General features: G+C 37.9%; 2 protein-coding genes across 8 annotated transcripts; both read right to left on the bottom strand.

Annotated features, from left to right (window-relative positions):
- Positions 1-7,669: 7,669 nt before the first annotated feature.
- Positions 7,670-11,800, bottom strand: LOC127098189 (probable methyltransferase PMT8). 7 transcript variants are annotated; one of them, XM_051036703.1, is made up of 8 exons: positions 11,632-11,749; positions 11,283-11,331; positions 10,326-10,795; positions 9,888-10,052; positions 8,938-9,715; positions 8,740-8,852; positions 8,427-8,647; positions 7,670-8,281 (listed from the first exon to the last, which is right to left on the bottom strand). In XM_051036703.1, exons 3-8 carry the CDS (start codon positions 10,599-10,601, stop codon positions 7,981-7,983), a joined length of 1,854 nt encoding a protein of 617 aa, XP_050892660.1. In that variant the 5' UTR covers positions 10,602-10,795; positions 11,283-11,331; positions 11,632-11,749; the 3' UTR covers positions 7,670-7,980. The 7 variants fall into 7 exon arrangements, with proteins under 7 accessions (XP_050892660.1, XP_050892664.1, XP_050892663.1 ...); XM_051036707.1 differs by having other exon boundaries at positions 10,326-10,788; positions 11,632-11,650; XM_051036706.1 differs by lacking the exon at positions 11,283-11,331 and having other exon boundaries at positions 10,326-10,788; positions 11,632-11,800.
- A 34,284-nt stretch (positions 11,801-46,084) lies between these two features.
- On the bottom strand, positions 46,085-47,366 carry LOC127095305 (uncharacterized). Its single transcript, XM_051034014.1, has 3 exons — positions 47,286-47,366; positions 46,637-47,236; positions 46,085-46,552 (listed from the first exon to the last, which is right to left on the bottom strand). The coding sequence occupies exons 1-3, from the start codon at positions 47,364-47,366 to the stop codon at positions 46,085-46,087; spliced, it is 1,149 nt and encodes a 382-aa protein (XP_050889971.1).
- Between the last annotated feature and the right edge of the window lie 24,723 nt (positions 47,367-72,089).

The following is a 72,089-nucleotide window of genomic DNA, read 5'->3' as shown; positions in this document are numbered from 1 at the left end:
ACATTGGCCACTTATTTAGTATTCTAAATCATCAAAAATAAATAATAATGTAAATAATGAAATAAACGAGGAGAGTTCGAGGTGTGTACTAATGTGCCCATTACCCGACTCATCCCCATATTTTATAATTGGGGAAAACTCAAACCCAGTCAAAGCGGGTTTTCTCCGTCAACTTCGGGGCGGGTTCGGGGTGGGTACCCGCGGGTACGAGTTATGTTGCCATGCCTAATAAACATAGAGATAGATTGTAAATTATAAGAAGAACATACCATGAAGTATGGTTAGTAGTCAAATTATCAAACAGGTTTATTCCGTCGGTGGCAAGTCCAAGCATAAGGTTCCTTGGATCAATGGCAAAATCTAGAATTAAGAAATCATTTTTCTTCCATTGCAATGAATCAACTACATGACGAATTTTTCCATCACATAATCTTTCATCTGCATGCCATCTAGCATTCTTTGTGTCATTTACATAATCAAGTCGTCTCTTGAACCTTTGAATTTTCGGTAGGTACCATATCACCCTGGAAGGAACACTCTTTCTAGTTACATCATCATCATCTTGAGCACCATTGTCCTTCTGCTTGTAGCGTGATTCCCCACAGTCTCATTATGACATAGTCCAAACCCATTGGACACAATATTTTCTTGGCCTCATAACTACAGTTCAAAAACGTGTTACCTTCTGGAAGCATTTCTTGCAACAATTCAAGCAATTCAATAAAACTTATATTCGTCCACTCACCTTTTGCCTTAATATTAAATAGTCTTAACACAACTAACAATCTTGTAAAACATTTGCATCCCAGATATAACGACTCTTCTATGTGTCTTTGCAAAGTATCTTCTACATGATCTTTCTTAAAAGCATATACTTCAATATCATGAATCATATCTTCTAGAGTATCATTCATAAATTCATCAACTTCAACTCTATGTGACGCAAGTATTTTTTTTCCACTTCACCATGCCATACCCATTTCATGTAATTTTGAATAATTTCATCACAACCTAAATGACTGAATATAACATCTATTGAATGTTTTTACGTATTTCGACATTTTTTACAACAAAAAAGTCACATTATCTTAGGAAGATTTTTTCCCGCGAATTCAAGAAATTGAATCACTCCATTCTCATACTCTTTACTTAACCTATTGACTTTCATTCAACTACGATCCATAATCACATACAGCTTCTGAGAATAAAATAAAAATTGTACACAACCAACAAAAATGAACATTTCATCTCAATAAAACAACAATAACAACAATAACAACAAACAACAATAACTAAAAATACCTAGAAAACAACACTACATTATACCTTAAGTCTCAAAATCCATAACAATAACAACAATAACATCAACGGCGACAACAATAACATCATCGTCAACAACAACAACAACAACAACCATATCAACAACAACAATCATGGAGAAATTTTTACATACCAGAATGTAATGAGAGACACAAAGAAAAGTGTTGGTTTGAGGTTTGAGATTCCTTCCCCTTTGGAGAAGATGAAGAATGGTGCTTCAGTTTATTACGTGGAGAAGAATGGTGTTCCTTTCGTTCACTGGAGAAGTATGATATTCCTTTTATTCGCTAGGGTGAAAAAAGTGAATGAGACTTAACATTTCGATGAAGGAATAAAATATTGTTTAGAGTTTTCATCTCGGTTTTTGGAAAACCTGACGGAACATAACCGAGGTAAAAACTGAGTTAAATTTAATTAAATAAAATATTATTTAGAGTTTTCATCTCTGTTTTCCAGAAAACCGAGGGATAAGATTATTATAATATAAAGGCGCCTTTTGGCTCTAAATAAAACATAAAATCGAAGCTCAAACCCTAAGCAATATTTTATGTTGATTTTGTGCAAAACTAAGGTTTAAGATTTAATTTTCTTTTTAAAAAAACTAATAAATGGCGCTTTCCTGGTCAGTTGACCTCAATTTTTTAATGGTTGGGGTGAAAGCTTTGTCATAAAATGTATTATTTATAATAGTGATTTCGGGAGTTGAACTCTTATTTATTTCCCCTTGTAAACATAATATATAACTAATTATATAATGCGTATAAATATCATGGTTGCTGAGTGCTTTACTCACTCAAGTACACTCATAAAATTTCTTATTCCTATTTTTCACATGACATCATAGCCCATAATCTAAGGGACTTAAATTTTGCATATATTTCTTGAGAAAATATGAATGGACATTTTTTGCTGTCAATAACCTCCAATATTGATCGGGCACTAAATGTTGTCAAGTTCTTCAAGTTAATTACTATTTATACTTTTATAGTAGTCGTTCGTACAGTTCTGTACATTTTTTGAAAGTTGTTCGTACAGTTTCTTGCCACTGTGGGTACAACTCATCGCTTTTTTTAGCAACCGTCTGCACAATATTAGTTGTTGTCCCTATTTTCTGGATTGATTTCTTCATCGAATATTGTTTTCTTTGGTATCTTAAAAATAAATATTAGGTGGTTGCTCATGTTTCCTTTATGACAAACAGTATGGAAAAATCATAAGATAATTGTAATGTGGTGTATTTGGGTAAGCTTTTATTCTCATTTGGACTTCGTGTCTCAAAAACCTTTGTTTGCTTATTTTTTTATATTAGATTTAGGAGCCACATACCACATTACACCCTATTCGCAATAGTTCTCTACATACTCTCATTATCTTAGTTATAAAAAAAATTCTATTGCAGATGGTACTCTTGTAATTGTAACGAGAATTGGAGATATCCAAATAAATCATTCTATAACCTTAAAAAGGGTCCTCCATATTACAAAACTATCCATGAACCTTGTCTCCATACAAAAACTTATAAATGATTTATCCTTTAGTGTGACATTTCATAATGATTATTGTATATTTCTGGATAAGGAGTCGGGGAAGACAATTGTACGTACTAAAGAAAGGATTGTCCTTTACTATCTTGAAGAACCAGGTAAATGTACAAAAATCCACTTGTTCCACTCATTTATGTCAGAGTAAATACTCTCTAAAAATGAAAAATATTTATTTTTCATTGTCGATTAGGTCACCCTTCTTTTGGAGTCATTAAAGTTAGTTTTTCATCTTTATTTAATAAGGTAGATATTGAAAGTCTTCAATGTGATGTGTGCGAGTTTGCTAAACATAAGTGTATACCTTTTCCATTAAACAACAAAAGAAGCCTTGCCCTCTTCTACATTATTCACCCAGATGTTTGGGGCCCCTCTACCAATCCAAATATAATAGGTGTTAGGTGGTTTATGACTTTTATAGATGGTTGTACCCGGGTTACTTGGGTGTTTTTACTCCAAAACAAGTCTGGCGTCAATATTGTTTTTCCAAAGATTTTCTACATAATTAAAAATCAATTTGGAGTAAACATTAAAAGGCTTAGGTCTGATAATGGAAAAGAGTACTTCAATCATGTTTTTATTTCTTTCTGTCAAAAAGAGGGAATTGTCTATGAGTCTTCTTGTGTTAAAACACCATAACAAAATGGAATCGCAGAAAGAGAAAATGGGCATCTATTAGACCAAACTTGAGCACCATTATTTCATCAAAATATTCCAAAATATATATAGTGGAGACTATTATCACTAGCATATATACTATTAATCGATTACCAAGAAACAAGATTTCTATTCTATCTTTCCAATAATCAAATTTCTCACCATCAAAGACGAGTGGTTTTGCACTATAGTGATATCTTTCATTATTTTTAACAACGTTAGCAGCAACCATTGCTTCTCACACAAGCTGGATCGATACTGAACACAGTGAAGTGTTGATAAAATATTTATCACAATAAGAACTGGAGCTCTGATGCCAATTGAAGGTGTGAAAAACATAAGAAAGAGGGGTTTGAATTGGGTTTTACAAGCAAAAACTTTTTCCAAAACAAGAACACCACTAACAAGTTAATAACAAAGAGATAAAAACACAAGTATTTTTGTCCTGGTTCGTTTGAAACTCAAATCTACTCCAGTTCACCCGCCAAAGTGATTTTGCCTTATACACAGGGACTTAATCCACTATAATCAACAGATTGCAAAAATAACAAAGAATACCCTTCTTTGTCTTCTCAAGGATCCAACTATACCCTAGTCTCCTTAAGGGACTCACAAAGAATAACCTTCTTTGTCTTCTCAAGGATAACCTTCTTAAGGAATCAAACAACTAGTTTGAATAATATTTTGTATGTTACAAGTTGCTTCTATACAAGCAAATTTTACACAAATGATAAACAAACACTTAAAGAAAAATTGTGCACAAAAGAATGATAATTTTTCACAAAGAAACAAACTTGTTAAAATATTGTATCACCAACAACTTTTCTTCAAGTCTCAAAGTCTCACTTATATAGCATAAGAAGAAGACCGTTGGAGGGAAAAATGGGAAAAGCTCATAGAGCGGTTGTTCAATGCTGGATAGTGAAAGGAGTGATATTGCGCACTGTCCTTCGCCCACAAAATCAGTGACAAATGTGATGTATAGTACTGTCCTTTTCCATGAAATCAGGTGGTGGAAAGGATATTCGATTTGTACCATGTATTATTTGATCACGTTCCCATTTGATCTTATCTTCAAGTTTATTGGCTTCTGATGAAAGTTGATGAAACATGAAATGAAGAAATATAGAGTTGGATTCAGAAACTTCAAAATCTTTGGTCATAACCTTGACAGTGTCAGTAGTCTGACTTGAGATCTTCAGTATCTTCAGAATCTTCAAAATCTACAGTCAGAACCTTGATAACCTCAATCGTCTGGCTTGAGATCTTCAGAATCTTCATCTACGTAACACAACTTCAGAAGCTTGTCATTCTTCAGAAGCTTTAGTGATCATAGTCACGTCCAGAAGCACGAACTGAGAGAATATTGCAGCAACAACATAACGTTTTCTCAAAAGCTTCTCAAGAGTGAATCAACACAGAAGCAGAAAGATCATTACAGCAACAACATTGAATATCTTTCAAAACTTATAATAACTAGCGCAGAAGTGGATTTGGAAATCATTGTTCAGAAATTAATGACGTCGCACGTCATATACTCAGAATCATAATTGTTATTAAAGTTACACAATAACAAACCATTAGGGTACCAAAATTATTCTCACACAAATATAACATTGTTATCATCAAAATTCAAGGTATAAATGCATAACCAAGTCTTGTTCTAACATTCAAAACATGTCGAGTTTGAGCCTAAAAAAAGTTCGTGTCGAACTCTAGTCAAATTTCGAACTGAACCAATTTTTATCGAGTCGAGCCGAGCTGAGGCGAGGCGAGTTCGACTCGACTCGACTCATTTTCAGCTCTATATCTCAACAAAAATATATTACATTTTTATATCAAATGGGAAGGACCCATGAAGTTCAAATGTGATAATAAATCAACTATCATTATAACACATAATTCAGTTCAACAAGATCAAACTAAGCATATTGAGATTGATATACACTTCATTAAGGAGAAGCTTGATAGTGGACTGATTTGCACCTCATGTGTGTCATTACAATGACAACTTGTAGATATTCTCATTAAAGGATTGAGTAGCTCAAAATTTGAACGATTGTATCCAAGCTGGGAATGAAGAATACTTATTCACCAGCTCAAGGGGGAGTGTTGGAAATAGAAAAATTCATTGTATATTTTCCATTAAAAAAGCATTTAAGTCTTTAGGATCATGTATTTTTAGATTCATGCATTTAGGGAGTTGAACTATTATTTTTTTCTTCTTGTAAACATAATATGTAATTAATTTATAATGTGTATAAATATCATGGTTGCTTAATGCTTTACTCACTCAAGCACATTCATAAAATTTCATATTCTTATTTTTCACAATTTTTAAACGTCTGTGAGAAACTTCCTCTAGAGTATCGCTCTTACAATCGGTCAATTACTAAGTCAGCAAAGTGTTCTAAAGGTGCGAAGACTCTAATTCCCTTTTGAGCAGATGTATGTCCCAAATAGAGGTCAGAAACTGGTTCTTCTTCGCCACGGTCTTCACCAAATGAGTCACCTGGTCGACAAGGGATCCGACAATATTAAGGGGGAGCAAAATATCCTTCTCCTCGGTAAAAGAGGTATAAGCTTTCTCTACTTCCTATATGTATTTATCTCGCTGAAGCTTCAAATCGCGAACGCTCTCCTCCAACTGTTGCTTCTCAGCACGATGCCGGTCGGACCAAAGAACCTTCCAAACAAATCCGCATAAACATGCCAAGTATACTGAGGCAAAGAAGTCAGTTCTTCCTCCAAAGTAGGCCTGAAAAGATTAGCCAAATAAGAGTAATCCTCAACCGAGAGAGAAGTTCAGTGACCCCCGACTTAAAAGAGAGCTAGACCCCACCAACAGCGGCGTCTGAGGGTCATTGTAGTTTAGGTTCATTTATGTTTATATTTATGTGAAAACTAATCTAGTAGAATTATTATGCTCATTTGTTAATGTTGATAAGCGAGGGCGATCCTTACTCTATCAACCGGTTTTATAGGGTTAAGTTAGGTAAACCTTGTCAGGAACACATGGATGTTGTTATCCGGATTATGAGATACATCAAATGTGCTCCAGGAAAAGGTTTAGTGTATGAAGATAAAGGACATGCTCAGATAATTGGATACTCTGATGCTGATTGGGCAAAGTCACCCATTGATAAACGATCCACCTCTGGGTATTGTGTACTTGTTGGAGGAAATCTTATATAAAGTAAGAAACAAAACGTAGTTGCAAGATCAAGCAAAGTCCCAGAATTAATTATATATGTAACAAGCTTGATGCATTTGACTTATATGCTCAAGCTTGAGGGGGGTGTTTATATTTGTATATATATAGTATTGAGAATATCTGTATATAAAATAGTCTCACATCGACTATATCATGTAATTAGTTGTAATCTCTCTCTATATATAATAAAGTCTCCGTAGTGCTTTTAAAGACACACGATTTAACCTAAAAGACCACCTCCAGTGGTGGTTCCTTCAATGGGTTTGCCAGCATGACACCCATCTTTTCACTTTTTCTAGTTTCAAGCATATGCCAACGTGGGGAACAGTGTAATGTGAAGCAACGGTTCCTTGAATGAGTTTTAATTAATATAAAATTTAATTAATATAAATACTAAAATTAAAGTTGTGAGATTATTATTTTAATTAATATAAAATTTAATATGAATAAAATATTAATATATAAAATAAAGTTGTGAGATCCAATCTGAGTTCTTCAGAGTTGCACCATTGGAGTGAAAAAGTAGTTGGGTTGCTTCAAGCTGACGTGGCTTAATAGGTCCCATAAAGAACCCAAAAATGGGTTCACGGTTGGAGATGCTCTTAGTCTATCCTAATTCAATAGTTAATAATTGTTTTTAATATAAACTTAAAACTGAAAGTGGTAGTTTAGAAATGGAGAGTATTGGGTGGAAAAAGAGGGTAAGCAAGTCCATAAAATGAATAAATAAGTAAGTAAATAGTTAAGAAGAAAAAATAGAACAATTAATAATTTTTTAAAGTAGGAAGCAGAGTCCTAAAGATTCATTTGTATTTTGCTCTTTGGCTATTCAGAAATTGAGCAATTCATACCGAAGAAAATAGCACAAAATAGAAAATAGTAAAAATTCTAAACAGAAAAAAAAAAGCACAAATATGTAAACATTACATTGCACAAATTATAAGTGATAAGTCCTTAACTATACTTTAATCATTTAGTCAATTACCATGTCTTGATTATTGTACAGCTTACAATAATACCCACCCAAATGCAGGCAGCAAAATTTGAATAGCCTATAAAAGCTTAAACAATAACTTATATCATTAATCTCAAAAATGAGAATTAAATAAAGGAAATAGAGTGAAAAGAAAACATTATATAATGCTACAAAATGAAGAAGTTGTTCACTGCTTCACCACTTGGGAAGTGCTTTGATCCCTTTGCAACAGAAGATAGCATAATGCAACAGTTGTTTCATGTTTGTTTTATTCATTCAGTTTCCCTGAAGCTTCCACTAGTCAGCCACAATTTCTTCTGGATGATAAAAACTACTTCATCTTCATCATCCGCAGTTGCAACTGCTTCCCAGTGCAAAGCAGTTAAGTACTTCTTCACAAAATCAATCATCGGCTGTTTATCACGAAAGATTATAAAACCGGTTGGCCTGAGTATGCGGTCCATCTCAATTAATAGATCCTCCGGACTGCAATCTTTCTTTGCTACGTCAGACAAGACGCTCCATGCATGGAGCAAGTCGTAAGTTCGAGGGTATGTTGAGAATGCTTCACACCTGTTCAAGATACACCAAGCAGTTAGGACTCAAACTTTGAACAAACTTTCATTAGAGCTACCAACAAAAATTGATAAAGAAAATGCTTGTTAAATAGCAGCTATAGCGCTGCTATGGCACTAGCGTAGCAAAATTTCTTCAATACCAGTCATGAGTGGCACCAATGAGGCCTCTGTCATATATAAGTTTAAGTGAGTTTGGTCCATCTTGAGGTACAACATTCATCACCCAGACATCTTTGTCTTTAAGAGCAGACGCAAATGAGCCCATGTTTGCCTTCATATCCATAATATTCCTTATCGTGTTCGATTTGATTTTTTGACTCATGAGACTCCAGTATTTATCGACTCTCTCTCGCCATAGTTCCTGAAAAATGTAAGCCAACAGTTAGTTTATATAAAGAAAAAGAAAATTACATGAAATCGTTAACAAGACGATCAATTGTAATTTCAAATTACCATATCCTTCTCGAACATTTCATTTGAATAGCCAAAGTCAGCTAATCTAGGAGGAGGACTGGTCAATCTTGCTGGCCAAGGAGCTAAGCCACTGCCTTTAGCTTTGTTGTCATCTGATAAAAATGCCAAAAAAAAAAGTATCTATGAATTGATGTCATAAAAATGGCAACAAATAACACTGAGAAAAAGAGTACTCACGTTCACTGTAAGGTGTAATACAAACTTCCATATTTACTCCCCAAACTGCATCGGGATCTGCGTCAGACTGGCACAGAGGAGGGCGAGTACCAGGTTCTCTTTCTTTATAGCACTGATTTGTCAAAGGTTTTTGCCAGATGACAGTTTGATCCTTTTTAGAAGCTATTCTCCAACACATACGTCCCACGAGATCGCTCATTTCTTTCCATATCCTTAGATTCTCTTCATCCTGAGCATACGCTTCGGGAGATGAGTACGCGAAATAACCTCCTGGCCTTAGCACCCGGTCTAGTTCAAGAAGCAGTATTCCGTCTCTTTGAAGCCAATCAATACGACAACGAGAACAATGAGCAAGTTCAAAGGATCTGCTGGGGTAAGGGAGTCTCTTAGTTCCCAAGACACCAAGGTATGCAGGAATTCCCCTTTCTAGGGCAAATTGGATTTGATTTTGATGCACATCATTTGGTGCCAATGACATTGTAATGATATCAGATGAAAGAAGGTATCCTCCGAAACTTGCAACACCACAACCAACATCAAGCACTGTCCGCAACCTTCCTTCATTGTTTAGATTATTGTTCGAAAAGTTAAGCATATTTGCCATTGATGCAATGTACTTATCAGCTCCATAATGAAAATGAGTCCCGCCTCCAGGAAACACTATCTTTTCACCCTTTTCAACCATCCAGTTCTGGTCAGATTTCTCATGTGCAAGGTGAGTATGCGGGATATTTGCTTTCCACACCTCATCTCTGCTTTTTGGCCACTTAACCGGGACCTGCAACATTAGAGACATGACAAATGCTTAGATTAAAACGAATACATATGTATCAGAGGATCAGATTGAAGATCCGTCTTCGATCTAAGATTGGATATTCCGACATAATATTAAGATATTATGAAATATTATTTTATATTTCTAACAACACCAACTCTTAGTAAAGATTCACCTTGTATCCTGATGGCGGTGGAATCAAGCAATTGTAGCGCCTTTCTGCAGGAGGGCAATGTCTCTCATAATGTTCCATCAGAGACAAGTCCAATTTCATCCGTAGTTGATAGATAAGGTGTCTATCTAAGCAAGGAATCAACTCTGAATGACGATCATCACAAACCTTCAAAAGTAGAAAAATAGATTGATGATAAGCTAAAACTATTGCTGCATTTACATGATCTGCATGAATTTAACTGTGGCCACATTCACATATAAGAAACAATTAATTTTATTTTCGTCATGCAATTTGAAAATATGACTCTTTTTTATTGATTCAAAGACTGATAAAGCTAAACATCAAAAGTGAAAATTGAAATACTAGAGCAATGATAAGGATGTTATGCAAACAAATAGAGTGGATGTCTCGCGCATCTAATCTTATGAAGCAACTTACAGGGAAACTCTTTGGAACAAAATTGTCCTCCTCATCGCTCTGCCCGAAACTTGATGAAGATTCATCTTGCTTTCCATCGTTATCATCATCCGCACCCAAATACGAGGAGCCAAGTTTCCTCAATGTTTTTCCATATTCTAGAGCAGATGAACCACTATTTTGAGAACCAAAGATGGATCCACCGTACACATACAGAAAACCAATGAAGATCGTCACGGTGCAGATGGAAGCAACTAAGCGCTTCTTCTGTGATCCATCAGTTCTTCCCCTCGACATTTATTAGTTGAAATTTGAAATCGATACAGATCCAAATTTCAGTGTTCAGTTATGAACTATTAAAAGGATCTTGCTTCTGCTTCACCAGACATTCAAAGTCAAATCCACAATCCAAACCCAAACCAAACGTCGCAGCACCAATAATTCAAAATACAGCTTCTCACAGTACACTGACTTAACGATTTACCTGCAATCTAGTTCAGCTTAAAGTTAAAACTCAATCCACAAGATTCCTCATTCATTTCTAGTTCTTAGTCAAATTCTTTGACTAGAGTCATCACATAGTGATCAAGTAAAACAAACAAGTTAAAACGATGGATCCAATCCAAATCACCTCACAAGAAACACGATAACAAAAATATAACTCAAAAAACCCAAATTGGGACTAAAATCAAACACCATGAACCATGTTAACAATAAATATAAATAACAAGCATGGAATTAAACAGAACTACCAGATCTGACCTAATGGAAAACAACACTAGCATTGAAAAGGGTAACTAACTCTCATTAATAGCAACTAATCATAGAAACAATAGAGTCTAAGCTCTTAGGTGCAGCTGAGCATTCAATTCAATACATCAGTCACAACAACCATAACAAAAAAACATATAGTAAAATGTTTCAGATCCATCCCAATCCCCAAAAAAAGCAGAATGACAGAGAGAAAAAAAAGCTTACTGGGTTGAGATGAGAATCCAATTGGGTAGAAGAAAAGGAAATACTTTATCTAAAAGAAGAAGAGAAACGGATGAGATCTCAACAAGTGTTTGGATTTAGTTACATGTGAGAGACAGACAGTGGAACCGACGGTGTGAATTTTAAGGTGGTGTCTTTGTGTGAGTGTGTGTGTTACAACCTAAAAGTGTGTGGAAACAGTTGCAAAGTGTCGACAAGAGGAAATTGAGGTGTGATTAAGGTGGCAAGATTTATATAGATTAATGAATTAATTAACGTTGAAAAAAGTGATTTTTGTGTAACGTGATTGTGATGAGAGTGAGTGTTGTTGCGTTGGTTAGTGAGCACTTACCGCTTCTTACCAACGTGATTCCATTTGGAGAAAGTGGGTTTGCACTTAATTAACAGTTGACAGTGGGAATTGAATTGAATGAAATGAAATATCTCACCGCGTTTTCCAGCTCTTTCCGTCGGTGCTTTGTTTTATGCCACAGAAATATTGAAAATCAGGTCACACTCGTTTCTACAGTGTTTTCGTTATTATAAGGATACTTTTTTGTTTTTGAGAATCTTATGTGATTGATAATTGATTAATTTTAAGTATTATTTTTATTTTTAAAAAAATGAATTACTCAAATCAGCGATTAACTGTTTTGGTATAGGAAATTGGAAGTGAATTGAGGTGAAATAAGGTTGAAATTTTATAGTTTTTTAAAATTATTTTGGTTGATAATTGCATAGAAAAATCTAATCGTTTATGCGAATTCGGTATTGTAATATTTTATTTAATTATTAGGTTATTATTATATCCAAAAATGTTAAAATTTTATAATCTCTTGAAAAAAATGAAAAAAAAATTATATTAAAGTTGAAAAAAAATTGTTGAACAGGTTTGATACTCATGCTTGTTTTGACAAATATATATATTTTTTTAATTTTATGTTTGATTTGTGAAAGAAAAGTATTGATTCAAAACTTACAAGAAAAGAAAATAATATGATTATTAATTGGTTTGATAAAGGTGGCTTAAAAGACAAGGCCAAATTTAAAGTCATTTACAGTAAAAGTATTAATAATTAATTAATTAATTAGTCTTTTACTTTTTTTTTTTTTTTACATTTGTTTTTTTTTAAAATTTATAAAAGAGGGTCTAAAAGTTCAAAGAAAAGACAAAAGATTAATAGACTATTTAATACATTTAGAGATCGAGGCTCCATACTTATCATCAAATAAAATAACATTCAATTCATAAGATATGAGATTTAAAAAAATGAGGAGATAATTATGATTCAAAGTAAAAATATAATTGACTATCCAATTAACACCACAATTTCCTTCCTATCAAGTACGGTTGAATTTGATGTGCTAATTTATTTGGATCATCTTTCTAATTCTACGAATTAAAGTTGGAAAGTTTTACTCGTCCCTAGTCATCTTGTTAACCATATATATTAAGACTTTTGAGTAACTTTCGACCACTAGATTTTCATTTCTCTAATGTCAATCTATCTCAATCCCATGCAACATCGCCTACATCTCTACGGTAAAAGCATCACACTAGTAATTTTTCATGCATATCCTCTTACCCAAATTTCGAATGAGTCTCTGAACAAGCCTTTGTATCCTACCGTGGAAGTAGACTTCTTGTAGGCCCGGTCACAATTGAGCTTGATCCAATTATTCTTTAGCTTATCCCGTTGGATATGCTTGACCTATGGTTATGATAACCTAACATTTCCCTTCATATGGCCACTTGTCTCGATTTCCTTTACAAGATGAATGATTTGTCCAATCGGGTTTTCTGGTCATTGAAATCCTTCTTCAAAAAGAGCTTTGTTTCTCTAGTTACATAAATACCAATAGGAGATCATGAATATTGACTTCCAAAGGTCTTTGTGTGTGTCCATAATATTTCCTTTCAAACGGTAAGCTATCCAATCCTTGCAAGACAAAGAGTAAAAATTAGTCATTTTATTAGAGAGGGCAATTCTAACCCACACTTTTGTTGCATAGAAGTAATCTCGAAGAACATGAATTAAGTTCTCTTCTTTGCTCGTACACCACTTGTAATCCCTTGATATAGTTGGGTTCCACCTATGGCGTCGAGAGTTTGTCAAAAGTATCTCATGAATCATGAGTCAAGTGAAGGTTTGGATCTGATAGGGACCTTTCTAGAAGAAAGATATTTATCGGTGTCTCTATAATCTCCTTATCCTATCACATCCACACCATCTTCACAAATACACTTGACCAGCTCGACATTAAACCAATTCTGAAGCAACTCTAAATTCCATTTCACTTTAGCATTAATCATGTCATTAACCATGAATGTGGTATAAATAATTGTATAAGGATTAACTAACTTGGAGAAAAGAGGTCGCTCTGTCGGAGTCCAATGATCTAGCAAAAAATTAACTATTCTGCCATCTCCAAGTTTCCATAAAGTGTTTTTGTGAAAATTTTGCCCACCTTTGCCCGAGATTTCCATAACGGGGAATCATTTGACTTGCTAATCATATTTCCACCAATTTTTGCATCTTGCCTTGCTTATTAATGAGAACCTAACACCATAAATCATTAGAATTATTCAATAAGTTCCAAAGAATTTCAAACAGAAAAACATCATTCATTAAATGAGTTTGTTTGATGCCTAAACCACCATAATCCTTTTGCATGCAACGAAGCTCCCAACTGACTAAATGGGCTTTACCAGTCGTCTTTGTGTCACCCCAAATAAACCATTTTTATAACTTTTCCAACTCATGACAAATAATGGTAGGGATTTTAGCATACTACATATGAAAGTAAGGGATAAAACTCAAAACAGATTGACAAAGCGTAATTCATCCTGCTAAGCTTATGCTTCCATCCACTCAGCCGACGTTGCACCTACTTAGTAACATGCCAAAATCTAATATGAGAGCTTCTATCACGGGAAATGTTAGCCCGAAGATACTTTCCTAGACTATGGACTTCGATGAAACATGTGTGTTGCATAATCTCTTACCAAAGTTGAGAATCGGTATTAGTTGAGAAATAAATTTGAGTATTCTCAATATTAATCTTTTGGCCTGAAGATTGACAGAATTGGTCCAGACAATGCTTGATACAATAAGCCTACTCAATACTTGTCTCTGCAAAAAAAAAGGAGGCCATCTACAAAAGGAGGTAGGAAACCCGGTGCCTCTCCCGCCCTGCACGCATAGGCTTCCAATATCCTGCATCAACCTGGTCAGCAATGATATGTGACAAATGATTCATACGAATAACAAAAAGATAAAGAGATAGATGATCACCTTGACGAATACCTCTGAAGGTGGTGGGGATATCTAGTTTATCCCCATTCCATAAAATTTTGAAAGAAGAAGAGAAAATACAATGATAAATTAAATTAATTAAATCTTATGGAAACTTACAGTCCTGAATATATAGGGTGATAAAGTTCCAATTAAATTTGTCATAGGCTTTCTTTAGATCAATCTTGATAGCCATAAACACCTTTTTGCCTTTTCATTCTCTTTATCACATGGACCATCTCTTGCACAATAATAATATTATGATGAATATTCCTCTTTGGGATAAAGCTAGATTGATGCATGAAAATGATATTATTTAGAAGCGGGTTCACACGATTCACCATAATTTTAGACACAAGCTTATAAATCACATTACAAAGGGAAATAAGATGGAACTGTGTGAGAAAATCCGGTTGGTCATGTTGGAGTAATCCCTAATAGCCAATAAGTATTCGATGTATATGCTTTTGTATTATGACATTGATAAACATTGATATATGCCCTAATAGCCATCTTGGGGCAATCTAGGCAAAAAGTAGGGATTATGGCAAGTAACTGCATCCGGCTAGACCTAATCGTTGAAGCAACATTGTCAGTCATTTGGTTCTGATTCATCATTCTCAACCAAGGGCAAAGCACAATTGGATTTCAAAGTCGGTAGGGAGAGTAGTGGTCATTGTATTCAATGTAGCCTTTTTCCATGTATATTACAATTTGCAAACTTTGTAAAAATTCATGGAGTCCTGCCATTTGCGGACTACCATTCTATTAAATAAAATTGAGCCTTTATCCAATTGGTTGCTATTCTTATTTATTTCTGTTTAATAAAATTGCATTTTTATGATGATAATTTTGAGATAAATAAATCAATGAATAACCATTTTTTGAAATAATAAGGCATTTACTTTAAAAACATTGAATTTGAAAAAGGAATGTCAACAACAATTTGAGAACGGTAAGTCTTGACAGTGAAGCATTGTTGCCTTCCCCAAGCAGTGTTTGAAGGTGTTTGCTCCCCAAATAGTTTGTTGTTTATCCCCAATAGAGTTGATGTATTATTCTCCTTGTAGTTCATCATCTTTCTCCAGTTGAGAGCCTTTGTGGATTTTCATCCTCGGTTTGCATAGTTTGTGATTGAACCCTGGATCTCTAGTAAAACCTTTATTTGGTTTTCAAATCTCTAACACACCTTTATTTGATTGTTGCATAGTCGTGGCATTATTTCTCCCTTTGTGAGTTCCTGCAGGTCTGGTTGATATTTGGTACCTTAGAATTGGTTTATTTCTCAATCCCCAAGAATAATCTTATGACTGATTGTTTTCCTTTTGAGGAATCTATTTGCATTTTTTGCATCCTAGTGCGGCGTTCATTTCTTTGTTAGAGATAATCCCCACGCATGATTTGTCCTGACGGATTTTAATCCCCAGTGAAGTCGCCACATAGTTGGTCTTGATTGATGAAATATTCAGTTGGAGTTTGTCTTCTCACCGGTTCCCCACTCAGAGTTTTGCCTCTTGTTGTGATGTGGATTCCCTATGGAGTTTCCTCTCCTGGTGAAAGATCTCCCCATTCAGACATTATTTGATTCTGAGCAGTATTGTTGTAGCCGTCCCTTGTAGGATTGTCTACCATTTGACATGGTATTGGCCTAAAATACCCCGTAGTGTTGACTTGTTGCTATGAAGTATATATATATCCCTCGGCTTGAGATGTGGATCCTCAACATATCTCTCTTATCCTTAGCATGTTGGTTGATATCCTCAACAGTTCTTTCGTCTCATGTGAACTCCTAAGCTGTATTTTCTCCTCTCCCAGAGAGTTTGAGCTTTAAGCAAGATCTCTATCAATCATTGCTTAACCCTTAGCAGTTATTCCTCCTCTCCTGAAAGTCGAGTATTGAAGTTATATTTGTTTTAATCCCCCCTAATGCTACTGATATATGTATTCTTTATTTCCTCTGAGCGCCGAGTCTTCAGCAGTTTTTGGTCGGATGCATGTTCTCCATGTCTTTCCCCAACCACAGTTGAGTATTGATTTGGATTGTAATATCCCCAACTTTCTTCGAGTACATGGTTGTGCACCATCCTCAAGGAATTGAATATTTGAAGATAGGATTTATATCATTAATGATTTATTTTCATCCCTAGCAGGTTCTCCAGTTGGTGTTCCCATCTTCTTGAGATTAGCTGAGTATCTAGTTGTGATGATTGGATCTTCATGTTTGTATCCTTTGTGCTAGTTTGTCAGCATAATCATATACATAATCATGCATATACATGGATAAGCATATCATTAGATATTTCACTGTGCATTTTTACGCATTAACCTGATTTTTATGACCCCCCTACTTTGGTGATATCATTTCCCTATGCAGATGTGACGTGTCTGTCCTCCATCAATGTAGAGTGTCAGCCCCTTAAGCAGAAAGAGTTTATCCTTTCTTCTTCTCCACTGAGTTATTTCCTCGTGGATGATTATTATTTCTATTTCCTCCCCGATTCATTATCTGGATGGAACCATACCCCTTGAGTTATATCCTCATTGGGTTGAGTCTTGTTTGACTGTTTCTTTCTAGTTCATACCTAGATAGATCTTTTGGTCCTCCAAGAGTTTATTACCCAGTAACTGGTAATATCCTTCTTGATTTTAAGTACTTTACATGCATTAATTTATCCAGTAATCGGTAAAAGGTCATTTACTTCTTTGATTTCCCCGACAAATTTACTTTCGTTTCCCCAACGGGTTATCTTTTCTTTTCGCCAACAGATTATCATTGCTCGATTACCTAGTAACTGGTAATTGTTTATCCTTTTTTCCAGCTGGTCGTTTTTCTGTTATATACCCAGTAACTGGTAATTAACAAAAAAAATCATTGAATGTTTTCCCCTGAAAGTTTATCCTTGATATGTTACCCAATAACTGGTAACAAATATTCTCACTTTGGTCTTCTATCCAGTAACTGGTAGTTGTAAATCCTACTCCTTTGGTCTTCTACCCAGTATCTCGTAGTTGTAAATCCTACTATATGGTATTCTACCCAGTAACTTGTAGTTGTAAATCCTACTCTTTGATATTCTACCCAGTAACTGGTAGTTGTAAATCCTACTCTTTGATCTTCTACCCAGTAACTGGTAGTTGTAAATCCTACTTTTGGTCTTCTACCCAGGAATTGATAGTTGTAAATCCTACTTTTTCATTTCCTCAATAGGCCATCCTTACCCAGTAACTGGTAATGGATATTCCTCTCTTTTGAGTATATTACCTAGTAACTAGTAATATAACTCTTTCCTATGGTTGATCACCTTTATTAAGTTGCCCAATAACTGGTAGTTGGTGATTCTTCCTCCTTTTCCGCAGCGAGTCATCCTCGATATATTGCCCAGTAACTAGTAACAGATGTCCCTCTGCCCGAGTATATTATCTTCTATTTTAAGCTACCCAGTAACAAGTAGTAGATGATATATCTCTTTTGCTCTTGTGTTGAAGTTTGACTTTCCCAGTTGAGTCTGGATTCGTATTTCCTTGTGAAATTGAACTTTCTTTCCCTAGCGGATAGTTTCATGCTGTATTGGTGGTATCACGATACATGCAAATTTTTCTCCAGTTTGACTCTTCCCATTTATTTATTTTCATGGAAATCCCCATGTGTCTCCAACAGTTTTTAAGTCATAGCCTGACCTACACATAACTTATTATCCCCATAGTCTCTGTCCCCTTTGTGAGTTTTCCTTATGGAGTACATTGTGCTCCTATGGACTTTCAGTTTCTTCTGGATTCTTTTCCTTTGTGGCAATATATTCCCCACGAAGATTATATTTTGCATACATATCATATGCATCACGAGGTCTCTTAGGGACCATGATGTCTTATTCAACTTTTCTTATTTTTTGAGAAAAATCATATTCTACTTAAAAAGCCATGTACCATGAGGAACATTATAGGTCCATTTTAGTCTTCATCATTGAACAAGCAAATTTTCTCAACTTCTAAAATCCACAACTACATCATCCAAACTCCAAATGGTGCCAAATTTGTATTAAAATTTAATATAGTTGAAAGATATACAACTTTGTAGAAGGATCCAAGTTAATTTGGAGCTCACGTCAAAAGTTATTCAAGGTGGAAAGAGAGGTCATTTGACTTTTAACTTAGAAAAATTTCTAAGTATGTTTGATACCTCCAACTTCAAGGCCAACTTTCTCCATTTTCCAAGCTTCAAATTAAAAAAGTTCCAACATTAAAGTTGTTCTTCGTGATGATATATTTCTAAAAAGTCCAAGATTACACCATTTGGATAAGAAATAAGGGACTTGCGTATGAGTTTTGTCCATGGCTTATTTTAGCAAGTTTCAAACTCCAAACATGTACAACTTTGCATGGCTTTGTGTGATGACTTCAGCAACCTTTTGGCATGAATTAGAATGGATTGCCATCATGAATTGGGCCTGCCCATGCACCCATGCACCCATTCACCAAGGTTTACTCATTTTCATTCAAATTTGAAAAGGTGCATTTATCATTTCCTTGGCCTATAAATCAAAGCACATTTGCTCAAAATTGAAGGAGAAGACCGCCCAAGCTTTTCTAGCCATTTCTATAGCCTTAGTCCATAGAACTCTTTGAAGATTTATTTGAAATCGAGTTTTTGTTCAACTCAAGTTTGTGAACAGAAACTCCAAAGGTTCAGTCCCTTTTCCATTCCATTGAACTTCTGCAAGTAAGAGGAAGAGAAATCACTAAGAATTGCATCAAGAACCAAGCTCAGAAGCTTCTCACAGAAGGTGAATTTTATCAAACTTCATCTCTTCGATTCTCCCTCAATACTCTAGATCTAAACTCAATTTTGTGATGGATGAAGTCCTACCAATGTAGGCAATGTGACTGAGTTGTTTTGAGCTTGATTCAGAGCAACTCAGGTTGAACACCTCGATTTTCATCTTCACTTTTCTAACTATAGAGTGAGAGATGGAACAAATGGAGGTGATATTCGTGATCCTTGCAATTTTTCCTTTAAAATGATGTATGATCCATCAACTTATGGACATGTTTGATCCTGCCAGTCTGGTGACCCTCACCAGAGAAGATGACCGGAGCTAGGGCTCCGGTGGTGGCGTGGCTTGTTCCTCACCCTTGGATCTTGATTCCATCTTTTAATCTTAACCTTTGTTTCTGATTACCACGTGTGTGGCGCATTGACTAAGGTGCATTGTGGAATGCGTGCTTTGGACCATCAGATCTGCCACCTCAATTAATGAGGGAGATATGATGGCTCCATTTTTTCCCTTTTATTTTGTTTTTCTAAAATAATTTTTAAATAGCCTTTTCTTCCAAAATTCACTATAAATTCATTTTTGATCCAAATATTATAGGACCAACACAAAAAATTCACAAATATTTTCTTCTTCCCATTTATGATTTAAAATTAATTTTTGGATTAAGTTTGATATTTTTGGTGAATTTTGTGATTTTTAATTTTTTTTAATTAGTTTTTAATTACTTCTAACTTTTGAAAAATGCCAAAAAATTTAGTCAATGGTTCTTTGACCTTATTTGACCTATGATAAATCCCTTGGCCATTTCTTTGTTATTTTGAAGGGGTTTTAGGTTTTTGATCTTTGAAAACTTATTTTTCTTCATTTAAAAAATGTCTTAAAATTGTTTAATTGATTTAATGCTTTGTTGAGCTTTTGTATTGACTTTATGTTGACCTTGCTTCTGTTTGGCCTTGGTCTTGGTTGAATTGGACCTTGACTTGGTCAATACCATTGGATTTAGGAGGTTGATGAAGTTTAAAACTTCATCCCTCAAGATGAATGAATGGTATTGATCAAGTGAGGTTCATCCCTTGACCAATTTGGGATCCTCTTCATTTCATTTCTCCATTTTCATCTTATTTCTTCCCCAATCATTTCTTGGTCAATGACTTCTCATAGATCAATAGCTAGTTGATTCATCAATGACCTTGTGTCAGATGAATCAACATGAGCTTGATTGAGATAGGTGTAGCGGTAAATTCATAACCATCAAGCTATGGATAAGCTATACGTCAATTAAACCAGAGTCGCCACCGCGCTTTTATTGTTTCCAAGGGAAAAGGGAAAAGTACGAACAAAACCAAAAAATAAGAAGTTTTCAAATCAAAACTAATAAAATTCCATAGATTACAGGTAAGGGGGTTGGTTACATAGAGGGAAGGTGTTAGCACCCAAAGTGTCATAGGTACTCCTAGGGAGCCCTTTTTTGTGTGCATATGTGTTTTTGTACAAAATGATATTTGCAATAAATAGAGTGGGGGGATGGGAAAAGAATTCATTAATTATTTTTGTGTTTGACAAGACCTTCGAACTTGTGCCTACATACCAATATAAAAATGAGGGATCAAAACCTCGTAGTTCATGGTATAAATTTCAAAGTGAATGAGTTGCTTTTAACAAAATTTTGAATTTAACAAAGGCACAAGAGGCCTAAAAAGGTTTGAATGAGTGTTAGTTCTTTTTGGATTTTGAAATTTTAAGTCAAGTATAGTTAAGTTCATTTACAAGTTTGATTAAGAAAAGAGTTTAAAAATATAATGGCATAAGGCCAAAGTTTCTAATTGGCAAAATGGTCTAAGCTTAGAAAATAAAACACAAAGAAGATTTTAAAAGGAGGGAGAGATTTTGAAATTAAAGAAGTGGAGAAGAGATGAAGATACTAATCCTAAGTAAAAATTTAAAAGTTAAGAGTTGAAAAGATCTGACCAAAGGGCTGCAATCCCATAGACAAGAATGTCCTATAGAAACCCAAATACCCCTTGGACTTTAAAATCAAACAATGACAATACACACATAGCAAGGTGAAGAGCAAGGAATCAAATAAAGATATCCACATCCAATCTTATCAACTCCATGATCTTTTTCATAATTCCCTATGTATCAAATGACTTTAAAGATAGGCATTAGACACAGGTTCAAAATAACAACTTCAATATGATCATGTTGCAGATGAACTACAATGGATCTTCAATATTGTATCAGATGAAAGTTCACTTCACAAGCACTTGATTTTTGAAATACTAACATTGGCCAAGTCCTTTTGCATAGGGAATGTTGCCTAATTCTAAGTCCAAAGCTCAGGTCAAATCCAACAGTCCACACAAATGTTTTTTTAGGGTTTTTATTGTTATTATGTACATTAAGGTCAAAAGACCACAACACAAACAAGTATAAACAAACATAATATATTCATAAGATATGGCTCAAATGAGCAAAGTGAAAATGACATTAAAAGTAAACAAATTGAATGGTATGAATAATGGCAAATGAAATAAGACTTGAAATTAAAGTGCATAAAAGTAAATGGCTTGAAATTAAATGTTAGTTGTTAGTTGATTAGAAGTTAGTATTGCTTTTGCTTTTGTTTTGTTTAAGTCATTCTTTGGAGAACACTCAACCCACTTATCACAAGCATGTATCCTTGAACCAAGACATCTTCCAAAGGAAGGAAAAAGGTCAAGTTTCCACACAATACCATGAAAGAGGGGAGACTTACAATCTCACTTACTATAATGCTATGCCTTTTGTGTCAATAATTTAGCGCTATGTTAAGCAATCGTAATTGGACTTATGTAGAAGTCACAACTATTTGAGGCCGGGAAATAAGAGTTTTAGTGTTAATGCATATTAGAGACATGGTATTATGAACCATGCTCCTATAACATACCACACTTGAAAAGAATATGCCAAAGGGGTGGACCTAATCTCATTCATACTTATGTTGATTTTATAATCAACTAGTCTTAGGATATGGAGATATCATAGGTCCATGAAATGAATGAGAAGAGAATGGGATTGAGATGAAGATGGAAGAGAAATGGAATCAACACAAATTGGTCAAAGGAGGACTTTTATCAAATTAAAATCATTCATTCATTTTGGGAGATGAAATGTACATTTCATCAATCCCCTAAATCCAATGATTTTAACTCAACAAATTCAAATCAACCTTGACCAAGGCCCTACAACACAAGTCAATATCAAATGCTCAACACAATTTATTTTGCAATTAAACAATTAAAATCAATTAAATAATGCATTAAATTAAATTATGGTTTGTCAAATTCCTAAAACCTTATCAAAACACAAAAGAAATGACCATGAGATTTATCATAGGTCAAACAAGGTCAAAGGACCTTGGAGAAAAAATTTCATAATTTTTGGAAACTTAAAACTATTTTTAAACAATTAAAAATATTCATAAAATCAATTAAATCATGAAAAATATTAATAATGATCCAAAAAATAATTTTAATTCATAAAATGAAAGAGGAATTTTTTTTTTGGTGAAACTCTCATATTTTTTAGATCAATATTAAAATTAATATAAATTAATGAAAATAAACCAAATAAAATAAAAATCAGAAATTAAGAAAAAAACGTGGACCACTTGATTTCCCTCATTAATTGAGGTGGCAGATTAAGTGGCTCTCAGCGCGCTTTCCACCATGGTCTTGAGTCAGCGTACCACACAAACGGTAATCCAAACCAACGCGTGAGATTAGATTAAATCAAATGGATCCTGTGGTTCTGATGATTGCCAACTCACCGCCGGAGTCAAAGGTTCAGTCTCCTTCTCCAGTGAGCCTCACCGAACTGGTTCAGTCACAATCATCACCAAAATTAAAAAGAAGGACATGATTTTAAAGTAAAAATGACACTGAGCTCGAATCTGGCTTCAATTTATCCTAACTCCAAGTATATTGAGAGATACAAGGAATTGAAATTTGAGGTGCACGACCTGAGTTACTTCGATTTGACCTCAAAGCAACTTAATTTTGTTGCCTATATTGGTAGGACTTCAGACAACCAAAGATCCAATAGAATTATGGAGAGTTAAGTGAGAATTAAAGAGATGAAAATTTCTAGAAAAATACCTTCAATGTAGGTCTGAATTCGACTGTTCTTGCTCTTGCTTGTGCTTGATCTTGCTTATGATGCTTGAAGGAGTGGAATAGAATGATCAAAAGGATTTGGATCCTTGGAGATTTGAATCTCAAAACAGTGAGATTCAAACTCAATTTCCAAATGGAAATTATCAAGATTATCCTTTAGAATGGGAGGGTTTGAATTCTTGGGATCAAAGCTAGCGCGTCGGGTCCTCAATTTTGAACCTAAAGGTCTCTATTTATAGCCAATTGATTTGATATTTGAACACTTGAACATGGAGTCCAAAAATAGAAATGAGTGATGCATGGGTGCATGGGCATGTACAAACCCATCAAATTATGTCATTTGGTCCATAATTGAATATAAATAAGTCTGAGATCATGTTGGAATGTCATGCATTGGTGTGTGGAAGTTTGAAGTTCAATCTTGCCAAATGATGATGCAATATTCAAGCCATGTGCAGCCCATTCAAATCTTGTCCAGAATGGATGAAATTGGACTTTTTGGAAAGGTTAGATCAAGAGGAACAACTTTCATGTTGGACACTTTTTCATTTGAAGCTTGGATCATGATTAATTTTGAGGTGGAAGTTGGGAAAATCAAACATGTCAAAAAAAATTCGAAGTGTCAAGCCCTATGTTCACTTATTCCACCTTGGCTAACTTTTTATTTGAGCTTCAAATGAGAAACGTTCCTTCATAAAAGTTGTATCTATCTAAAATTCCTTCAAAATGGTCATAAATTTGACCTCATTTGGATTTAATATGAAGGAGTTATGCATTTTTGAAGTTGAGGAAAATCACTTATTCAATGGCATTGGTCCAAAATGACTTTTAATGTATCCTCATATCACATGCTCATAAAAGTTGAATTAGATCTTACTCCGAACATCAAAGGTGAATTATACATCTTGAATTTGATTGTGAATCTTGGAAATCTTTCATATCATAAAAATTGAGCAAGTTATGGCCTTGGGAAGTTGACCTCCAAATTAGGGTTTAGACAAAATGACCTATAATCTTTCATTATAAAAATGACTTTCCAAGAAAAACTAGCTCTAGACCTCAACATGAAAGTTGTTTGGAATGTAATTTAGAGTGACTTTTATCTTGGAATCACTTTCATATGATAACAATTGTAGGAGATATGGTCTAGGGAACCCCAGTTTTGATCAGATGAATTCCTCTGGTTAACCACCATTAACCAACTTGCTAACTTGCAATTCTATTGACTTTTGGGACTCATGGGAGATCATATATTCATAAGATCATGAAATTTGAAGTATCCCTTGAAATATTTGATCAATTATTGAAGAAGCTTGTTGAAGAAGTTACACAAGATACCCAGATGAACTAGGGTTTCCAAGGCAAACCAATTCCAAACTCTTGATGATTTCTTGATCAAAATAACATGTGGAGATCATGGGGATCCATATATGATTCTTAGATCCATAGTAAACCAATCTTGATTGAGCTCCTTGCACTGAGGGTCTTAAACCCTAAATGTGAACTTGATAGATCAAAGGTGAGCATGTACCCTACCTACAAAAGAGTTAGATTATACAAAGACATATTTTTGGTATTTTGGTTAGTAAAAATGATAAAATACAAATTATGATACAATCAAATGGTGCTTGGTGGTCCCTCCCAATGCAAACCCAATGAATGAGGGGTAAGGAAGATGCTAAGATATGATCCCAATGCTAATGCATATGATGAGATAGCATGAGGGATCTTAGGGTCAAAATTGGGGTCTTAAAGCTGCCCCTATTTAAGGACGTTCTAACTGAGAAGATGAAGGTTAAAATCTTCGTATCGACTCAGTAGAATGGGCTTAAATAATAACATATAGAAACAAATTTTGGTCCCTAAGAGACCTTATGATACATATGATATGAATGTTAAAATAAATCTTTGTGGGGAAATGTTGCCACAAAGGAAAAGAATCTGGAGAGACCGAGGATCCGCAGGAGCACAACACATTCCATGAGAAAAACTCAATGGGGAGACAAAGACTCTGAGGGGATAAAAGGGTTGTGCGTAGGCCAGGCTACGACTCAAAACTGCTGGCGGACTAGAGGGACTCCATGAAAAATAAATCAATGGAAAAAATCAGCCGGAAATATAAGGACATTTGCAGGGGGAAATGGATAGATCAGAGCAAAAGCTGAAATACTCGAGCCAAGCAGGAAAATGGCGATTTCACTAAGGAAATACACACTCACACTCAAATAGGGAAGAAATGATCTTCGACACAGGAGTAACAGAAGTATATTATCCATTACCGGTTACTGGGTAAGGAGATAACAAAATCTGGCAGGGAGAACATCCGTTACCGGTTAGGGTAAACATATCAAGGATGACTCGCCGAGGGCATCCAAGAGGCGTATTCATTACCGGTTACTGGGTAAGAATAAGCTGCTGGGAAAGCCAAAATAGGATTTACAACTACCAGTTACTGGACAGAAGACCAAAGGGAGAGAATATCTGTCACTGGTTAAAGTGAACATATCAAGGATAAACTCAAAGGAAAGAAAATCCGTCATCGATTAAGATGAACATATCAAGGATAGACTTGCTTGGGGATGTTAAGGAGGATATCCGTCATCGGTTAGGATGAACATATCAAGGATAAACCACTTGAACAAAGTAGGAATTATATCTATCGAATGCTGGATAGAATACCAGAAAGACAATATCCGTCACCGGTTAGGATGAACATATCAAGGACAAATTCTACAAAAGGGAGAAAAACAAGATTTACAACTATTGGTTACTGGACAGAAGACTGCAAAGAGAAGGAAACTCGTCATCGGTTAGGATAAACATATCAAGGATTAAATCTCTAGGGAATAAAACAGGGATTACAACTACCTTTTTACTGGGTAGAATACCAAAAAGGAGAGAATATCCGTCATCGGTTAAGATGAACATATCAAGGATAAACTTGAAGCAGGGGAAGAAAATATCCGTCATCAGTTAAGATGAACATATCAAGGATATACTTCCTGGGAAACGTAAAAAACGAATCCGCTGGGGAGAAAAGGGGTTACTCTTGCCGGGTATTGGACAGAGGTAACAAACTGCAAACTAAGGAGAATATTACCGGTTACTGGGTAATAGACTCTTAGAGGACCAAAGGCATCTATCTAGGGAAGATCTAGAAAGAAACGGTCAATCAAGACTCAACCCAATGAGGATATAACTCAAGGGGAGTGGTTCCATCCAGGTAATCGACTAGGGAGGAAACTGAAATAATAATCATCCACGAGGAAATAACTCAGTGGGGAATAGGAGAAAGGTTAAAGTCTTTCTGCTTAAGGGGCTGACACTCTACAATTAAAGAAGGACAAACACACCGAATCTACATGGGGATAAAGTACCACCATGACAGAGAGTCAAAATGACAATGAATCACAAGGTGTAATAATGCAATAATGACGTTGTATGTATATGTATATGTATATGTATATGTATATATGATGATCATGCTGACAAAACGATCGCAAAGGATACAACTATCGTTGATTTGAATCATCAATACAATTCTTGGCCAATCCACACAAGAGGGAAACAACTGCTGGAGAAGAGATCGAACACCTCGAAGGCTTGACCCTGACTGGGGAGGAAAGGAGAGATCTGCTGAGGAAACTACTGTCAACTCTGCGGGGAATTTTAGGTCAACATCATATCACATGGGAGACAACCCTGCAGGGGATGAACACAAATAGCTGCTCAGAAACTCTGATTGGGGACGAATCTGATGGCGACTTGTGGGGGGGAACAAAACTCTGCCGAAACCATGAAAACGGCTGCAATAAAATGCCTACAACCCGAGGGAGGACAAAAAACACAACTGGGGATGACGACAAACTCAGTTGGGGAAACCAACAAACATCGGATGCTAAAAAGATGTTGGGGATGAAACAGGGATCACGCCAACTGCTTGGGGAGAACCAATAATGCTCCCCATTTAGGGCTTACTACTTCCAAACCGATGTTGATATCCCTCTTGAATGAAATCGATTGCTTAAAATAATTGCTTTTATATATTTAGGAAAACATGATTTTTGTTTTTAAAAAATTTAATTTCCAAAATGATCATAATAAAATTTAAATCTATTTGGCTGAATTAAATAAGAGTAGAAACAATTGGATAAAAGCTCAACTTAGTTTAATAGAATGGTAGTATGTGAATGACAAGACTCCATAGATCTTTACAAAAGTTGAAAAATGGTAATTTATATGGAAAAAGGGCTACATTGAATACAATGATCACCAATCCTTCTAACAACTCTTGATATCCACTGTGCTTTTGGCGGCTGCTGGAGATAGTGAACCAAAATATGATAATATGCTCAAGACAAGTCTTTAAAACTGGAGATCAGCAGGATGCAGTTACTTGCCATAATCCCTAATTTTTGCATAAATTGCCCCAAGGTGGGGTACTCAATTTATCAGGATAACTCTTTCTGTTTTATGTCTCTAACTTTTGTCTGGATTGCCCTTTCGGGTTCAATCCACCGAGACGCTCATTTTTGCCTAAGCCGCCCTTTCAGGTTTTCAACTTAGCGAGCTGTTCTTTTCTTTTTAGGCGAAGTATTTCTTGACAACATCTGCGTTCACAGGACGAGTGAACTCTTCACCATCCATAGTTGTAAGAATCAAAGCACCGCCTGAAAAGGCTCTCTTGACAACATATGGGCCTTCAAAATTAGGAGTCCATTTGCCCCTAGCATCTGGTTTGAAAGATAGAATCTTCTTGAGCACAAGGTCACCTTCTCTGAACAAACAAAGTCTAACCTTCTTATCAAAAGCTTTCTTCATTCTCTACTATTACAACTGACCATGACACATGGCAGTCAATCTCTTCTCTTCAATCAAATTCAGCTGATCAAATATGGTCTGACACCACTCAGCCTCAGTCAACTTGGCTTCCATCAAGACACACAGTGATGGGATCTCAACCTCTACTAGGAGAACAACTTTCATGCTATAAACAAGTGAGAAAGGGGTTGCCCCTGTTTAAGTGCGAATGGATGTTCGATACCCATGCAAAGTAAATGGGAGTATCTCATGTCAATCCTTGTACGTCATAACCATTTTCTGGATGATCTTCTTGATGTTCTTGTTTGCAGCTTCAACATTTTCTAGAGTATCTTAGGTCTGTAGGAAGAAGAATTATGGTGTGCAATCTTGAAGTCTTTGCAAAGATCCTCCACCATATTGTTATTCAAGTTCGAACCATTATCAGTAATGATTTTACTTGGCACACCATAACGACATATAATCTGATTCTTGATAAACCTTACAACAACTTGCTTGGTTATATTCGCATACGATGCCGCTTCAACCCACTTTGTGAAGTAGTCAATAGCCACTAAAATGAAACAATGTCCATTCGAAGCTTTAGGCTCAATCAGGCCAATCATATCGATTCCCCACATGGAGAAGGGACATGGAGAGGAAATGACGTTCAACAGTGTCGGAGGAACATGAATCTTATCTGCATAAATTTGATACTTGTGGCATTTCTTCAAAAACTTGCAATAGTCAGATTCCATTGTCAACCAATAGTAACCTACTCGCAACATCTTCTTTGCCATTGCATGTCCATTGGAATGTGTACCAAAGGAACCTTCATGGACCTCAGTCATCAATAGATCTGCTTCGTGCCTATCCACGCATTTGAGCAGAACCATATCGAAGTTTCTCTTGTATAATACATCACCATTCAGATAGAAATTGCCAACTAATCTTCTCAAAGTCTTCTTATCTTTCAAAGATGCCCATGGCGGGTAAATCTGACTTTGGAGGAAACATTTGATATCAAAATACCATGGCTTTTCATCTTTGATCTCTTCAATAGTAAATACATGAGATGGCCTATCAAGACGCATCACATTTAGATTGGGAACTTCATTCCAATACTTCACCATAATCATTGAAGCCAACGTTGCAAGAGCATCTGCCATCCGATTTTCATCTCGAGGGATATGATGAAATTCAACCTTTGTAAAGAAAGTTGAAATCCTCCTCACATAGTCTCTATATGGTATCAAATCGGGTTGATTCGTCTCCCATTCACCTTTGATTTGATTCACAACCAAAGTTGAATCTCCATAGACGTCTAAGTACTTTATTCTGAGATCAATGGCCTCTTCAAGCCCCATAATGAAAGCTTCATAATCAGCCATATTATTCGTATATTTGAAAGTCAATCTAGCTATAAACGGAAAATGCGTGCCTTGAGGAGTAATAATCACTTCCCCAATGCCATTACCATACTGATTAACAGCTCCATCAAATACCATGCCCCAACGGGAACCAGGTTCTGGCCCTTCTTCAAGCAATGGTTCATCACAATCTTTCATTTTCAAGTACAAAATCTCTTCATCAGGAAAATCATATTGCACTGACTGGTAATCTTCAATTGGTTGGTGAGCCAAGTGGTCAGCCAAGACACCACCTTTGATTGCTTTTTAAGATCGGTATTCAATATCATACTCGAACAATAACATTTGTCGACGGGAAATCCTCCCAGTTAAAGCAGGCTTCTCAAAAATATACTTGATTGGATCCATTTTGGATATCAACCAAGTGGTATGATTCAGCATATATTGACGCAGACGCTTAGCAGCCCAAGCCAATGCGTAACAAGTCTTCTCAAGCATAGAATACTGAGTCTCACAGTCGATGAATTTCTTACTAAGGTATTAAATTGCATATTCTTTCTTTCCAGTTTCGTCTTGCCAACCCCAAACTTATCTCATTGCTTGTCCTCAAGTGATGCAAGAGACAAAGCGGTGGTCAACCATGGATTCTATTCTCTCCACAACACAACTGATGTTATTCGCAACTTGGTTTTCTCCTTCCCGATTAAGCTTATGGGTTACCCATTCGACTTCTCTACTACCTTATCATTTCAGAGAGTTCTTTTACCTGCAAGCTTCTTCACACTACTCACCAAATCTCTCGAGGTTAAGGTGTTTAGCACTCAATAAATCAAGGTATGCAATATCAACTCTTACTTTTTGAATAGATTCTACATCAACTACACAAACATAATTCACACACTCTAGAGGTCTTCAGGGTTGTAACGGGGCTTAGGTACAATGGGAGAGTAGACAACAAAATGGATTACAAAAGGTTTTGCAACTCGGTATTCATGTTGTTGTTTTTCTTTGTGCAGGAACTTTATTTGGGGTGTCGTCTAATCTTGACTCTTTTTTCACTCAAATTCATATTAATGCATGAGTCTATTTCTAAGGCAAGTGCTTATTTTTCATTTCTCTATATAGATACCATTTTTTTTCTTTTTTTCATTTCTTTTTCTCTTCTTTTTTTCGGTAGAAGCGGATGTTTCTACACAGTTTTTCTCTTCCTCATCTTTCTTTTCCTTGCACTTGCCCTTTTTCAACAACATTTTTTTCTGCGGATAAATACCCCAAACTTATCTTTTATGCACAAGTTTTATACTACAACAGTCATGCCGAGTGAGGGTAGGGAGTGTATGGCTAATGGTTAACATGATGGTTTAATACAAACAAATGGTTACAGGCTCAACAGGGTTAGCAACAGATGAAAACAACATTATGGGTGGCTAGAAAGGCTCAAAGGTTTAAAACAAACAACGTGCCTCAGTGTGCGTTTTTGTATTATGTTGTATCAGTAGAACTTGCGCAAAATTAGAGAGATAAAGTCATACCTGAATGCGCTCTTTTTGTGTTTGGTTAAGTTGAAATCTCACCATGTTGGGTAAGCTTACAGGCTCCAAACATTCTTTATGACAGACAGCTTCTTTATCTGCTTGGGCTTACCTTCTTCTTTTTCGGTCTAGATTTCCAAGTTGCGTCCAACCTTTTGTTTCTCAGCTGTGTCACCTTCCAGGTTACCTCGGGAGAAAGTCCGAGGTTGCGTCTTTCACTCACTGACCACTAGTCTCTCATTTCTCCAGCATCATCTACTTTCATCTGTAACTTAAAAAAAAAAACAACCACATAACGACAAACAAAATAACACACAGACACAATAAAAATAAAATATAAAGCAATGCAATTAAAAACCTCCCCACACCTGAACAGAACATTGTCCGCAATGTTTAAAGTTAAGATATGAGGAGCACTTACAGCGATTATTGAGGAGGTGGTGGCGGGTACGGATAATGCAACATCATGCGTTGCATCATCTGGTACATCTCATCCAAAATCGTCCCTTGACGGTGTTGTTCAGCTCCAAACTTGGTGAGCTCCTCACCCTGCCTGGATTGCTCCGTGCGAAGGTGGCCTATCTCATCATGGATCCATCCCCATTGGTCTGGTGGCATGGAGTAAGATCCAGAGGCTTGAGTTGGTTCTGGCGGTTGCTGGTAAAAAGGCTCCTCGGTGCTCGGTGCACCTTCCATCGATTCATCTGCAGGCAAAGAGTCAAAGAAATCTTCGTTCCTCTCTTCCGGGTCGGGACAATCATAGAGCCAGTTGGATCTGTTAGTGATACTGATAAAATCGTAAGCAGGTAAATCAAGAACATGGACTTTTTGGCACAAAAGAGAGTAATAGTCTTGTTTTACCATAATCATGCCTTGCTGGATCAAGGCGGCCATGTCCAGTTTGTTTTTACCTGGGACTTGGGGGGAATCAACGAGAGTAACACCAAATCCAAAATGGTCGGCAATTTGAGTAATCATGTCGCCAACAGAAATGTCGCCTGAAGTAGCGCGGCCAACTCTCCCTAAGTAGTCAGCTGCAAATGCTGCTACATTGATTGGAGTCTGGGATGCCATACTGTATAGGAAGAACAACTCCCTTTGAGTGGCAACACCTGTGCTATCTCTGCGACCAAACATGGTGTATGTCAATGCCTTTTGTGCATACCTGAAACATGGGTTATGGATACCCGATGCCTTTGCCCCTTTGGAAACATATTTATTATTACTTGTTATGGCGGTCCAAAATTCCGCCGGGACAAATGTATCGGGCACCGCTCCAGGGCCTACGATTGGGAGTTTTAAGATCCTCCATAACTCCTCCACAGTCAATTCCATATCAGTATTGAATAAACGAAATTGCAACGTACCGTAATATTCTTTTTCCGTTTCATTCCACTTGTTTTTCAGCTTAAACTCGATGGTGCTCAGAAATTCCAGCGTAATGCGCGCGAAAGTAGGCACTTCCAGCTGCATGAATTCTAGCATCCCTAGGGTGTGGAATATACGGTGTACCTTAACTTGCAATCCCAATTCCTGCAGAGTGCCATTACACATATACCTCGTGGGGGTTAATTTCGTTTTTAAGAGAACCACATACCTTTTCTGATGCTCCAAGTTCTCGAACACAATGTCGTGCTCGTTCGGGGTTCTCCGCGCTCTTTGTCGTGAACGGGATGATTCCGCCACATTTTTGCTTTTTTCGACTTGGCGAGACATATTGTACTTGCACACAGTAAAAAGAAACAAGAATTTGGAAAGAGAGATTAAGTGAAAAATATTACCGTAGGAGTGTTGAGGGTAGAGAATGGTGAAACTTTTATGAAGACGGATGGAGAATCGACGGAGATTTGCGGTGAAAGGAGGTAGCCTTTGAGTGAGAATTATGGAGTTGTTAGGTATTTTTGAGAGAAAGAAAGGTGGAGATGAAGAAGTATGAAGGTTATGTGATAAATGAGGAAAGAAGTGGGGATTAGGTGCATTTATAGGGTGATTTTCGGAGGTGGCCCCCTCCTCCAACGATCACATTTGCATGGTGGAAGGTGCCCAACGGCTAGTTTTTTTAAAAAAAATTCACCACTGCGCGAGCTGACACGGCCGTGTCAGCTGACACGGGCGGCCGTGTCAGTGCAACACTACCCCCTGACACGGGTGTTAGATGCCCAAAAGCGCTTATTTGAGCTATCAAATATGGGCATTTTTCACTTCTTTTTGTTGCTAAAGCGTTCGAAACTGCCTTTGTTTTAGATGAATCGCAATACAATGTTAAACGATCTTGGTACCTTTGATTTGTGCGTTATTGTGCAGGAATTAGGCATGAAATAATAGAAAATGAAGGCCCAAGAAAATGGCAAGGGACCAAGAAAAAGAATGCATTCATCAGCTTGCTCGCTAGGCGAGTGCTGTGGCGAAGTGCTCGCTAGGCGAGCACCCAGAAAAGGTGGTAGCGAACACGTCCAGACTTAGTCAAAAGAGAAACCAACACTCACTCGCTAGGCGAGCCATTAGCGAGCTCCCAGCGAGCAATTCCAGTAGCAAAACCTCCTAAGCTCGCTGGAGCGAAGGTTGAAGTGTGGGCTTCGCCTAGCGAAGGTTTTGTTCGCCTAGCGAACATGTGAAGTCTGAAGTTAGATATTTCTGGGCGCAGGTGCCTTTGGTGCCTCATTTGGGGGCTCGCTAGGCGAGCCATTCTACTCGCCTAGCGAGCATGACAGCTCATACCATAGTACTATAAGTAGCAAGGGCTACTTTTTGGACAACAACTTAGATTTTCCTAGATATTTTCCTGCATTGCTTTTTGGATCATTTTGTGACCTAGAAACCCATTTTATCATTTCTCTTCATCTCTTAACAATCTTTCACAAAAAGAAGGTGGATTCCCATCCAATCTCGATTATTCGACTCGGATGTTGATCAACCTTCTTCCGAAACTTGTTGACCAAGCTACCATGAAAATGAGTAGCTAAGTTCTTCATTTTGTCAAGGTTAGATGTAGATAATCATTAGCTTTGTATGTAAATGGGATGATCTTCATTTGTAAACTCTTTAATGATGAATATATGGTGAAAACTTTGTTTTATTGATAACTCTTTGTGTTGGTTTATGATCGAGAGATGTTTACCAACTCTTTACCTAGGTTTTCATCCAATCTTGTTTGTTAGCTAGAGATAGTAATGAATGATTTTGTTCACCATAAAGTTGAACAAAAAAGTTGTCATTTTGATAGATTGTGTTAGAGATAAACAATGGATCAAAATGAGAAAACCCACAATGTGTGTTAAAGATAAACACATTGGGAGAACTTTGTGAAATAGTTTATCATCTAAAGGAGTTTATAAGTCTTGTTGATCGAACATATGCATGCAAAGTGATTGTCGAACCCTAACTTTGGCAATATTTCTCAAATATTAAAACCAAATCTTTTACCGCATTTTCTTACACTTTTATGCAAGATACCGTGACTAAAACCAAAAACCATTGTTACCTTAAGCTAAGAATTAAAACAACTGTCGAAAGGCGACGATATCTCACAATCCCTGTGGAGACGATAACAAAAACCCGACACTTAAAATTACAATCAACAAAATGGCGTCGTTGCCGGGGATTGTGAATTGATATTGCGAGCATCACAATTGTTGCTTAATTTTTAAATTTTTGACTTGTGCTTGTAATTTGTTTGGTTTAGTGTGCAACTTTCATTTTATGCGAGGGCAGGTTCCTGAGGACGAACTTCTTTTTGATCCTGAGATCGAAAGAACCGCCAGGAGACTGAATAGCAGAACGAGACGAAGGAGGCAACAAGCTAGACAACGACAAGAACAAGAAGAAAGTTCTTCTACAACACATCCACCACCTTTCACACCTATCATGGATCAACCACCACAACCACCGCCCATTTCCACACCATGTGTCAACAATCCAAGGAATACTGCTCAGTTTGCCAACCACACGGGAAGGCAAGCCGAGATGAAAACGGGAACTCTTAACCTACTTTATGGAAGTCCATTCACCGGAATGGACATGAAGACCCCTTCTCTTTTCTCACCAAATTTTATGAGATAGCATTGGCGACCGGAGTTGATCAAGCTCAAGAGCTACCGTTGTTCAAAAGATTATTTCCCCACGCTTTGCTCGGCAAAGCAAAAGATTGGTACTTGGATCAAACACCTGCAGTCATGACGGATTGGAACATGTTGGAAGAGAAGTTCATTGAAAGATTTTTCTCCCACAACCGTTTCATGGAATCCAAAACGGCAATCTCCGTGTTTTCACAAGGGACCAACGAATCATTGAATGAGGCGTGGGAAAGATTCAAATCCATGCTTCGGGAGTGCAAAGGGCATGGATTTGACGAATTGACTCAAATCCACATTTTCAAGAATGGCCTCCAACCGAATTGCAAGACTTTATTGGATGCTACCTCGGGTGGTTCTTTGTTGTCTAAAAGTGCCGATGAAGCTACTGATATCATTAATCGAATGGCTCTAAATGACCTCCAAAGTCAAAGTAGAGGCAACTCTTTGAAGAAACCGGGAGTGCTTGAACTTGGGACGAACGATGCTATTCTTGCCCAAAACAAACTCATTTCACAACAAGTCGAACTCTTAACTCAACAAATAAAAGAGTTGAAAGAGCCTTCTAGAGCTAAACAAATAGCTTGTTGTGAGCTTTGCAAGGGTGAGCATGACACCGGATTTTGTCCACCTTCCGGGTTCGAAGAAGTGAATTACATGGCGAACCAACGAGACTACCAACCGAGGCAACAACAACAACAACCGTATCAACAACATCCTCAAAACCAACAACATACTCAAAATCCACAACAACACTTTCAAGGGAATCAAGGGTTCCAACCAAGGAGTAACTATTACCATAACTAAGGTTATGGGGGTGGTGCTTCTAACCATCAAAACCCTCCCCAAAATCCTTACCAACCTCAACCGCCGGTCGTTGCTTCAAAGTTAGAAGAGACATTGACTCAATTTATGCAAATGTCAATGGCTAATCAAAAGAGTAACGATGCGGCAATAAAAAATCTCGAGACTCAAGTCGGTCCACTTGCTAAGCAACTAGCAGAACAACAACCCGGACCTTCTTTTTCGGTGAACACGCAAACAAATCCTAAGGAACATTGTAAGGCGATAACGACGAGAAGTGGAAGGGAGTTGATTAGTAAGAGTAAGAAAAGAGATGAGAGTGAAAAAAGAGAGGTTGAGAAAAATGATGAGGAGAAAATAATAGAGGATAGAATTGATGGTGAAGTTGGGGAGTGGAGTGATGAAGAAGTTGAAAAGGATGAAAAGAACGGTGAAGTCGAAAATAAAGAAAGTGTGGAAATTGAGAAAAATGATAGTGATGAAGTGAAGGTGGAGCCAGTGAAAAAGCCTAGATGGAGGAGTTCTAGAGTTGCTAAAGGAAAGGAGGCAGTGAGCGCTACTCCAATCCAAAACCTTCCGTACCCACATGCTCCATCTAAGAGGGAGAATGAACGGCATTACGCCCGATTCATGGATATTTTCAAACAATTGAAAGTGAACATTCCGTTTGCCAAAGCATTGGAGCAAATGCCTAAGTATGCAAAATTCATGAAAGACATACTTACTAAAAAACGGAGGTACACGGAACCAGAGACAATCTTGCTTGATGCACGCTGTAGTGCCATCATTCAAAAAACTCTCCCAAGGAAGGAATCCGATCTGGGACGAGTCGCTTTACCGGTAACCATCGGAGACACCTACACGGGTAATGGCTTAATTGACTTGGGATCTAGCATCAATTTAATTCCCCTATCCATTGTCAAAAGATTGGGAAATGTTGATATCAAACCTGCTAAGATGACTTTACAACTAGCTGATAAGTCTACCACTGCACCATATGGAGTGGCTCAAGACATGTTAGTCAAAGTTGATAAATTCTTCTTCCCGATTGATTTCATTGTTATTGATATGGAAGAGGACGATGATGCTCTGCTTATTCTCGGCCGACCATTCATGAAAACCGCACGCATGATGATTGACGTTGACAACGGTTTGATGAAAGTAAGGGTCCAAAATGAAGAGGTAGCCTTCCATCTTTTTGAAGCCAAAAAGCATCTTAATGAGAAGCATGATTCTTTCCGAATCGATGCCACCAAGGAGAAGCTAGTGGAGGTCGCAAACCAGGTTCATGTTTCTAATCCTTCCGAAAGATCTCTTATCGGAGTCTATAAAGTTTCGACCAAAAATAAAGGAAAAGAGATGGAAGCATTATTGCATGAATTAGAGGCTTGTGGAGAACTTGTCTATCATGAAGAAACAAGGGAAGGCTTGGATATGACAAAGAAAGTGGAGGAGCCAAAACTAGAGCCAAATTTGAAGTATGTGTTCCTGAGTGATAACTGTACCAAACCGGTAATCATTAGCAGCACTTTATCCACAAAGGAGGAGAATCAATTGATGCGGGTGCTGAGAAAGAAGGATGTTGTCAAACTAGTAGAGGCCGGGATGAATTGTTCTATCGCCGATGGTGAATGGGTGAGCGTTGTGCAAATAGTTCCGAAAAAGGGTGGTATCAGATTTTATCGAAGGTTCATCAAGAACCTCTTGAAGACAACAAAGCCCTTGAGGAAGTTTCTCAACAAAATGGATCCCGGAAGCTCAAACAATAAAGTGGATCGCGGAAGCTGCACAATTCCCTTGGATGCTCCTCAGTGAGCATCGAACCATCGAGCTTATCCGACGTTAAACAAGCGCTTGTTGGGAGGCACCCCAACATTGTAAGTATTTACAGTTTTTTTTGTTGGTTGGTATTGGTGTTCAACTTGAAGAAACTTGCTGAATTGTGCATTGCATTCTATTTTGAAAAGCAAAATACTGTCATGCTCGCTAGCTGCTCGCTAGGCGAAGGCAATAGCGAAGCTTCGCTAGCTTCTCGCTAGGCGAAGCAGTAGCGAGCGCTGCGTGACAAAACCAATTTAAGTTTCAGCAGGCCACTATTTTGGGCCCAAATACCATTTTTCTTTTTAGTGGTGTAGTCTGAATTAGCACTCATAAACACTCTCTCACTTTTCATCTCACTCAAACCCTAAACGGTTACATTGCATTGCAAACCTCATTGTGCACTTCAAATTCAATCAATCTCTTTCACTAAGGTTTACCCTAATTCCATTTCTTTATGTTTTAACTTTGTAAATTTCTGATGTATATGTCATTTAGGGTGAATTTGGGGGAATGGGTACATTAGGTTTTGCATGTGGGTGTAGATTTGCATGTACCTTAGAACCGATGCCTTTTATGATAAATCATTTTGTTCTGAAATAGATACCATGAGACCTTGGGTTTTTCTGAAATTTCAGTGTTAACAAGGCAGAACCCAAAACCCGCAAGATTCGCTAGAACCTCGCTAGGCGAGTCAGTGGCGAACATGACAGTAATTGGATATTCTGTTTTGCTTTCTAATCTGTTTTGTGTTTGTGTTGTTTCCTCTCTATGTCTTTGCAGATGGCATCCAGATCAAGCGCGCCTAAAAAGAGAAAGGTCGGGAGCACTTCCCGTACCGTGCCCATACAATTCGACACCGACAAATTCGTCGGGCCTAAGCAAGCAGCTAGATATGTGGCTTTGGAAAAGAGAAAGATTTTGTCGGAGAAAAGGTTCATAATCAACCCAGAAGGCACCAACCGTACATTTGTCGGGTTGATTCATAGTAAGAAGTGGGACCGGTTGATATCTCCGCTTGAACACTATGACATCGAAACAGTGCGTAAGTTCTACGCGAACGCACTGCCTAACGACAACGAGCCCTTCACATGGACAACACGAGTGTCTGACCATCAGGTTGCATTCGATCGGGATACAATCAACCGTGTTCTAGGTGAACCGCTCCCCCTGGGGGCAAACGAGAGAGACGCATACCATCAGGATTTGAGGCTTCACCGAGACACCGACTCCATTTCTGCTGCCCTACTATTTGAAGGGAAATCAGTTGAGTTGAACCCATCTGGGGTTCCGATGAGATACCATAGGGAGGACATGATTCCCATGGCTCAGCTGATACTCATGTTGGTTCTCACAAATATAAAACCCAAGTCTCACACCTCTACCGTGCCGATCCCAGTGGCACATCTGGTTCACTACATCTTCACGAATATTCAAATTGATGTGGCGAGGGTAATTGCTTTAGAGATGAAGTCCGTGGTCGAGAGCGGGCTAAAGTCGGGGGCACGAGTTAACTGCCCCCTTGCTTTCCCGTGTCTAATAATGGCTTTGTGCCAACATGCGAAGGTGAAGCTACCCTCCCGGAGTCAAGTAAGGATCCCGTCGGCCATCAATGATAGATATGTGGCCAAGTTTTGCAAGCCTGCAACTACAATTGGGATTGGATGGCGGCAACTCAGCGCGCCATGGTTGACATGCACGATTCTATGCAGCTGTTGCAGTTGCAGGCACGTGACCCTTCCGGTGATCACTCGATGATGACGCGTGAGCAGTTTCTGCAGAACGCTAGCTGGTCTGTGGACAGGCCTATGTTTGGAGAGGGGGCGGGTGTCGGTGCATCTGGTACTGGTGTTTCAGGTGGTGCTGAGGATGATGGTGATGATGACGATGATGATGATGATGATGATGATGCTACCGGTTCTGAAGCCGGTAGTGATGAGAGTTTTGAGTCCTTTGAGGGCTAAGTTTGTTTTATTTTATTGTATTTTTCAGATTTGTTGTATTTTGATTTTGGTTATGTACTTTTGGGGTGTTTTGTCCCCCATGCACATTTTAAATTTTTTAAGTAATAGTTATTATTTATGTTTTTAATTTGTGTGTTTGGTTCAAATTTCTTTTGTTTAATAAAATTTTGGTTGTGAGTGTCAAACCTTCTAGATTGGTTGCTCCTCAAAGAAATATCCAATGAAGGTGCATCCGAACTTGGATGGCAATGATAAAAATAACAGGCGAATAATGCTAAGGTACATGGTTACCTTCGGTTAGAATTTTAGAATGCATTAAGAACTTTACTCTTTTTTGTAATTGAATATTGTTCTTTTTGCAACATAATTGAAAGAATGATTCACTTAGGACTTAGAACCACAAATTGTGAGGAAACCTCCATTGTACACTTAAATGCTGGATTCTAATAAACTTTGTTGATTCATTTGATTCATGCTTGGTCTTTTATTATTATGAATATGTGGAAGCAATTAGAAATGATCAAGGCGCTTGTTTTCTATCGAGCACAACCAGTTCCAAATACAACTTACCCGTGAGCAGAGAGAGTATTCGTTAACCCCTTCGAGCTTAAACAGTTGAATCTCGGCTTGAAATAAAGCGAGATGTCAAAAATATTTTTTCTTGAAACCCGGAAAATTTTGATAATTGTTCTTTTGCCGTAAAAGTCAAGAGCATTCACTTAGGGTGAGTAAAAGAAATAAGTTGGGGAGAACGAAAATGAGAATCGGTAAGTGCCACAACTCTTGAAAAACCGAGCAAGCATTGAAAAAAAATATATAAAATATAGAAAAGAGAAACATCTGTTTTGTAAATATGATGTGAAAGAAAAGAAAAAATAGAGAAAATGAAAATGAATGCTTACTTGGAAGAAAAATAGTTAAAAACAAAAATTGAGTTGTGAAATAAGAGTTGTGAAGGTTTCAAATGAGAAACAAATGGAACGAAGTTGAGATGTGTGAATAATGTACAGTGAATGTCTCTTTTGCATCGACAATTTCGTTTTCAATGGCCTTAGAAATGACCCTTGTTTGTTAACCTAACCAAGCTTCAACCGAAAAGTCCTTAGTGATCTTCGTGCTTCCACATTACCATTTATAATTGTTAGACATTGTATGAATTGAATTGATTTCTTCATTGTTTGTTGGAGAGTGAGATTATTCCCGCGGTTGCAAACGCGTAATTTCTTCAATCCTTATTCGAAGAGGAGAGATAGGGTGATTCATTCAAGATAATATTGTTGTGGATAGATACATATTTCGCATTGCTATTAAGTTTTAGTTCTTGTGCATTATGTTATTCTAACCATTGGGAACTTATGCCTGGTTGATTTTCTTGTGTTTGAGCCGTTTTATCCGACTTCGGAGAAACCTTTTTCTTAAAGCAAATCCTCTTGTCCTTCAAGAGGCATACTTTGCTTGAGGACAAACAAGAATCTAGTTGGGGAGAGTTGTTAGATGCCCAAAAGTGCTTATTTGAGCTATCAAATGTGGGCATTTTCACTCCTTTTTGTTGCTAAAGCGTTCGAAACCGCCTTTGTTTTAGATGAATCGCAATACAATGTTAAACGATCTTGGTACCTTTGATTTGTGCGTTATTGTGCAGGAATTAGGCATGAAATAATAGAAAATGAAGGCACAAGAAAATGGCAAGGGACCAAGAAAAAGAATGCATTCATCAGCTTGCTCGCTAGGCGAGTGCTGTGGCGAAGTGCTCGCTAGGCGAGCACCCAGAAAAGGTGGTAGCGAACACGTCCAGACTTGGTCAAAAGAGCAGCCAACACTCACTCGCTAGGCGAGCCATTAGCGAGCTCCCAGCGAGCAATTCCAGTAGCAAAACCTCCTAAGCTCGCTGGAGCGAAGGTTGAAGCGTGGGTTTCGCCTAGCGAACATGTGAAGTCTGAAGTTAGATATTTCTGATCGCAGGTGCCTTTGGTGCCTCATTTGGGGGCTCTCTAGGCGAGCCATTCTGCTCGTCTAGCGAGCATGACAGCTCAGACCATAGTACTATAAGTAGCAAGGGCTACTTTTTGGACAACAACTTAGATTTTCCTAGATATTTTCCTGCATTGCTTTTTGGATCATTTTGTGACCTAGAAACCCATTTTATCATTTCTCTTCATCTCTTAACAATCTTTCACAAAAAGAAGGTGGATTCCCATCCAATCTCGATTATTCGACTCGGATGTTGATCAACCTTCTTCCGAAACTTGTTGACCAAGCTACCATGAAAATGAGTAGCTAAGTTCTTCATTTTGTCAAGGTTAGATGTAGATAATCATTAGCTTTGTATGTAAATGGGATGATCTTCATTTGTAAACTCTTTAATGATGAATATATGGTGAAAACTTTGTTTTATTGATAACTCTTTGTGTTGGTTTATGATCGAGAGATGTTTACCAACTCTTTACCTAGGTTTTCATCCAATCTTGTTTGTTAGCTAGAGATAGTAATGAATGATTTTGTTCACCATAAAGTTGAACCAAAAAGTTATCATTTTGATAGATTGTGTTAGAGATAAACAATGGATCAAAATGGGAAAACCCACAATGTGTGTTAGAGATAAACACATTGGGAAGACTTTGTGAAATAGTTTATCATCTAAAGGAGTTTATAAGTCTTGTTGATCGAACATATGCATGCAAAGTGATTGTCGAACCCTAACTTTGGCAATATTTCTCAAATATTAAAACCAAATCTTTTACCGCATTTTCTTACACTTTTATGCAAGATACCGTGATTAAAACCAAAAACCATTGTTACCTTAAGCTAAGAATTAAAACAACTGTCGAAAGGCGGCGATATCTCACAATCCCTGTGGAGACGATAACAAAAACCCGACACTTAAAATTACAATCAACAACTGGCCATGCCATTCATAAAAGCGCTTAAAAACAGCTTATTTCATCCAGGGCTAACACAGGCCGTGTCACCTGACACAGGCCGTGTCACCTGACACATGCCGTGTCACCTGACACAGGCGGCCGTGTCAGGCCCTTGGGAATCCAATTTTTCCAACACAATCTTCCTCCTCCTGACACGGGCCGTGTCAGCTGACACGGGCGCCCGTGTCAGGCCCATGTTTTCTCCTTTTTCTTGGTTTCTTTTTCTTGTTCTGTGCACGGCTTTAGCTTCTGAATTTTTCAGAGATTTGTTGCGACCGCTACCTTTAACTCCTCTATCAAATACTGTTTACGCCTGCAAGTAAATAACACACAACCAAACAAAGAAAATGATTAGATACAAAAGCGTGGGTTGCCTCCCACGTAGCGCTTCATCTAACGTTGCTTGGCTCGACGGTTGCGCATCTTATTAGACAAGATGAACAACATCAATTTGGCCCACAACTTGCCCCACATTGTACGACTTCAATCTCTGGCCATTCACTTTAAAAATATCTCCATTGGAAGGGTTTTTTATTTCAACTGCTCCATGGGGATATACTTTGTGCACCACAAACGGTCCTGACCATTTCGACCTCAATTTTCCAGAGAACAACTTCATTCTTGAATTGAACAGTAGTACCATCTGTCCTTCCCAGAACTCCTTCCTTTGGATTCTTCTGTCATGCCATTTCTTCGTTTGATCTTTGTAGATCTTTGCATTTTCATATGCCAGGTTCCTAAATTCTTCCAACTCGTGGAGTTGAAGGAGTTGGGATTCTCCTGCTTTCTCGAGATCCAAGTTAAGGAATTTGGTAGCCCACAAGGCTTTGTGTTCCTGTTTCAAGGGTAGATGACAGGCCTTACCATATACCAATTGATATGGGGATATACCAATCGGTGTTTTGAAAGCAGTACGATATGCCCAAAGCGCATCATCAAGCTTACTCGCCCAATCCTTGCGAGAAGCATTAACCATCTTTTCTAGGATTTGTTTCAGCTGCCTATTTGACACTTCAACTTGACGACTTGTTTGCGGGTGGTATGGAGTGGTTATCCGGTGTTTCACATTGTATTTCAAGAGTAGCTTCTCCATTAGGTGATTTAAGAAGTGATCTCCTTCATCACTAATAAGAGCTCTTGGCACTCCAAACCTGACAAATATGTTTTCTTTCAAAAACTTGACCACCACTTTTGCATCATTTGTTGGTAGAGCGACTGCTTCTACCCACTTGGATACATAATCCACCACCACCAAGATGTAATTCTTTCCAAAGGACGATGGAAAAGGCCCCATAAAGTCAATACCCCACACATCAAAGAGTTCAACTTCCAGCATGGGATTTTGAGGCATCTGGTTTCTTTTCAAAATATTTCCCATCCTTTGACATTTATCGCACTCTTTGATCATTTGCTGAGCATCTTTGAATAGTGTCGGCCAGTATAAGCCTGATTGGAGGACTTTGGCAGCGGTTCTATCACCACTAAAGTGTCCACCATAGTCCGAATCGTGACAAGCTTTCAGCACATCCCTCTGTTCTTCTTTTGGAATACATCTTCTGACCAACCCGTCTACTGCCTTCTTGTACAAGAAAGGGTCGTCCCACAAATAAAACCTGCAATTATGAATAAACTTTTTCTTACGGTTAGAGTCAAATTCACTCGGGATCACCCCGCTTACTAGATAGTTCGCATAGTCTGCGAACCAAGGCATTCCAATAACAACAAGGATGTGTTCATCAACAAACTCATCCTTTATTGGGCGCTTTTCCTCATTCTCTTCTATTGGGGATATCCGGGAGAGGTGATTTGCTACAGTGTTTTCGCACCCTCTTTTGTCCCGGATTTCCACATCAAACTCTTGGAGGAGCAGGATCCATCGCAACAGTCTTGGCTTCGAGTCCTGCTTAGCAAATAAATACTTCAAAGCAGCATGGTCAGTGTAAACAATGACTCTAGAACCCAACAGATATTGCCTGAATTTATCAAAGGCATAGACCACAACTAGCAACTCATTTTCGGTAGTCGCATAATTCATCTGTGCAGGGTTCAACACATGACTGACATAATATATGACATGCAAAAGCTTATTTCTCCGTTGCCCAAGCACTGCTCCCATTGCAATGTCACTCACATCGCACATGATCTCAATTGGTAGAGACCAATCAGGAGCAATGACAATAGGTGCCGTCACCAATTTATTTTTTATCGTTTCAAAAGCAACGACACACTCTTTATCAAAAATGAAAGCCTTGTCCTTAACCAACAGGGTAGTTAATGGTTTAACTATCTTGGAGAAATCTCTTATGAACCTGCGGTAGAAACCCGCATGTCCTAAGAAACTTCTTATACCTTTTTCATTCACCGGAGGTGGTAGCTTTTCTATAACCTCAATCTTGGCTTGGTCCACTTCTATCCCTTTGTGAGAGATTTTGTGACCCAAGATTATTCCTTCTCGAACCATGAAGTGACATTTCTCCCAATTGAGAATCATATTGGTATGTTGGCATCTTTCTAACACAAGGGAGAGGTTAGTTAAACAATTATCAAAAGAAAAACCAAATACCGAAAAGTCATCCATAAAGACCTCCATATGCTTTTCGAGCATGTCCACAAAAATGGAGGTCATGCATCTTTGGAATGTGGCTGGAGCATTACATAACCCGAATGGCATTCTTCTGTAGGCGAAGATACCATAGGGGCATGTAAAAGCTGTCTTCTCTTGATCTTCCGGTGCAACAACTATCTGGTTGTATCCAGAGTATCCATCAAGGAAACAATAGTACTCATGACCTGCCAACCTTTCCAACATCTGATCAATGAATGGTAGCGGAAAATGGTCCTTTCTGGTTGCCAAATTCAACCTCCTGTAGTCGATGCACACACGCCAACCCGTGACCGTCCTAGTAGGGAGTAACTCATTTTTCTCATTCCTTATAACTATAGTTCCTCCTTTCTTCGGGACCACATGAACCGGACTCACCCAAGAGCTATCGGATATGGGATAAATTAACCCGACATCTAACAGTTTAACAACCTCTTTCCTAACCACTTCCTTCATCATTGGGTTTAGTTTTCTTTGTGGTTGCACCACCGGTTTGTGACCATCCTCCATGAGAATTTTATGCATACACACCGTAGGGCTAATTCCCTTCAAGTCTTCTATTGCCCATCCCATGGCACTTTTGTGTTTCTTCAAAACCTTGACAAGCTTGTCTTCTTGAGAAACCTCTAGATGAGAGCTTATAATAGTCAGGCATTTCCTTTCAGGGTCTAGAAAAACATACTTGAGATTGTCAGGTAACTATTTCAGCTCAGCCACTATCTTGGTCTCATCTTTCTTTTCTTCAACTTGAGGTTCCCTTAAGTTTTCCCATCGGAGTGATCGGGATCCCTTAAAGGGCTGTTGTGTTGCCATTAAAGTTAACACTTCCATCTCCTTTTCATCGACTTCTTGAGTGTCTTCAAAGATTGAGAGACTTAGAACTCTCTCCAAGGGTAATTTTTGTTCACCTAGGTGATTTTCTTTCAGAACCATTTGATCAATAACCTCTATGTGTTGGCTGGTGGCCACATCATCTTTGTATTTCATGGTGTTGCGCACATCAATTTTTAACTTTTCGTCATAAACCTTTAGAGTCATGGTGCCTTCTTCTATATCTATCAAACACCTCCCAGTCTCCAAAAATGGTCTACCAAGAATGAGCGGTATCTCTTCATCTTCCGGCATTTCTAAGATCACAAAGTCTACTGGAAACACAAACTTATCAATCTTCACAAGAACATCTTCCACCATTCCATAAGGTCTCTTCACAGAGTGGTCAGCAAATTGAAGTGTCATTCGGGTATCCTGTACTTTTCCAATCCCCAACCTCTTGTAGATGGATAAAGGCATGAGGCTCACACTTGCCCCCAAGTCTATAAGGGCCTTCTTGAAAGATCTATCCCCGATAGTGCAAGGGATAGTCACCGAGCCTCGGTCTTTTTTCTTTACCGGGATCTTCATGCCCTGTAAAATAGCACTGCAAGTTTCAGTTAGTACAATAGAGTCAGTGTCAGTGCTCCTCCTTTTAGAAATAATGTCTTTCATGAATTTAGCATAAGAGGGCATTTGCTCAAGTGCCTCCAAGAATGGAATGTTGATTTCAAGCTTTTTTAACATCTCCAAGAATTTCTCAAAGTTCTTCTCATGTTTCTCTTTCTTCTTATTTCTTGTTGGGAAAGGGAGTTTGACAACCGGCTTTGATTCACTAACTTTTTCTTTAGCAACAGGTTCATGTACCGTCACCTCTTCACTAACAACCTCATTTTCTTTTATCTCCAAATCAACTTCAAGCAATTGGTCTTCTTGTTCATCATCTTTTTCAGGGACTTCTTTTGCCTTACCACTCCTTGTGGTTACCGCACTCACATTATTATGCTCTCTTGGATTTGTAATTGTAGCGCGGTAATGCACCTGGTGTTTGCGAACCCGCAAGTTGTTGAGTAATCTGACTCATTTGCACTTCCAGATTCTTTATTGAAGCACCAATGTTTCTCAGATTACTTCTAGTCTCCTCTTGAAATTGTGAACTTTGAGCTGTCATTTTTTCAATGGCAATTTCCCAATCTGCTTTTCTTAGAACCTATTGTTGAAATTGTTGTTGGGATGGGTGAGATTGCTGCTGCTGGTAAGGTTGCTGTTGTTGTGGACGATATTGTTGTTGTGGTTGACTTTGATACTGAGTGGGCGCGTGCTTCTGAGCATTTCCTTGCTGGTCCTTCCAGGAAAAATTTGGATGATTTTTCCATCCAGGATTATATGTATTGGAGTAAGGATTGTTTTGCTTCAGAAAATTAATCTCTTCTACCTGTTGAGCAGTTGCCACACAATGCATGACGAAGTGAGGACCTCCACAAATTTCACAACTAACAGCTTGAACAGGTTGGACCGGTTGCACTTGTGCCACCGTTTGAGTGTCAAGAGTCATTTTCTTGAGTCTTCTCTCTACTTCAGTTGTTATTTGATCTTCCATCTTCACAACTTGATTTGCCAGTTTGAGATCAATGATACCTTCAGGTTGACTTACACTACGGTCATAGAGTTCTAGATGCTCATTTGCTGCAATGGCTTCAATGATTTTCTTTATTCTAGTGGTTGTTGTGAAGTTTGTTGAGCCACCGACAGCAGTGTCTATGAGTTGCTTAGTCTTCATTCTAAGTCCATTCACAAAATTTTGCATCTGTTTAGCTGCATCCATGTTATGAGTAGGACATGCAACCAACAGTCGCTTGAACCACTTGTAAGCGTCTCCGAGTGACTCTCATTCCTTCTGTTTAAAATTAACAATATCATATCTCTTACGGATATACACAGAAGCAGGGAAGTACTCATTCAGGAATGTTGTCTCCATTTGTTGCCAACCTGTTGTGTTTCCCGCAGGTAAAGAGTAAAACCACTCTTCGGCATCTTCCGACAGTGTAAACGGGAACATAACCAACCTTTTAGCTTCCTCTGAGTGTCCCTCAATTTTCAATGATGTCGTCATGGTCAAAAATCTTTGTAAATGCTTGTTGGCATCTTCATTGATTTTTCCGGAGAACGGTTTCCTCTCGAGTTGACGAATCGTTGAAAGGTGCAGTTGAAAGTGATCAACATTTACCGGATGGTTCACAATTGTTAACCTTCCAGTAGGAGCATTTGCACCCCCATAGTCACCCAAAAGTCTTTCTGCAGGAGGTAGTGGGGCTTCACCCTGTAGTTCAGCCATTGGTTCAGAAACAACTTCTGAGTCTTCTGAATGAACTGAAACAACTTCTTCTTTTTATGACTTAGACACAATAGGGGCTGATTCTGACAGTTCCAACCTAACTTTTCATCTTTTTGCACACAATAATCTTTCGGGTTCTGCGTCAAAAAGAAATTCAGCTGAGGCCTTACCTCGCATACACAGATTAGACAATTATTAGAATAAACAATAATACAGAAAAAATTTAGCTGCAGAGCAACAAAATTCCAATTGAATTATTTTTCTGCTTATACTTTTGGTAGTCCCCGGCAACGGCGCCAAAAACTTGATTGGTAAAATAGCAAGTGTACTATTTGCACCAATGTAGTAATAAAAAGGGAGTTATCCCGAGTATCGATCTCGAGGACTGCGTAGAAAGTATCAATTTCTAGAATAATTCAATTGAACAAAAGTTCATATGGGGTTTGATGATTGTTTTCACAATTGATAAGAAATAAAAATATATAGCGTATAAAAATATTTTAACTGATATGAGAAATAATGCTAGGGCCAAGTGTATGAATTGTTGTGTATTCCTCTTTTTCCATATCATATAACATCTATATTAATATAATTCAAAACAGTTTCTCCAGAGTAGTTTTCTCTAATTCCTTAGCCAAAACCATTTAACAGGCAATTTCAATCCTAATTCCTTAGTCATTCAAATTGTTGTTATGAAATACTTAGTTTATCAAGAATTTACAGTAACCAGAGTTTGATCCTCATTCCTAAGTGTAGCGGGGTATTCGTTACCATTAGAGATATTGCCTAAATCCAAGGTAAACCATACAAGTCGAGTCGCCACCACACTTCTATTTATCCAAAGGAATGGTTAGAAAGCGAACAAAAACCTAAAAGTTTTATCGAATAAAAAACTAGTAAAAATGTCAGAGATTGGGGTAAGGGGGTTGGTTATGCAATGGGAAGGTTTTAAGCACCCAAAACATCTTAGGTACTCCTAGGGAGCCCTTTTCACACTTGTTGTAAGGTTGGTATTTTATGAAAATTTATTTGTGCAAACATGATTGAAGAGATGAGAGAAGAATATACAAGTTATTTACAATTTATGTTTGGATGGATAAACCCATTGCCTACGTACCATCTTAAAAAAGATTAGGATCAAAACCTCATAGTTCGGGGTAAAAATCTCAAAAGAAGTTGGTGAATTGATTGGTCCAAAAGCCTTAAGGTCTTTTGTTATCCAAGAGAGAAAACTCAACCTAAAACCACAAATCCACCATGTGAGGATAACTTCAACATGCTAGTGAGGGGTTAACCCTATAATAAGCATGGAAGACTCATTGTCCACCACTAAGGATATAGGTGAGTGTTACATCTACCCCAAGTATAACTCAAACCTAATAGCTAAAGGTTATGAAAAAGTTTTTGATTAAGAAAGTGGCCATTGAAACCATAAAAGTATTTGAATAAGTTACATTTACCAATGAAAAGTATTTGCAAAATATGGTCAAAGTTGACTTAAAGATTCAATTCAAAATAAGTGTTATGAAAAGGAAGTTTGAAAATCAAAATCATAAGGCTTAGGTTTCTAATGTTTGAAAAGAAGTGTTAAATGTTTGCACAAAAGTTTTGGCTTAGGTTAGAGTGGAGGGAAGAAGAAGAATGGCTAAAGTCCTAATCATACAAGAGATGAAGGATAAGAAACAAGACCACAAATGGAGTTCCTCTCTTGAGATCATATTGATGATCCAAGTAGCTCCCATCCTTTGGAATATGCAATCAAAATAAGTGTAAGCTCAAGCAATCAAATTAATCAAGCAAGCTCTTAGAAGATCCTCAATGGCTCTTGTATCTTTCACTTTGAATGAACATGGCAATGGTTCTTCAATTTGGCTAAAATAGGATTCCCTAGCACAAAAGCACACAACATCAAAAAGTTCTATGAAGCAAATCAAGAATGGACAAGAGTGAGTTTAGAGATTTGGTCCTTCTAATCCATCTTCAACATTAAGGTCCTTTTACTCCAATTTTGCATACGGAATGTCCAAGAAACTAAGTCCATTTTGTCCATTTCTTTTGCATTTGGTCCACAACAATCAAAACAAAACACAAGCACAATAATATATACACAATTATGTGCTCAAGTAAGCAAAAGGAAAATTGCATTAACATAAACATGTGCTCAAATGAGCAAAGAAAAAAAAAGCAAATGAATAATATGTACAAGAATAGTAAATTGCATAAATGTAAAGAGCAAGAATTAAAAGTTAATGGTTAATGGTTAGTGTTAGAGTTAGTGTGCCATAAGGAAATTTAGCGCTATGTTAAGCAATCGTAATTATATCTGAGGCCGGTCAATAATAATGTAGGCAACAACACAAGTTAGAGATTTTGATTAGTGAATCAAACTCTAACAACTTGTCATGCCAAAAAGAAGATGGCAAATGATCTTGTATTGATTTAGGTTCTTTGCATGATTTAGGAAGCAACCTATCCTTAATTCAAATCCATTCACTTGTGTAAGACCCTAATTTTAGCCCTAAGATCCCTCATGACATCATAACATTGCATTTGCATAGCCTTAAGGATCATAAGCATCTTGGTTCCCTTTGCCTTTGGGTGGGATCCCTTGTGAGTGGTTTGAGATCACCAAGCATGCTTGAATTATATTATTTCTTTTCTCATTTTCATTTACTAACCAAAAGCACAAAAATATGTCACTAACATTTCTTGTTTGTAGCTTGAGCAATCACAAGATCCAAAGCTTCTAGGAGATCCTTTGTGCAATGATATGGTCAAGAGAAGATGAAAGCAAGCATGGTAATGGTTCCCAAAGCTCTCATCCATCAAATATTCCTCCCAAGTATCTTAACTCATCATTTTGATCAAAGCAAGTCAAGGGGTTTGAGATTTGTTTCCCAAGGAAACCCTAATTCATCTGATCATCAACAATGCCTTGCTCATGAAGCAGCCTCAACCCATGGTCAAATACAATCAAGGGAAGTTCTTTAATTCATCATCTCATGCATAGTTGAACTTATTTGAGTTTCCTCAATCATCAATTCATCAATATATGAGTTGTGGACTTGAGAAGTTGATCAGTCAATTCATCTGACTATTTTGAAATGCACTGAGACCTAACTTTTTATGTGTTGATCAAATGGAGATGACCCCAAGAGAAAACATGTTCTTAAGGATAATATGAACAACTTTCATGTTCATCAAAATTTGATTTGAAGCTTGGAAGGTCATCATCCATTCCAAGACATTATAGGTCATTTTGACTGAAACCCTAATTTTGGGTCAACTTCCCAAGAACATAACTCATTCATTTTTCATGATTTTAAGGTGAGACTTAATGCATTGGAAATATTATTGTGTCTACTTCAAATGTTATGTTGAGCAAAATTTCAAAATCTCAAAATAAATACATGTGATAATGCAAAACATTATAGGTCACTTTGGGCCAAATGCATTGAAATGTGAAAAAGTCCAACTTCAAGTGCCCATAACTTCTTCATTAAAAATCCAAATGATGTAAAATTTAAGTCCAAATTGACTGTCTTGAAAATACTGTAATACCTCAAAATTTGCCCCCTCATTCATGCATTCATTTTTAGGTCATTTAACATTTCATATTGCATTTCATCATGTCAATCGGAATTAGATCCAAGAAGCTTGAATATCATCCAAGACACTTTGTGGGTCCTATCTGGGTGATCGGTCAACACAAGGGAATGGCTTGAGATACTTCCAACATGTTCAAATGGGGTCTATTCATCAGTCAAAATGTTAATCTTGAAGGAGCAAAAGTTTGTTCATGAGCTGTCATGCTTACTAGGCGAAGCCCACGCGTTTTGAAAAAAAAAACCGAAAAAAAAAACGAAAAAAAACGAAAAAGATATAAATAAATAAATACAAAAAATAAAAATAAATAAATAAATAAATAAATAAATAAATAAAATATAACAGAAAAATCTTGGACTTGGACCTCTCTCATTTGAGCCCACAAAACCACGAAAATCAAGTTATAAATTCTAAAAAAAATTCAGTGGAAAAACCCTAGAGAGATTCTAACTAATTCAGAGCAACCTCCAGAGACTGAAGGGAACTCATCTGCAAAGAACCAATTCCCTCTCATATAAACCCTAAGATTGTTTTGCAAAGCCAACGGTGCAATTCAATTTCAATCGATCCTCCCCAATCAGTTTTTTGTGAGGACTCACATGACTCCTGAAAGGATAGCTTGCTTGGCATTCCACTTTATTTGTGGGATACCATTTGGAGATTTATTCCGATTACTTGTATTGACTTGCTTTCTTTGATGGTGCCAGCTCGAGAGATCTCTGGGTTTCTTATTTCTTTAGCTGTTATTACTTTGGATCTTTATCCGTGTGGTAGACCTCTTGATCCCTTTATCTTTCCCGCATTTTACCGCTTTCTTAGCTGGAAGACCTCGATAAGAGGCAATGTTTTCTTTTGTTTGTTTACTTTTGTGCCCAAAGACCTCCAAAAGGAGGCACCAGTGCTAAAGACCTCCACGAAGAGGCAATTGACGGATAAAAGGGATTAGTAATCAATCCCCCGTTATTCACTGTGTCGTTCTTTATGCTCGCACTGCATGCTGATGCTTCAGAACAAAAGCCCAAGATCTTTTGTCCGGTCAGTCAGTGGAGAGGGTTCCACCTTTATGAATCCCCACTTTTTGTCATGAGCTCACCTTGTCCAGGGTTAAGAGCTATGAGGTCTTATCCTCATTACCCTTTTGATCTGCTCACCCTGACGTTCAATGTCAGTGGTTAAGAGCCCATTTGATTACCTATTCCATGGCTTGTTTGTCGAGGTTGATATGACCCCTCTTGACTAAAGCCCTACCCATGTAGGTTTGAGCCCCCTTGGTGGCATTTTACTTTATGCATGTTTGTTTTTTATGGTGTGATCGTCTCCCCATAGGATTGCTAGGCTTCGTATAGTCTCTCGTTTGCATGTCAATTAAGGTAGCACCGTTCCTTCGTCTAGGACTTCCTTTTTTGCATGAGCATTCATAAAACCCAAACAAACTCATTGTTTTTTCTTCTCCTAAGAACACGTTAACTCCTTCTACCACAGGCGAGTAAGTCTCCAAAGGTCGAGCATCCGGTAGATTGCGTAGTAACGTCGTTCATCTAAAAAACACAACCCTTAACCCGTAGTTAGCCGAACTACGGTTTGCTCTGATTCTCATTCCAGATGAGATACGTAGGCATAAGATGCGATGTCTTAGCGAGCACACTCCTCTTTAACCCATAGGTAGCCGAGCTACGAAGACTCTGATTCTCATATTCAGATGAGATACGTATGCAGTGGATGCAACATCCGTGCGAGTCATTTTCTTTTGACCCCTCTTTTAGCAAATAGTACATTAGATAAACCCACACCCTTTAGACAAGAACAACAAAAGTGGATCCTGTAGAGTACTACGGATGCGTAGGGGTGCTAATACCTTCCCTTCGCATAATCGACTCCCGAACCCAAGATTTGGTTGCGAGACCTTGTCTTTTCCTTTCCTTTTCTCCAGGTTTACTTCGAGCATTTCCTTTCCCTCCTTTAGGATAAATAACGCACGATGGTGACTCTTCTGTCATTTCTTTCTCGCCGGTTGTTTTTTCGCATCTCCTTTTTCAGGTTGCGACAAATACCTATAACTTTAATGTTGAAGATTGTATCATTTGGAGCTTGCATCATTGAAACAGAAGGGCTTGAACATTGGCCAAATTTGGAAACTTCACAAATGCATGTTTTGCACCCTACACTTCAAGCTCAAATTTCCTTAATTTCCAAGGCCCAATTGGAGTTTTGATCAACATAACACTTGTTCCTTATGCAACAAGCTTTCTAACCATTACTCATAAGGTTGCATTTGGAGTTTGGAAGCATCATTTTCGAAGAGGAGAACTTTTAGTGCATTTTGGGAAAACTTAATTCAATTGCCATGCATGAGCTGATTACATCCAAATTACACGTCAATTTCATTCATTCATGATCTCAGCTTGCCAAGCCATGTGGAATTGGGCCCTCCATGCGCCTGTACAGGCCCATGCATGGAGGCCTTTTCCATTCATGCAAATTTGAAGTCACACATTCAGCATTGCTTACAGCTCTCTCCATCTATAAATACCATGCCATAACTTCACAATTCTTCAACCTAATGGCGCCTAAATCCCTGTTGAGTTGAATCCCCACCCATACCAAAGGAATAAATTTCATTTTTCTCTCAAAATTTCAGATCTGAAATTCAATTGCATTGGTTGAATTTTAAGATCTAAAGTTCCTAGACCTCTTCACCTTGATCCATTGAAGCTTCTGTTTGCAAAAGGAACCAAAGAGAGTGACTCAATTCTTCACAATCCAAAGGTTTTGCTCAACTGAATTTTGCTTCGAATCTCATCACACATTGCTCCATTTGCCTTGATCTTGTATTGTCTGAAGTCCTCTCTATAGAGGCATCATTATTGTGTGCTTAATTGTTGAAATCGAGCAAGTTCAGTCGAACACCACCAAAGTTCCATATCTGATTTCTCTCTTAATAGGAATCTAGAGTGGAATTGAGTGGCATAGGACTGATGTCCATCACTTCACCTTTCGAATGGTGCCTGGATCATGCATTTTGATGCGCATTTGAATCTCTGTGATTTTTTATCTTCATCGGAGCTTGCCAGAGAAGACGGTGGCGCCGGCCACCGTCTGGTCTCCAGATCAGATCTGGACCGTCCCTTTCCATTTCCAGATCTAATCTCAGCAGTCCATTGTTATGACTTTCTTTTATTCTTTATGCTTCTCATTGACTGAGGTTCATGGTGTGCGCGCTTGCCAATGCCATTGGATCCTCCACGTCATTTAATGAGATACAATCCAACGCGTGTGGATTTTTCATATTTTCCATTTCTGATTTTAATTTCTATTTCATTTTTTTAATTCCATTTCATTTTCTAAAATTCATATCTCTTTTATTATTGGTCAAAAATTATGGGACCAATTGCATTATTTCTCTTTTAATTTCTAGTTTCTAAAAATGATTTTTAATATTTTTTATTTTATCATTTGCTATTTTTTTAGTAATTTTCTATTTTCTGGTTATTTTTAATTCATTTTAAATAGTTTTTGATATTCAAAAAATACAAAAATATTTTCTCAACCTCTTTGAATGATGATAGATCTATGAAATATATTCTCATCAATTTATTAATTGATTTGAGATTTATTTGAGATTTTAGTTCAATTAGGTTATTTTGATTAATTTTTAATTGATCAAAATAGTTTCTGACTTTTAAAAATGCTGAAATTTTTTGTCAAACTTTGTTTGACCTTGTTGAACTTGGGATAATTCACTTGGACTTTTCAAAGTTGATTTGAAGTGAGTTTGAAGTTTGACTTTTCTTTAATATTTTAATTCAAGTTTTATTTTAAATATTAAAAATGCCAAAAATATTTTGTTTATTTCTTGACTTCCAATCTTCATTTTGCTTCTGTTTTCTATTGTTTAACCTTGATCTTCCCTATCTTTGGTCAACATTTGTTGATTGGTACATTCCATTTCATTTAATGCACTTTAATTCTTCATTTCTAATTCTTCTTCTTGTTCTTCTTCTTTTCTTTTTTTGATCAATGAGTTAAAGGTTGATGGTTAGCATTGATTAGGGAGGTTTAATCTTCCTTGATTCAAATCTAATTCATCTTGATCAAATGATCAAGTGAATGGCTTTGCATTAAGGATAGATTGCTTTCTAAATCATGCAAAGGACTTAAACCAATACAAGATCATTTCTCATCTTCTTTTTGGCATGGCAAGTTGTTGGAGTTTGATTCACTAATCAAGACCTCTAACTTGTGTTGTTGCCTACATTATTATTGACCGACCTCAGATAGTTGTGACTTCTACATAAGTCCAATTACGATTGCTTAACATAGCGCTAAATTTGCCTTATGGCACACTAACTACTAACACTAACCATTGACCATTAACATTTACTTTTTGCTCTTTACATTTATGCAATTTACTATTCTTGTACATATTATTCATTTGCTTTTCCCCCTTTGCTCACTTGAGCACATGTTTATGTTAATGCAATTTGCCTTTTGCTCACTTGAGCACATAATTGTGTATATATCATTGTGCTTGTGTTTTGTTTCGATTGTTGTGGACCAAATGAAAAGAAATGGACAAATGGACCTAGTTTCTAGGACTTTCCCTATGCAAATTGGAGTAAAAGGACTTCAAATGGTGAAGATGGATTAGAAGGACCAACTCTCTAAACTCACTCTTGTCCATTCTTGATTTGCTTCATAGAACTCTTTGATGTGTGTGCTTTTATGCTAGGGAATCCTATGAGAGCTCAAATTGAAGAACCATTGCCATGTTCATCCAAAGTGAAAGATACAAGATACATTGAGGATCTTCTAAGGAGCTTGTCTTGATTTGTGTTGATTGCTTGAGCTTACTATTATTTTGCTTGCATATTCCAAAGGATGGGAGCTACTTGGATCATCTATATGATCTCAAGAGAGGAACTCCATGTGTGGTCTTGTTTCTTATCCCTTATCTCTTGTATGATTAGGACTTTAGCCATTCTTCTTCTTCCCTCCACTCTAACCCAAGCCAAAACTTTTGTGCAAACATTTGACATTTCTTTTCAAACATTAGAAACCTAAGCCTTATGCTTTTGATTTTCAAAATTTCTTTTCATAACACTTATTTGAATTGAACTTTTAAATCAACTTTGACCATATTTTATAAATACTTTTCATTGGTAAATACCACTCATTCAAATACCTTTTTGTGGTTTCAATGGCCACTTCCTTAATCAAATTTTTCATAACCTTTAGCTATTAGGTTTGAGTTATCCTTGAGGTTGATGTAATACTCACCTATATCCTTAGTGATGGACAATAAGTCTTCCATGCTTATTATAGGGTTAACCCCTCACTAGCATGTTGAAGCTATCCTCACATGGTGGATTTGTGGTTTTAGGTTGCGTTTTCTCCCTTGGATAACAAAAGACCTTAAGGCTTTTGGACCAATCAATTCACCAACTCATTTTTGAGATTTTTACCCCGAACTACGAGGTTTTGATCCTAATCTTTTTTTAAGATGGTACGTAGGTGTTGCACCCCAAAATTTGCCCTCTATTTTTAACTTTAACCAATTTTTTGTTTCACATTCATTTGCATCATCTTCATAGCATAACATTTTTTTCTGTCTTAATATTAGCCGGAATAATTTCTCGGAATTTACCAACAAACTGGTCAAATTAACTTTTTAACTGTGCCTAAAATTAGTCAACGAAAAAATATCAAGTTTAAGTTTGCAAATATCGGTAACATTAATCTGCGGTTCACGTGGTTTAATTTGACATGCTAAAAATATTTTTACGACTATTTTTGGTCATATGTTGATCAGTCTGAGCGGTTTAAACGGTCATAATTTTTATTTCAAAATCCGATCAAACGCTGTATTTTTCCGAGTCATTTATTTCGCGCTGATTATTTTGACGTGTTCATTTTATTTTTTCGAGCATTTTGGTGCCCGACTTTTATTTTTTTGAGTCTATTTATTTTTATATTGGGTCTAGAATAAATAAATAGGTTAATTAGTTTTTATTTTAATTTTAACTTTTTTAATTATTTAACTTTATTCAGTTTTTAATTTAATATTGGGTTTCAAAATAAACTTAGGCCCATTATCATTAACCTAATTTGTTCCTATATATATATTTACTAGCATGACTGATAGAAAGAGGCAAAAAGACAGAACAAAAAAGAGAAACTGAGAGTGGATGATCTATACTATCGTAAACACAGTTTGATAATAGTTCATATATGATATATACTTTATCTATTTTGTTGATATATTTGTTACTGTGTTTCAAATACATGTTCATATGTGTAACTAGTGTGTTAATATATATATATATATATATATATATATATATATATTATATATATATATATATATATATATATATATATATATATATATATATATATATATATATATATATATATTTCTATTTTATGTTATAATTTGATTATGTTTTCGGATCGGATCGTGTCAATACGCCGTTTTCACATATACGTGTAGGAGGCGTGGCATTTGTGTTATCCGATCCAGTTGCGATGATCGCAATTTTGCGCTAGCAACGCCGTTATTTTTTTAATTTATATTTTTTTTATATACATATATTTAGATCTGCACATTTTTTTTCATAACTAACTACCCTGATTTTTCCTAAACCCTGACAATTTCGCCACAAACTCTAAATTTCAAACATAAAACTTTAACCGTGTTATTTCCTTTAAACCATAAACCTTTTCTTAAACCTTAACAAACCTTATTATTACTTCCTATTTTCACTCATTTTTATGTTATTCATACACTGTAACTGCTTCGCCCTTGTAATATTTTAAGTTTTAACTTGTAATATTTTCAGTTTTACTTTTCGCCATCTTTATTATGTAACTGCACCAAAGCGTTGTAATAATTAGGGTTTTATTTTCTGCCACTGATTTTCTGCCATTTTATTTTTCTGCTATTTATTTTTCTGCCATTTATTTTTCTGCCATTTAAATTCCTGCCATTGATCCTATATTAACTGCGTGGTTTAGTAATGTAGGGCGTGAAAACCTACTAAATTAATTATTTAATATTTTTCTATAACCTTTATTTTTTTTTTTGTAAATAAATAATAAATACTAACTATTTTAATAACTTTTTTTATTACTTACCTATAATAATAAATCCTTATATATTTTGTAAATAAAATCTAATTGACCATTTTTCTAATTGAATAATAATAATAAACCTATTAATCTAATAATTTGATATTTTCTATAACCTTTATTTATTTTGTAAATAACAAACTTAATATTTTTCATATAACTCTTTTATTTTATAATTTGTACATTAATGTATTTTAAATTCTTTTATTATTACTAATTTATTTTAAACTCATATTTTTCTAATAACTTCTAAAAAAATCTAACTTGTTTAACCTAAAATAATTTCTTTTAAAATTCTAACCTTTTTATTATCACTTTATTATTATTGTTATTTTATTATTGCTTTATTACCATTGTTTATTTATTATTTTATTATTATTTGCTTTTATCTATTCTATTTTTGCTTCATTATTTTCCTTATTTTAATTTTGTTTTATTTATAATATTAGGAACAAATGTATAGGTTGTAAATTTATTCTTTTTCGTCTGATTATTATGTATCTGTCCCATAGCCATGTAATAGTTTAGGAATATTATTTTTCTTGGACAAGTGGATTGGACAAGTTCCCGTAGCAGACGGATTTCTGCATTCCCAGCTGAGTTGATTCTATCTATGGATTGCATGGGTTGTCCCCAGCGGAGTAGCATTCGTTTTCCCTAGCAGGGTTTGGATGGTTATCCCCGACAGGTAAACGGTGTTTCCTCAGCAGCCAGGCCCGAAGGTTGCTATTCCCCGAGTGGAGCGGGTTTCAATGAAATATATCTCCAGCAGTGTTCATCCTACCAGTGGATTGGACAAGTTCCCGTAGCAGACGGATTTCTGCATTCCCAGCTGAGTTGATTCTATCTATGGATTGCATGGGTTGTCCCCAGCGGATTAGCATTCGTTTTCCCTAGCAGGGTTTGGATGGTTATCCCCAGCAGGTGTCAGATCGATGCTTCCCCAGTTGCCAGGCCTGGAGGTGGCTGTTTTCCCAGCAGAGTATCTGTGAGCATTTCCCCAGTGAAGTTGTCAGGTATCTGTGAGGGTTCTCCAAGCAGAGGTGGGATGTATATCCCCAGCAAGTCAAAGATTGTGGTATCCCCACAGAGTGTTGGTGGTTCCTATCCCCAGCATTCCCCGGGTAGATTGGGTGCAAAGGAGGTTTTCCCCAGCAAGGGTGGCCTTTTCCCAACAGCAGTGCTATTCCCCAGCAGGGTGGAGTTGGAGCAATGTCGAGTTCCTCAGCAGAGTGTCTCGAGCTCTTCAGAAGAGTCCCTGAGAGGGATACTTTTTATGCATTCATCATGTAAATAAGCATAGCATATTGCATAGAAAAAATAATAAATCGCGTAGCATTTCCATAATTATGGAGCATTACGCAGAAAAAGATCATGCATCATTGTTGCAAGCATAGAGCTAGTCTCAAGCCGTGGTTACCGTTTGAGAGGTGGTTGTGCCAGAAAGCGAAGATGTTACTCTGTGGAGTTTAGCATCATGACGTCAGATCAGCAATGTTCCCCAGTAGTGCGATATTGGAGGAAATGTTTCCGTCGGACAGAGATGGAAATAAAATCAGAGGACGTTACGCGATCAGCGCGATTCAAGCCGTGGTTACCGCTTGAGATTGGTTTTGCCGGACAGTGAAGACGATACTCCGAGGAGTTCAGCAGCGGGATTTTGGAGCAGCAGTATTTCCCAGTCATTGTTTAGTGTCTGGTCGAGCTTTCTTTGGTGTCAGTAAACATCATCATTCGATGTCCAGTAAACGTCGAGTTATTTCCCAGTCATTGTTTAATGTCTGGTCGATCATTGTTCGATGTCCTGTCAACATCATTGTTTGATGTCCTATAAACATCCTTGTTTGATGTTCTGTCAACATCCTTGTTTGATGTCCTGTCAACATCCTTGTTTGATGTCCTGTCAACATCCTTGTTTGATGTCCTGTCAACATCCTTGTTTGATGTCCTGTCAACATCATTGTTTGATGCCTGTCAACATCATTGTTCGATGTCCTGTCAACATCCTTGTTTGATGTCCTGTCAACATCCTTGTTTGATGTCCTGTCAACATCATAGTTCGATGTCCTGTCAACATCATTGTTCGATGTCCTGTCAACATCATTGTTTGATGCCTGTAAACATCATTGTTTGATGCCTGTAAACATCATTGTTTGATGCCTGTAAACATCATTGTTTGATGCCTGTCAACATCATTGTTTGATGTCTGGTCGATCCTTGTTTGATGTTCTGTCAACATCATTGTTTGATGTCTGGTCAACATCATTGTTCGATGTCCTGTCAACATCCTTGTTCGATGTCCTGTCAACATCATTGTTCGATGTCCTGTCAACATCATTGTTCGATGTCCTGTCAACATCCTTGTTTGATGTCCTGTCAACATCCTTGTTTGATGTCCTGTCAACATCCTTGTTTGATGCCTGTCAACATCATTGTTCGATGTCCAGTAAACGTCGAGTTTTCTCCCAGTCATCAGTCAGTGTCTGGTTGAAAGTGTTACTCCGAGGAGTTCAGCATCACGACGTCAGATCAGCAATGTTCCCCAGTAGTGCGATATTGGAGGAAATGTTTCCGTCGGACAGAGATGGAAATAATATCAGAAGACCTTACGCGATCAGCGCGATTCCGGGGTTCAAATGGAGAAAAGGAGATGTTGAGGCATTTTCTGGAGACGGGGTTCAAATGGAGAAAGGGAAATGTTGAGGCATTTTCTGGAGAACGGGGTTCACAATGGCGATCGCAAGTTATCGTCAGGCGACCGGGGTTCAAACGGAGAAAAGGAAATGCTGAGGCATTTTTCTGGGGTTCATATGGAGATTGGAGTTGAAGAATGTATCCGGGATGAGGTCCTTAGGATTATCTTCTGTTCGTGTGTCACCTTAGACTCCGGCTGAGGCTGATGGAGGTCGTTATAGGTGTCTTCTGAGGAAGAGATACACATGCTACCTTCCTTTGTGAAGGTATACCCTCTGACATGTCGCCCTCAGAGTGGTGTTGGTGTTATTTCCGGCGTTGCCAGCGGAATTATCACAAGAAGTTGGAGATCGGGGTTCAAATGGAGAAAGGAAGATGTTGATGCATTTTCTGGAGACGGGGTTCAAATGGAGAAAGGGAGATGTTGCGGCATTTTCTGGAGAACGGGGTTTACATTGGCGATCGCGAGTTATCGTCAGGCGACTGGGGTTCAAAACGGAGAATGGGGTTCATTATTTGGCAAACAGGAGAACGGGGTTCAAATGCAGTGATCGGGGATCATTCGCGCAAAAGAAAAATTTTGGGGTCCAAGAAAATGAAAAAAGAGAGAGCAATTATCAGAAAAATTTCGGGGTTCAAGAAAAGCAAAAAAAAGAAGAAAAAGAACAATAATCCCGAGTGGATGTGTGGGGTTCAGGCCATGGTTATCCCTGTGTTGCCATTTATTTTGGTATCCAGGTCGACGTTTTTCGGTATTCAGGCCGACTTTCTCCGTTCCAGACGGATTTTTTTGTTCCAAAGATTGCTTCTTCGCCGATGCTGACAGGCGTTGTTAATTATTTTCTCATCAGAGTGCAAATTGTTCGTTTGTTCTTGGTATTCAATCACTCTTCATCCTGATCATCTGAAAGCCGAGGCTATTCATATCGACAGGTTCACAGTGGATTGAATAGGGGCAGCTGTAACACCTCAAAATTTGCCCTCCTCTCTTGGGACTGAGCATAACATTTTGCATATCATTTTTAGGTCATTAGGCATTGCATATTGCATATCATGTGGTTACATTGTGCAAGTCATCCTCACAAGTCTTGATCAGAAGATGAGGAAGTCAAAGTACAAGCTAGGGTTTCATTGGACTGGTCATTAATCATCTAAGGATGTGGAGGTCCAAATTAGGGTTTCATGGTTCTCAAGGAGATTGGTCTTCATCTTGTTTGAAAGGATACATCATCATCATGGTTTATCATCAGAGGATTCAAGTGTTTGATCAAGATTCCTTGAGATTAGGGTTTTGACCACTGGTCAACCCTAATCAGTTGCATTGGGCCAATCAGGGCATAGTAAGGAGATGGGGTCTATAATGGATATGAGGATCATTTCATGATTGTATGGAGCATATTGAGGCTAGGGTTTCATCCTTGAGCCATTTCATCAGGGAATTGGGGCTCAGATTGATCAATGCATTGCCAAATTCATCTATCAATTGAAAAAGTCAACTGTGGTCAACTGTGCATGATTTTATGGATTTGGAGAAGGAAATGAGTTGGATACACTTCATTCATGTTGGAACAAGTGTTATTTGACATGTCAAAGCTCAAGAATGGAGAAAATCAAGTCAGAACAAAAACTGCCAAAAATAGAAAGTGACTGGTAATGGAAGTTTCCAAAAATGGAAAGTTTTTGACCTCAAAATTACATGTCCAAGGAAGCTTCAAATGAAAATTTGTTCAACATGAAAGTTGTAGATCTTGTTCTCACCTTTCCAAAAAGTCCAAGAACTTGAATTTCCCATGTATGGTTGGCAAGTTATGGTCCATTCAATTTCAAAAATGACCCATAATCAGAGGGGCATAACTTCCACATGGAGTGTCCAAATTGAGTGATCTTTTTATGTGCAAACTCCATTTGACATGTAATTTCATGGTGCATAATTGGATTTCATCAAAAATGGTCAATGCAAAAAGTCAAATTTCAAGTGTACAGTTAAAAGATCCAGGGGCAAAATGGTCCAACTTGAGAAATAATGAGAATTTTTGAGTGGGGATTTTTGCAACACCTCACAAATGCAATTTGAAAATTGTTGGAATGGTCATAACATGTCAAGGTCTCATATTTGAACAATTCACTTTTGTAAATTGCACTTGAAATTATACCATTTGCCATGACATAGTGAAAATCAAAAATACACAACCAATAGCCATGGGACAAGTTGCAACAGATAACACATGTCATTTTGAGAGTGTGTGTGCTGTCAATGAGCTGTCACAGAGCTCATATGAAAAGACCATTTTGCCCTTGCTTTGAAAGTGACACTTTTGCTAATTACCTTGCACTTTGGTTAATTTGGATGATTAAGGATGGATTAAGCTGAAGTATATATTCCTAATCATAACAAACTTCTGAAGATAATCACAATTCACAAGAAATTGCAACCAACTTTCCCTCCAAATTCTCCAAAATCCTCAAGAACACACAAGAGCAAAAATCCACAAATCTCTTCCAATTCTCCATCAAATCCGAAAATTCTTTTTGCTGCCTCTCCCTTGGATCTTCTTCTTGATCTGTTTTGGCAATTTATCATCAAAAGCCTCACCATTCGCAACTGTTCATGAGAGGTTCATCAATGGCATTTGAAGATTTCTTGCACTAGGAGCAAATTCGAGCCAAGCTACAAGTTGCATTCGCCTTCCCTATCATCAAGCTTGGACTGTTTTGAAGAATCACATCCAAATTCATCACGAATCACAACTGTCTTCATTCAAGGTGCGAGATTCGAACATCATTATTTCTTAAATTGTTACATGTTTTTGAAAGATCGTGGAATGTAGAACACCGTGCAATTCGTAGTTTTTGATTTGATGAACTATAGGTTGAGAAATCGTGATTTTAAGATTTGATGTTAAAACTTTAATTGATCGATCCGTGAGATATAGTGAGAGTTAGGTAAAAGCGTTAGCATATCCTTAATCTACATGCTTAGACCTTTCCATCGGTGTATCATTTGCTTGATTTGGTGAGGAATTGCTCGAGACCGATGCTACCGTTGAAGAGCGTATGCCGCGCGAAGAAGAAAGAGATTCTGGAAAAAATACCTCATTTGATCCGTTCTGCTGGCTGGGAATTCAAATCCCGTGTTTACCGCGCCTGGATCGTGAAAATTACCAAACTGCCACTGAACATTTTAATTAATAATAACAATTACATAATTATTACATAATTCACTTAAATATTAGAAAAATCATAAAAAAATATTGGTTAGTCCAAAAAATATGAGGATTTTTTTGATAGCTCCCATTTTTCCTCTAGAATTTTATGAGCATGATTTTAAAAGTTTTGCATGGTGAAATATTGACTTTGCCTAGGGAACTTTGACTTGTGTGTATTTTTTACATGTTTTACCATTTTCATTGTGAAATGCTCATACCTTAAAAGAAATGCCTGAAAATTTTTGAGCTCATTCTAGACATGTTGATGGTGATTTACATATAAAGTTTGTGATTTTTGGATACCTGTGGAGTGAGATATGATTTTTTGAACTCAGGTGTGACAATTTGTGTCACACCTAACTAGGTCATCTTCATGAATATTTTTGCCTGGCCTATGATTGTTGAAATGGAGTGAAATTTTGCATGAATGATTATGGATATGTTGAGATGCTATGTGAATATTTCTGGATTTTTCTATGGCATTTTCAATTTGATTGATATTTTTCATCTCTGTTGGTTAATTGTGCAAGCTTGTATGACACATGTTTGTATATCTTGTGTGAAATTCTCATATGGTTTTAGATAAATGTGAAATTTGGTATGCTGGTTGTAGACACATTGTAGGACATCCCTGTTTTGGTCCCATTCATTTCTTAATTGATTTCACTCTGTTATGAATTTTTGAAGTGAATGCTTGTGTTGATGCTATGAATTGGCTTGAATAATTGTGTCTGTATTTCTTGATTTTCATTGACCTAGTTTCTTTTTCCAATTGAGCTGAAAATTGACATGCTATACCTTGAATGTGTCCTGGTTATGTGTGAATTATTTTAGGATTTTTGGAATTGTTTTGGTATGCTTTTGAGTGAAATAGTTCTGTTTGGTCAATTGAAGTTGCAAATTGCATGTTTGATGTTAATTTGGTCATGAAATGAATATGGTGAATGATATGAGTATGGGATCAATTGCATTGGCTTTCTATTTGTGTTAATTTGATTTTGGTTGAGAATTACTTGCTGTTTAGATTTTTTTTCTCACTTTTGGACCCTAGGCTTGGCCTAGTGGTCTAGTTTCTCACATTTGGATTGACTTTTCAGGATGAAATGCACAATGCTTAAGGAAAATGATTCAAGTCAATTAAATTGGGATTGTTGGGTGTTGTGAACTAACATGACTTTGTTTTGTAGGTTGTGAAGCTTGAGCTTGAGCTTATAGCTTGCACTTATGTGCATTAATCTGTATAGTCTGACTGATTAACATTTGCTGTTTATTGTTGTTTGTCTGAGTACTGATGATACTTGATTGATTTCAGGTACATTTAGTCGCTTACAGTTCTTTAAGAACTTGCTTGCTGCTGCTTGGTTTTTAAACCACTTGAGGTAGGACTTCTATTCTTCATGTAGTCTGGAAGACCCGGCCTGTTACTTGGCCGGGCAATTGTCTGAAGTCCTCCTTAAGAGGCAATGTTTGTGGTTGTTTACATTTGTGCCAAGCAGGTAAAGACCTCTAAGAGGCAATTGGTGGATCAAAGGGATATGCAATCTATCCCCCACTATTCTGTGAGTCGTCCCTCTGCTCACACGGCTGTGTGTTGATGCATTGGGACACAAACCCAAGATCCTGTGCTGTTGCACAATCGAGTCAGAGTCTTTGAGCGTAGAAGGGTCCCTCCATTCTGGACCCACGCTCCTTTGTCTGAAGCTCTCCCTGGTCAGGGATAAGAGCTGTGAGGTCTCATCCTCACTTCACCTTTTCATCTGCTTCACCTTAGCCTCGTAATGGCAAGGTTAAGAGCGAATGATACCCTTGTACAGATGACTTGCTTCGGCAGTCAAACCCATTGTTTGAGCCTCACTTGATTGGTTATAGTGTGTGCTATGTGAATATTTGCTTGAAATGCTTATTTTGATTTGTATGCTTGTATACTCGCTTTCTTCCTGGATAGGATTAACTTGCAGTTGTGCAAGTAGGTAGAAACCTGAACATAGGGTAATGATGCATGACAACACTAGGCTCGAGTCCAGCTCCCTGGTAGTGTGTCTTCCCTTGGTTTCTGGCTAGATTTTCTTTCCCTTGAGGGGGAACTACATCGCCCTGATCCTCGTTCCAGACGAGGTATGTAGGCAGGAGACCGTGCGAGGTCTCTCCGGGCACCTTTTTTTCTTTTTTGCGTGTGTTTGCTTGTTATCTTCTTGCGTGTGTTTTGGTTCAGATGCCGACGTAAGTCCAGTGATTGGCGGTCGGGCTCCCCGTTTGCCTTCTGGTGTGTGTTTTGGTTCGGATGCTGATGTAAGCCCAGTGATTGGCATTCAGGCTCCACGTTTGCCTGTTTGGGTCCGTGTGTTGTTTGGCGTGCGTAAGCCGAACTACGACAGCTCTGATTCTCGTTCCAGACGAGATACGTAGGCATAGGATGCGACGTCCTATCGAGCTCTCTTCTTCTTAACCCCACCTGTGTTGTCTTAGCGTGTGTGTATGATGTTTGTCTGTTTATTTTAGCAACCTATTCTTTCTTTTAGAGCGTGGATCCCGTCGAGTACGACGGACGTGAGGGGTGCTAATACCTTCCCCTCGCGTAACCGACTCCCTTACCCTTTCTCTTTGGTCGCGAGACCATGCTTTTTCCAGGTTTCTCTGAGCGTTTCCTTTCCCTATCTTGGGATAAATAACGCGCAGTGGCGGCTCTGTGTTGTTTTTTTTGTTTTAGCCCGCCGGTTGTTTTTCGCGGATGCGACAGCTGGCGACTCTGCTGGGGAGCACGGATGTTGACCTGTGCTGGTCCATCTTCCCCGAGCGAGTCCTTCCTAGCGTTCTAGGATTAGTTTAGGTTGCTTGTTTTGCTTTATTTATTGCACTTATTATTCTAACCAGTGTATATATTTGCATAAATACTTGCATGCATCATACTATTATTGTTGCCGTCCTCTGTGCAGGTGGTTCCTCTGTTTTGGGGTGGGTGTTCTGAGTGGGGCTAAAACCCAGGCCCGAGTATACACCTAGGATTAGCGTGGTCTCACGTCGCTCACATGCCGGTTGGGCACATTGTTGCGACGTGACATGCCACAAGCCGGATGAGGTTCATCTGAGAAGTGCTCTTCCAGTGGGGTTTTCCACTTTGGTTGGGTTATCTCTTTTGAGCTGTTGACTCTGGTGACCGATCATTTCCCGGATCTTTGTTTTAGACGATCTTAAGGGAGCTACAATGGCACACCCGAAAGGGCAAACCCATTGAGTATCTCCGCCCGATTGTCGAGACTATTATCCGCCTTAGGATGACCTGACTAGAATTTACCTGTGAGGGGAGGGTGATTCTTTCAGATGCATGATCAGATGGTGACTTTGATGGTGACTAATGGTTCCGTGGATCAGAGTCCTATTTATAAGTCGGATTTATGGCCATTTATTGTCGTGACGCCGGAGTGCTGTCCGTGGTATTTATCAGTGGGAATCCGTTTATTTCAGGATTCCCCGGGCCGATTTTATCAGTGGGGATCCATTTATTTCAGGATTCCCCGGGCCGATTCAGATGGTTATGGGTATCTGCTCAGAGATGGTTTGATGATGATGATGATGTATCTGTCTTCCGTTTATTTCGGAACCCGTGAGTTGGATTTGTGGTTACCTATTCCCTCAGATGATTGTGATCAGTTCAGAGATCAGACTTCGGTGCAATAGATGATCAGATGACTTGGAGGATGGCCCAGTGCATTGCATACATCTGCATCATTCCCATTTTGCATTCATCTGCACCTAAACTACGTCTAGCCATATGGGGAGTATTATTGATTGAGAATCTGGTTGAGAGACATCTGGATGTCAAAATGTTATTGGTGAAATATTACCTGTCTCGATGAAACCAGAATCAAAGGACGGAATCTTCCTCATATGGATAGATGTTGCATTCATGCATGTTAACCCATTTGCTGTTTTGTAGGTGTCAACCGATGCGCACAGTTTGTTTGCTCAGATATCCTGCTAGGGGCAACAAATCCAAACTGATGGATTCTCCCAACACCGACATCCTCGAACTGAAAGAGATGGTGAGGGATTTGTTCAGTGTTGTGCAAGGGCTTGCCTTGGGGCAGAAAGCCATGGCCGAGAGATTGGAAAGGATTGAGGGCTGGATGATCAAGGAGAAAGTTCTGGGGAAAGCTCTGTCATTCGTAGTGAAGGAATCCCTTGACAGTGGTCAGCCCAAGAAGAAGGTTGAATCAGGTGGTGCGCAGACTAAAAGAGAATGCGGTAAGGATCGTTACCACCCTTATGCTGCCACCGTAACCATTCCTGTTGGTGATTCATCTGCACAACAGCGGCAATCACCACCTCAACAGAGGACACAGAGAGTTGTGGGCCAAGTGAGAAGGAGGACGACAGATCGTCATTTCGATAAGCCGCCTGTGACTTACGCCTCTCTGTTTAAGAGGTTGAAGGATCTTGGGTTGGTGCAGCTGAGGATATTGGTTCCAGGGAAACCAGATCAGAGGCCTGCCAGTTACGATGAGAATGTCAGGTGTGAGTTCCATGCTGGGGCACCCGGACATCATGTTGAGGATTGCAAAGCTTTTAAGCATGTGGTCCAGGACTTGGTGGACTCTAAGGCAATCAATTTTGCACCGACGACAGATAATAGTGCTAACCCCGTGACAAGGCATGGTCCTGTAAAAGTGGAAATGATGTCGAAGGACAAAAAAGGGATAGAGGTGACTGAGAAGGATCAGTTAAGAATGCCCATGTCTGTGGTCCCAAAACGCCCGACAAAAAATGGAGCTTTCCCTCGTGTTGATGATTGTTGTGTGGCCATCACTGCAAAGGGGTGTGTAGTAATTGGGGAATCGATCCAGGGAAAGATGAAAGTAGAAATGGACGATGTAAGGTGTAAAGCACCCAGTCTGGCAGTTGAAACCATCCAGGTGAAAAATGCCGATGGTGTTGAGAAAGAGAAAAAGTCGTCCATTTCTTCTTACAAACAGGCGGTAGAAGTGGTGAGAAATGGAGGGATCCCAGGCTGGGGACAGATCATAGGCATTTTGGTAAAGGCGGATATGTTTGGGATTGGTTACCATCCAGGTCAAGACTCGTCTGAGCAGAATAGAGGACGTCGTCCGTCGTTCACCTTTGTCAGTGCTGGAATGCTAGATTCAGATCACGCCTATACAATGGGTGAAGAGAGTGACAGCGACCGCGAACTGGAATCGTGGATAAAATCGTGCGTACCAGGGAACTGGAAGGCCTGGAGAATCAGCACTGTCACTCATCTGGAAGAGTAATGTTTCTGGTTTCTCAATTTTATTTGCATGAAAGCCTTGCGTGTTGCCCGACACGTAATGGTTCATTGTAAGGGCCACCTCATGTTTAAATTTGCACATTTCTGCATCATTAATAAATGGATGTTTTTCAGTCAAAAAGCGGTGTGCCCTGTTTTTCATTTATTTTTGTAGTTTAAAAACAAATAAAAATGGCAATGTTTATTTTCATTTTTCTCTTCTTTTGATTTGTCTCGTTCCGAATTCAAAAATAATTCTCCGGATCTCATTGATAACAATTTGGTTACACCTCATATGACTTCGACAAACCGATCTATCATGCTGAAGAAGAAGACGAAGAAGATTGTGATCTGCTGGAATTAGCCAGGTTGTCAAAACAAGAGGAGAAGGTGATTCAGCCGCACGAGGAGCGGGTTGAGGTTGTTATTCCAAGCACCACTGAGGTCAGGAAGAAAAAAATTGGGTCCGCTTCGGAGGCAAGTCGAAAGCAGAATGGTAGCCCTGTTGAAAGAGCGTGTGGATACCTTCACATGGTCGTGTCAGGATATGCCAGGGTCGGATACCGATGTCGTTGTACGCAAGCTACCATGGAGAGAAGACTGTCCTCTAGAGGAGCAGAACGCCGATGCTACTTATCAGAGAGCCATGGTGACTTTGTTTCATGACATGATTCATCATGAAATCGAATGCAATGCTATGACATGATAGCAAAGTCCCAAACAGAAGAGGGGCATCTGGCAGACCGGGGCAAGTCGTTTGACCGGTTAAGACAATTCAAACTGAGGTTGAATTCAAGCGAGGGCACTATCAGAGTGCGATCCGGTAAGCTGTTGGGGTTCATTGTAGGAGAGGAATCGAGGTTCATCCTGCTTAAAAAAATAATAATAATAATAATAAAATTAAAAAAAAATAAGAAATGCCTGAATCGAGAACAGAAAAAGAGGTTCGTGGTCTTAGGTGAATTGAACTACCTGTCATGGTTCACATCTCATTTAACAGCCACGTGGGAACCCATTCAAGAAAAAAACAGATCAAACGGTCAGGTGAAATAATGATTGCCAAGGGGCATTGAAAAATAAAAGAATAAGTTGCAGGAGCCTCCGATTCCGATGCCTCCCTGGGGAGGGAGCAATTGTTAATCTGGTACTTGACAGCCTTCGAGGGGTCTATGAGGTGTATTGGGTCGGCATGACGAGTCTTGTCGAAAAGAGCATGCAATTTACCTAAGCAAAAAGTTTACCGACTGTGAAACAATACATTCACTGTTCGAGAAAACTTGCTGTACTTTGGCATAGGCTGCTCGCCGACTGAGACAGTATATGCTGGTTCATACCACTTTGTGGATTTCCGAGATGGATCCGATCGAGTATGGGTTTGAGGATCCAGCATCGACTGGACAGGTTGCGAGAGTGCAAAAGAATGTTGACTAATTTCTGATACTCTCAGGAAGCAATCGAGGGGTGTATTGCCTGATTACATCGCCCGCAACCCGTAGAGAATTATCAACCAATGAAGTTTGAATTCCCTGATGAGGACATCTCGAGGTGCTCTAATCGAAAGATTGAGAGTAACCGATCCCGGAGGAGGGGCCTGACCCTGAATCTGAACGGATTCTGATGTCTGATGGGGAGGTTAAGGTGAATGAGCTTTTGTTTCCCAAA

Source organism: Lathyrus oleraceus, chromosome 6, assembly GCF_024323335.1.
Source record: "Lathyrus oleraceus cultivar Zhongwan6 chromosome 6, CAAS_Psat_ZW6_1.0, whole genome shotgun sequence".
Classification (NCBI taxonomy): Eukaryota; Viridiplantae; Streptophyta; class Magnoliopsida; order Fabales; family Fabaceae; genus Lathyrus; species Lathyrus oleraceus.
This window is presented reverse-complemented; position numbering and strand designations above follow the sequence as displayed.

Excerpts from the sequence above, each read along its gene's own strand:
- LOC127098189 (XM_051036706.1), bottom strand. The coding sequence starts at position 10,601 with ATGTCGAGGGGAAGAACTGATGGATCACAGAAGAAGCGCTTAGTTGCT. Across the intron at positions 9,716-9,887 it reads CACCGCCATCAGGATACAAG|GTCCCGGTTAAGTGGCCAAA; the intron begins GTGAATCTTTAC and ends CTAATGTTGCAG. Across the intron at positions 8,282-8,426 it reads ATTGGTGCCACTCATGACTG|GTGTGAAGCATTCTCAACAT; the intron begins GTATTGAAGAAA and ends TATCTTGAACAG.
- LOC127095305 (XM_051034014.1), bottom strand. The coding sequence starts at position 47,366 with ATGACAGCTCAAAGTTCACAATTTCAAGAGGAGACTAGAAGTAATCTG. Across the intron at positions 47,237-47,285 it reads CTTCAATAAAGAATCTGGAA|GTGCATTACCGCGCTACAAT; the intron begins GTGCAAATGAGT and ends CGCAAACACCAG. Across the intron at positions 46,553-46,636 it reads AGAGGTTGGGGATTGGAAAA|ATTGATAAGTTTGTGTTTCC; the intron begins GTACAGGATACC and ends GTTCTTGTGAAG.